This window comes from Ranitomeya variabilis, chromosome 4 (assembly GCF_051348905.1).
Source record: "Ranitomeya variabilis isolate aRanVar5 chromosome 4, aRanVar5.hap1, whole genome shotgun sequence".
NCBI lineage: Eukaryota > Metazoa > Chordata > Amphibia > Anura > Dendrobatidae > Ranitomeya > Ranitomeya variabilis.
In genome coordinates, this window is record NC_135235.1 from 298502752 (window position 1) to 298563699 (window position 60948).

Here is a 60948-nt window from a genome sequence, read left to right on the forward strand (position 1 = left end):
TGGGATCAGAGAGGAAAACACTGTCAGTGCCTTGGTGCCAGGTACCACGGGACTCCTGCAGAGTTCATGTCTGGGCAGTATGAGCTACTCAAGCTACATGTCCATGAGTTGCACAATATAAAGCAGGAGATTTCGGTTATGGCCAATCAGTGGAGTCTGCACATGACCCAGAAATTATAAATTATAGGCCATAATTGATCATAGTATTGTGGGAAAGTCCAGATCGCACAACAAGGAAACCTTTCTGGTTGTGAAACGCTTTTCTCATAACTATAATATATTAGTTTACTGAACTCTATTGTCATCGGTACTTTTCTTAGGCGTTAGTTGTTGGATTTTTATGGATTCTTCCTAGAGTAATATTACAAGTATTAAATGTCAGACACAGATTGTCTTTCTTTTTTTCACTTAGGTTTTTTTTTAGATAAATAATGCAAATGTTGTAGCTGACTTTATTTTTTTCTTAAAGGGGATCTTCCGCTGGAATTTTTAGTTGTAAACTGAGTACCTCGTCTGTTTGCTGCTGCTCGACTGATTCTGGAACAATTTTTCTTTTTCTTCTGTGCCCCTCCGTTCCAAAGTAATATCCTCCCGGAAATAATGATGCAAACTTTCCTTTCAACCAACTGGGCGTGTACCACAGAACATCTCTTTGGGCATGGCCAGGTTTTGATTGGCCAATGTAACAGGAGAAAGAGTAAACGCTCACTGAGAAGTTCTGTGGTATACGCCCAGTTGTCGAAGGAAAACGTTTCTTCTCTTTTACACACGGGGGGAAGGGGACATAACTTTGGAACAAAGGAGTACGGAAGAAAAAGAAAAGCTTCCAGAATCAATGGAACAGTAAGAATTGGATGAGGCGCTCTGTTTAAATGAAAAAATCCAGCAAAAGCTTCTCTTTAAGTACCTCTTTGAGGATAGCCATGTTGGGAGCACAGCCTACCATTTTTGTCTGTATAGACAGTGCTGCAGGGTGTCTGTGAAGCAGATTATTAATATTTTATCATCAGTGATTCATTCCCTTAAAGTATTTGTGTGTGTGTATTTTTATTATTATTATTATTATTATTATTATTATTATTTAATGGCCTTCAGCTCGATCTTGAGCCATGGTGACTTGATGGATGAATGCTGTGTAGGGAGATCGATCTTTTGTAAGCCTAGATAGGCCCACCAGGGTCTTCTCCACCATTATCTTGATTGTATCAATTCATCTGGTTGCTGGTCTTCCTCTTTGAGGAATATAGTTGAAGAGTTCCTTCCACAATAGGCATTTATCCTCTAGACCTGTGTCCCCAACTCCGGCCCTCAAGAGCCACCAAGAGGTCATGTTTTCAGGATTTCCTTAGTATTACACAGGTGATGGGATTCTTGGTCGTCCAGCTGATGCAAGTATCACCTGTGTAATACTAAGGAAATCCTGAAAACATGACCTCTTGGTGGCTCTTGAGGGCCAGACCTAGACTGTGGATAGGTGACAAATGTCTGATTAATGGGGCTCCACCACTGGGACCCCATTGATCACTAGAAGAAGCGTCCTTAGCACCTTATTCCATTTACTGTATGACCACAGTCAGGCAAGGCTTGAATGGAACAAAAGTTGAGCTTGTGGTAAAGTAGACAGTGTTCTCTGTAGTTGCACCCGCATGTTCAACCCCCCGACTAGTGTGCAGCGAGGAAGAACGGGAGGCTCAAGACCCTTATCTGGTGATCATGGGGGTCCCAGCAGTGGGGTCAAGAGCAATCATTTGTCACCCTTCCTGTGGATGGCGTTAAATGACTATTGTGGGAAAACACTTTTGATGGTAATCTCTTTGCAGATGGAGTTTTCCACCTATAGAGATATATGGGCAGAGTTCGTATTACTCAAGCGCTAGAGCTAACGCAAATAGTGGTTCCCCAGTCTCCCATTATTTTGGATGGCGCATTGTTTTACTACATTTCTGCTGTACTGAGAAGGGGATTGACTAGAGTCGAGAAAAATGACTCACTGCCAGTGTTCCCGATGTCCAAGACCGGCTTTCAGCTTCTTGGTCTAAGCCATAGCCTACGTCATCACACAAAGATCCGGGAAGTGGCAAGAAAATGAAATGTCAAGTATATTGAGCTATATTTATGTAAAACCGGGATGCCCTTTAAATTCTAGGAACAAGGAATAACTTAAGGATGTATAAACACATTCATCATCAGGGTTTGTTCCCCACAAGGCTTCTTGCATCTCTAAGTAAACAGAAAATTCCCCGACACATCAATGTTTATTAGTTTTTATTCATCATCCACTTTGTGTAAATGGCTACACAGCCTGCGGATCTCTGGCTAGCGTACCACCGTATCCTGGTGGCCACTCCTAACTGTATGCGTCAGTCTTACTGGAAAGTATAGCCAGGTCACCCTAGGAACTGGCAGACAGGAAGGAATATTCTGAGCAGTCTGTGGTCACGGAAGGTTCTTCTACTCATACACGTGGGAGGATTCGGGACTGCAGACTGTCAGGGTTTCCTCAGCTTTTAAAGAGGAACAGCCCAGGGGTGAGTGGCTCGTATGAATTGCTTGATCATACTTTCTAAAGGTCCGTGTACATGAAGCATTAAACAACCACCGACCAGCTACTTGTTTGCCGATTGGCGGTGGTTTCATTGCTTGGTTGCACGGGCAGACTGCTTTTAACTGTGATAGGTCATTCATTCGGCTATTGTTCTCGGCAGCACAAATCCTGTTTACACAGAACAAAGTGCTGCCAAGAATGATGATCTTTTGGACAGATCATGCAAGAGTGTGAGAAGAGGACATGATGTGAGTTACGCAGGCACCGTCATTCCCAACCCTCATCTATATGCCAGTGCATGCACATGTCATTCTGCCCTGTTTAGAGAATTGGAAACATCTCTGCAACATGCATGCTCCGGCTTTGCGCATGATAGATGACATAACGTTAGCTATTTACACCAGATAACGTAAGCGGGCTAGATTTTGAAAGATCGGCGCCATTTGGCAGCAGCGTTGGACTGGGCTGACAAGGGCCACTGTAACATTGACTACTGTTCATATGCAGGATTGGGCTCCCTATAAGGGCCCACCAGGGAATTCACCTGTTCCCCCGATGGGCCCGTCCGAGTCTATCTGGCAGCAATTTCCATATTACAGGTATTTTTAGGCACTCTGGACTGAGGTGGTGGTGTAAAACATATTTTAGAAATCGTAATACTTCAGCTGGAGCCATTTTTAATAGGGAGCCGAAATCACAAGGTCTCTTTAAGTTAGGGTAATTGGGATGCACACTTTGATATATGACCGGCTATGGGTACAAGAAACTTTATCCTGCTCCTTTAGAAGTTTGAAGAATGGAGAATAAAAATCTATTTCAGTTAAATTATAGCCTAATGTTCAATACAGCCGCACAAATATGTCATCTTTATTCTTTGCCAAATTTCTGGATCGGGGCGCACAATGACTCCAGTCACCTGAAACAGCCTCCGGGAATAAGACTTAGGAACGAGGGGAAACTCCGCCGTACAATAGGGCTGTAAGTAATATAAGACCCGTAACTGGAAATGGCTCGTATCGCGTCCTGTTCCCTTTTACAATTTTTTACCAGTATAATGATATTCTAGCATCCATCATTCTTCATTGAGTTTCCCAAAGGAAGATATAAAATATGGCTTTTCTGTAGACCACTCAATGAAGAATGATGGATGCTCTAATATCATTGGACTGGTAAAAGATAACAAAAGGTACCGTAAATGCTAAACTACTACTAGGCCTCATTTATCCAAACTGTCTAGTTAGAAAACATTGATATGTTTCCAATAGCAACCAATCAGAGCTCAGCTTTAATTATATAACCTTCTCTGGGAAAATGTAAGCTGCATTCTGATTGGTTGCTATGGGTAACAAGGACATTTTTACTGTTAGGCAGTATGGATAAATTAGGCCTCAGTGTGGAGGCTAAAGGCAGACTATAAATTTATACAAATGATAAACGTATATTAAAATTTATGTAAAGCCAAACTGATTGAACAATTATTGATGAAAATACCCAGATTAAAGGAGAATGCTACCATGAAACTAGGATATAAGTAATGAATATCAAGAATCAGCCATCACAAATGTCTAAGATACTTAGCCCTAGCGTAATGCTAACCCCCATACTAATACTAGCTAGGATGGAAAAGGGGAAAGAAATCAAAAATAAAGGAAAGAGGAACAAATGTTTGGTGTAGGGTAAATAGGTGCTGGGTAAGTCACCCCCCTGGGGCACAAACCCTCCCAAAACGCATCCAAGAAAGGTTTACACATCTTAAAGGGAACCTATCACCCCGTTTTTTAAAGATTAGATAAAAATAGTGTGAAATAGGGGCAGAGCTGGGCTTTACATTAGTGCCTTTTTGTTGCCTTTATTCCCCCGTTAGGCTGCCGAAATACCTTTGTGAAGTGTCCGTTTTGTCCTGTCACTCAAGTTGGTCAGGTCGGATGGGCGTGGTTAAATAGCGGTTCCTCCCCCCTGCTTCTCGGCGTGTCTTTCGTAAACGCGATCTGTGAATGGCACAGATTGCGCTTTTTCTTAGCAGTTGCGCAGTGAATAGCATATTTTATATCATTGCGCATGCGCGGGTCGTAACTTTAGCCTTGGTGCCCCGGAAGTGATCATATGGGCATAGTGATGCAAAAAGCCTTCTGGACCTCATGCAATAAGGAACATTGTAGGAAGATTGTGATTCTATAAAGGGGTGAGCCAGTTACTTAATTGTCCTCTTTGTACATCAGTGAAATTTAAGGATTTCATTTTTGTTAACAAAGAATCCATGAGCCCGCTATGTCTGTCTGATTGGGTGTTTGTAATTTGTAACTCTGTTATCTGTCTTTTTCCGAGCTCCTTTCAGCTGTTTTATGACCATAGATCACAGCAAAGTTGAATGTACAGGGAAACAAAAGGGCCGTAAAAGCCAAACGGTACAACATTTTTTTTAATGAACCCAGTTGCAAATATTATTTTTTTTATTTACACGTATTTAAGTTTAAAAAAAAAAAATATCCCCAAAGGTGGAAAGCCCTTTGTGGCACCTAAGGAATAGTTTTTTGGCCTAATTTGGTAAGATATCTAATAGGCATGTTGTCAGATTTAATACGTGCAGTTGCGTCAATTTTCATGAGTAGAACAATTATCTGGAAATATTTGGATTGCTGTAGCGGAAGTATGAAGATAAATAGACTATTCAGCTGTAACGGGAAGTATTAACGTGATTCAGTTTTATTACTTTGCCTTTTAGCTAGAATACCTCTTTCTTTTATCACTTGTAATACCCTTTGATACCACTATGTTGCAAGATCTTCAAGAGACCTGCAAGGATAGTCTAAATAAGGTTTCCTTTTTTTTAGTGCAGAACTCTAGAGAACCTAGATCCCTAATAATAATAATAATAATAATAATAAGTATTATTATTATTATTATTAATAATAATAATAATAATATTTCCTGTGGCTCAGACCCCCAATGATCAGCTCTAATCTGTGGAAGGACTCAGCTGTAAGGATAAGGTCACAATCTGCCGAATTGTGAAATAACGGATCCGGCAAAAGTTGCCGCGGGATCTGTTTTTTTCTCATAGACTTGTATTAGCGACGGATTGCTACGGATGGCCTCACGTTTCCGGCAACGGATTCCGTTTTTTTTAACTGAGCATGCGCAGATTTTTTTTTTAGGATCCAATTAGCTGGATCAGCTAGTCAGATCCGTCTCATCAGTTTTTCACAATCTGCTACGGATCCGTTTTTTCACAATTGGACGGATTGTAACTGATGGCAAAAAACTGATGTGTGAAAGCACATTTGGATGACATTAAAGCGAAGATGGGAGGCGCCGGACCTGCGACACCCATCAGACCAGACCGCCCCCTGGGTAAGTATAATAAAACTTACTTTTTTTATCTTTCAGGTCAGATCGGGGGCAGATATACAGCATTATAGAATGCTGTATATGAGCCCTAAAAGGCGGTGGCTGTAACTTATATCGGCCAAACCTGGTTACAGTGTCAGGACTCTGAACATTTTTTACCTTTTGTGCATTACTGCCCTTTTCCAAGATGGTGTCTATGGTCTCATGTGCACTGTGTCTTCCTGCTATAAAACTCCACCCCAGCCTTCAGTCTGTGCTAGAGTATTCTGCCTTGCATCCAGCTCCTGACCTCTGATTACTCCCTGGCTATACACCTGCTCATGTGAACCTGTGTGGTTATCCTGCTACTCTGCTCTGAGTTCCTGCTGCATACACCAGTTTCCAGTAATCCTCCTTCATCTGCTACTCGTGTTTACTTCCATCTGCATTTGCTGGACATGTAAGCTGTTTCTGCTCTGCAAAAACCTGAGACTATTAATCAGGCCTCCCTGGTTGAGCTAAGATATGATTTGAACTGCCTTATAAGCTTATCTGTCTGTGTTTGGACTAAGACAAGGATTTATTCATGTCAAGTATCCTCAAGAATAACTGTGCTTCATAGACTTTCTGCCTGATTGCATTTTCCCCTGAAGTTTCCTATAGACTGCTAAGCTGCGTTTTATATTTACACCAAGTGTTGTGGACTTGCGTTTCCCTCTGCACCTGTTTGAATCACCGTGTGATAATATAGACTTTACCACTTATAAAACTGTGTCCTGTAGTTGTCTTGTTCCACGCAAAGAGTCTCCTGAGTTATCCCCTATAATTATTACAGACAGATTGGCTTTAAACTTATTAGATCCACGAGTTAATTGGTGGCTTCAGCTTAGATATTGATGGCGGATTGTCTAATCAATGGGCATCTGACGATCCCTAGAATAAAGTGGCAGCGCTAATGGAAACATGGTACCATTTATTCATCTGACTGCTCTGCTTGGCTTCTCCAGATTTTATATGGTCATCCAGTGACTAAGGCGAAACAACAGTACAACCTCTGGAGAAAGCCTAGAGGGGTGACACAATGCTTTGCTAGTGATACAATCATCAACGGCCAGACCTCTGGTTGGATATTCATTGCATATTCTAGCTTCAAAAATACACTTTTTTTCTTTTTTAATTTGGGGAAATTTTTCTTAAAGAGAACCTGTCCACTAATTCATGTTGTCCAAACCTCAGGCAGCATGAATCAGTGAAGACCGCAGCCAGGTATGAGGAGCGTTCCAAAGGAACTATAGTTTTAAGATCCAGCCAGGGACCATAGCAAGAGACAAGACTAGTCCGGTACAATCCCCCTCCAGATTCGCCCCGCACTGCTCCAGTTGATTGACTGGTCTCTCCCATGTGCGTTCAGAGAGCGACACCTGTCAATCATTAGGAAAAGAAGTCAGAGGGCAACGCCAGACAAGTCTCTTCTCTCCTTCTAATCCCCAGATCTTCAAACTATATATATTTTTGAAAGCACCAGAACATTACAGAGAAAAATAAACCTGGTTCATGAGGCCAGGTTCTGATTCATGCTACACACAGTTTGGGCAGCATGAATCAGCTGAAGGGTTCCCTTTACATGTACCTAGTATATCATCTTCTGAAAGAAGTTGTCTTTAGATGAGAAGGCATCAGAGGGCAGCATGGATTAGGGACAAAGATTTTAGCACTAAGTCATTAAGTACTGTGATCTCAGGAGTCCTCATGAATTGCTAGCAAGCCCCACACTCCCAGTGGTGATTGACAGTTTTCTCCCTACTACTGTTCATAGGGAGTACGCTCATGGATACTGTGGAATCCTGAGCTCATAGTGCTTGACTCACACTGCAATTGTGATTTTATCAAAACTACACAATTAAGTGACACATCACTGAAATCCGAGTGTTTGTCACTACTTTATGCAAATGCATTTGCTGTGGAAAAGATTCCCTTTATATTTATTGCTCACTGATTGTGTTCCAGTTTATAATTCTTGGGTAATCCTGGAAATTAATGTCATTGTCAAAGAATAAAAATTGAAAAAATGTTTTGAGATAAGTTGTTGATGAACTTTACCTTCCTTTTTCTTTATAGGGATTATTTTGGAAGGAAATAAATGTGCCCAGAGGAAACCCCCATGATGACATGAGGAAAGCGTACCTACATGTGTAAGAGACGATGATTAGGATATGAGCTTTCACAATTAAAAAGCATATTGTTTTGGTAAGGGTAGGTCCAGAACATGAAAATTGGTGGTGTTGCTTTCCACAAATTATCACAAAGTCATGTTTTTTTTTTACTGAAATTTAAAGGGAAATGTTGGTAAAATTATTTAAAAAGGAGGCATTCAAAATTCCCAGTAATTTTTCTCTCTTCCCTTAGGTTAAATAATTGGTCAGTGACCAATAACAGGTCCACAACACAAGACGTGGGTGACGGCACAAGATGAGTGTTGGTGTCACTGATGTGACGGGTATATAGACGACGTTCCTAGTTTAAGAGATGACCCAGTCAGTCCCGAGAGAAGGCCATAGTATTGGAAGGAAGGGTGATGTATGGTATATATTTTACAGAAAATAAGTCCATTTCCTTTTAGAATCTTTTCATTTTAATCATCAATGAACATGTTCCCCTATAAGGACCATTTACAAGAGTCTGGAACTGGCTTCATTTTTTACTCGTAAAAGTTGAACAAAGACTTATTTTTAAAAAAAATCTTAATGATTATTAAAGGATGTTAAAAAAAGAATCTACGGATCTGCAGCACCCAGCTAGATCTAAGGCAGGTCTTTCCATGATCTATGGTGATGTCACTATTCCACAAACCGCCAGACCATTGCGACCAGTCACCTTCTGCTGATGGAATGGTGACATCAACGCTTCCTATCTCTGCACAGACCACGAAACGAACTGCGCTGGATCCAGTTGGGTGTCGGTAGGCGAGTATGGCTGATTTTGTTTTTAAAGAAGCACTCCTCCTCCCATCAGAGTTTTTATCCCCTGAGTATATTGCAGTCATCACATTATATAGCACTGTGTGCTTACAGTTGCTCATTTTGCCTTTCTACCCAGTCAATTCTTCTCTTTTCACAGCTCTATGTAGAAACAGGAAGTCTCTTTTCCCTCCAGAAATGATTCCCCTCTTCACCTCCTGACCCAGCTGCTCTGCCCTTCCTCCCGCCTTTGATTTTTGCAGTGACTTATGAGTCATGAAGGAAAAATTGATCTCCTGTTTCTATATAGAGCTTAGATGGATTCAGCTGATTTGTTTTTAATCACGTGATGTCGTAAACCTAATGGAAAAAAGAAGAATGATCTGGGTAGAAAGGCAAAATGAGCAATTGTAAGTACACAGTGCTATATAATATGATGATTGCAAAATATCAAGAGGATAAAAACTTTGCTGGGACGAGGAGTGCTTCTTTAAATGTCCCATTCCCTGGAAAAAGTCGTATTTTGCCCGGACAACCCATTTATTGAACATATAAATTCAATTATTGCTACACACATAAAAATTAAGGTCAACTGTTTTCAATCAAAAAGTGCATGTCATCCACTAATGACAAGGTAACCTCATATGGATGGACCCCAGCGCTCCTGACCCTGCTTTCTCTGTTCCTGAATATGTAATGAGGAAGAGAGATCTGTCTGGGAAAGATGAGTGGATAAGGGTGCCCGGCTCGAGGAAGGGTGCACACCCCTCAGTGCACAATGCGGGTTTTTCCTGTATATTTTTTGCATAGTAATGTAAGTGGGGAAAGTCACATTTGTTACCTGCAGTGACCTGTGTGCAATCTGCAGGAATCGTGCACTTGTCCCATTCATCAGAATAAGGCATGTCCCAACAAATATCAGGTGAGTCCGATTATGGGATACCAAATTTGCAAAGATTTTTGTTTTATTTAAGTTGTGACAAAAATTCAGAAATGTATTGAAAATAAAAATTTTATTTTTCCGTTGACTGAATTGTGCAAGGGCTCGTTTTTGGGTTTTTTTGTGCTGAGCTGATGGCTTTATTGATACCAATTTGGGTTCATTTGGGCAACATTTTTAACACTTTTTATTGCATTTTTTAGAGAGGGGTGGTAACCCAAAAAAAAAATCACAATTCTGACGGTTTGATTTTTTTTTTTTTTTTGTCGCTTACCGTACAAATTAATTAATTCTATGTTTTGATGGACTAGAGTTTTACGTATCCATCGATACCAAATATGTCTATTTTTTTTTTATTTCTTTATTTTTAATCTGAAAAAAGAGGTCTCCTGAGCCCCGTCCACCCATGGGCCCCAGCGCAAACATATATAGATACATCAGTATGCATTAATGAGGTAAAGAGGTTGTCCACTTCTTGGACAACACCTCAATCACTATGTTGGCCACTTATAAAATACTAACACCTCCGATGCCAACGCCGTTTCGGCGGTGTCAGCACTGGCTTTCCCGGGGTCACGCAACCAGGGCTGTGAGTCGGAGCCCATTTTGGTGGAGTCAGTGTTATGGAAATTGAGGAGTCGGAGGTTTGGCTTACCGACTCCACAGCCCTGTCCGCAACCCCTGCATGCAATCAGTGGTGGCTTCACTCCCCTCCTTCAGACATAGTTGATATCCGGAGGAAGTGAGGGCTGCGGCTGCTCTTTCACTTCCTCCAGATGTCTGATTTGTCTGAAGGAGGGGAGTGAAGCGTCCGCTGATCGGCTGCATGGCTCTCGAGAACCAGTGTCGACACCACTGGAACGACGCCCGCACTGGAGGTGAGTATGAGTGTTAGCATTTAATAAGGGACAGAACATAGTGATTGAGAAGGAGTTGTCTTAGTAGTGGACCACTCCATTAAGGATGCGGCCTATTGTGGTCCTTATGATGCAGTGGTCTTAGACGTCTGTGCTTTAATCCAAGAGTCATAGATTTTTCTTTTTTTTCAGTCAACGTAGCTATATGAAGCCTTGCTGTTTTTATAGAGTTATAATTTTCATGACACCTTTTCGGGGTGAACATAATTTACTATATCCCTTTTCTTAATTTTTTGGAGACGATAGAAAAAAAAACATTTCTGTTGTTATTCCTTAGGTTTTGTTTGCACATGATAACTTTATTCCGCAGTCAGTGCGGTTATCGGATTACTAAAGTCATATAGTTTTATTTGTTGTACCACTTTTACACACAATTTCTTATTTCCCTTTTTTTTTTTGACAAAATAATTTGCAGTTGTGCGGCTGCATTAAAAGAACTATAACAGTTTTATTTTTTTCTTTCACAAAACCATATATAGGCTTTTGTGTATGAGTTTGGAGCCATTCTTGGGTTACTGGGTGCCATGGCAAACTATCATCGCCCCCTTGGTGACAGAAGGAGCCTTTACCCTCTGCTAAGCATCTTAAAGAAGCACTCCTCCTCCTCCCATCAAGGTTTTTATCCCCTGAATATATTGCAATCATCATAATATATAGCAGTGTGTTGTGTACTTACAATTGCTCATTTTGCCTTTCTACGCAGCTAATTATTTTCTCTGCTCTATGGAGAAACAGGAAGTCTCTTGTCCCTGTATTTATCATTCCCCTCTTCAACGCCTGACCTAGCTGCTCCCTCCTTCCCTTCCAGGGACTTTTGCAGTGACTTATGACTCATACAGGGAAAATTGACCTCCTGTTTCTACATAGAGCTTAGAAGGATTCGTCAGTTATTAATCACGTGATGTCATAGACCTAATAAAAAATAGAATTATTATCTGGGTAGAAGGGGCAAATTAGCAATTGTTGTAAGTACAGGGTGCTGTATGATATGATGATACAGTGTTGGGGGGACTGTGGGGGCCATCAAAATGTGGGAGCATAATAATATAGGTGGGCTGCGTGAACATCATGCGTGATGTTGGGGAGATAATGGGTATTATACTATTCTGGGGAGACAGGAGGCATTGTACTCTGGAGGGGCTGTTGGGGCATTATACAGTGTGGGGGATTGTACTGTGAGGGCATCATACTGTATGTGGGGCTATCGTATGGTGCGGCTGGTCACTGTGGGCATCGTACTGTATGTGGGGCTATCGTATGATGTGACTGGTCACTGTGGGCATCGTACTGTATGTGGGGCTATCGTATGGTGTGGCTGGCCACTGTGGGCATCGTACTGTATGTGGGGCTATCGTATGGTCCGGCTGGTCACTGTGGGCATCGTACTGTATGTGGGGCTATCGTATGGTGTGGCTGGCCACTGTGGGCATCGTACTGTATGTGGGGCTATGTGTTGTGAATTCTGCTTTTGGGCTCCCTCCGGTGGTTGTAGGTGGTAATGCAGTTGTCCCTGAGTTGCAGTCCTGGTCAGGTGTATCTGCTGATTGCAGTTCTGACTGGGGTATTTAGGCATGCAGGATTCATTAGTCCTTGCCAGTTGTCAATTGTTGTTGGGAGGTGTTGGACCTCTGCTTGGTTCCTCCTGCCTTTCTGCCAAATCAGCAAAGATAAGTGTCTGTTTTTTTTTTTCCTGTGGCACACATGCTATGTGCTTCACAATTCAGTGCTATTATTTGTGTTTTCTTGTCCAGCTTAGATTGTGTCAGTATTTTCTCAGTCTTGTTGGATTCTCTGGAGTGGCAGATATACATTCCATGTCTTTAGTTAGATTGTGGAACTTTTTGTATTATCTGCTGTGGATATTTTTGGAAGGGTTTCAATACTGACCGCCTAGTAATCTGTCCTATCCTTTCCTATTTAGCTAGAGTGGCCTCTTTTGCTAAATCCTGTTTTCTACCTGCGTGTGTGTTTATTTTTCTCCTACTCACAGTCATTATTCGTGGGGGGCTGCCTATCCTTTGGGGGTCTGCTCTGAGGCAAGGTAGCATTCCTATTTCCATCTATAGGGGTATTTAGTCCTCCGGCTGTGTCGAGGTGTCTAGGGTTTGTTAGGCACACCCCACGGCTACTTCTAGTTGCGGTGTTAGTTCAGGATTTGCGGTCAGTACAGGTTCCACCGACTCCAGAGAAAGTTTCATGCGGCTCCAAGGTCACCAGATCATAACAGCTATGGTATGGTGCGGCTGGTCACTGTGGGCATCGTACTGTATGTGGGGCTATCGTATGGTGTGGCTGGCCACTGTGGGCATCGTACTGTATGTGGGGCTATGGTATGATGTGACTGGCCACTGTGGGCATCGTAATGTATGTGGGGCTATCGTATGATGTGACTGGCCACTGTGGGCATCGTACTGTATGTGGGGCTATCGTATGATGTGACTGGCCACTGTGGGCATCGTACTGTATGTGGGGCTATCGTATGGTGTGGCTGGTCACTGTGGGCATCGTACTGTATGTGGGGCTATCGTATGGTGTGGCTGGCCACTGTGGGCATCGTACTGTATGTGGGGCTATCGTATGGTGTGGCTGGCCACTGTGGGCATCGTACTGTATGTGGGGCTATCATATGGTGTGGCTGGCCACTGCGGGCATCGTACTGTATGTGGGGCTATTGTATGGTGTGGCTGGCCACTGCGGGCATTGTACTGTGTGTTTTGTGGCTCATGAAAGTGGCATCATACTCCCTTTTGTGTTTGCCTTGATCTCAGCCCCCCAGAGTATTCTTCCCTGTTGTCCTGATATCATCATGAGGTAAGTGCATGGAGAACTAGTTAAACCAAGTGCTATGGGGCCCGTTCATCTATGTAAGGGTAAGATGTGCCAGTTTCATTAAGGCGTGTTCATCTCATTTGGCGCATCTTCCAGATGCTGTGTGCAAGCATAAGGCCGGAGTCACACTTGCATGTAGAAAAAAAAAGAAGAAAAGAATACCACCACACCGCTGCTATACGCCAGACTCTACTGTCTTCAACCCTTATTTTTGCTTTTTTTATTGATGTCGTAGAAAAAATCCCCTTAGTTTACCAATGGGGTGCTGCTTCAAAAAAGTCCATCACAATCCATAAAAAAAGAAGATAAAAAAGAAGCGCACTTACCCCGGTAAGATGGTCACAACTTTATTCGGACATACAACACAGTAGCAGGGAGAGATGTGAAAACGAACGGACTAAGGCCGTTTCGTGCGAGCGGCACTTCAACGAGTCCTAACATGCGCAATGCGAGAAACTCGCACGTCAGTGCCCGACACTGCCGCCGGCGGTTCGGACGGGAGCGTTCAGCTGCATAGAAATACATGCAGCCGCACACTCCGGTCCCGGGTGCCGGCGGTAGTGCCGGGTATTGATGAGAGAGACTCACTCGAGTTTCTCGCATTGCACACGCAATAGTGACCCCGGCCTAAGAAATATTAGTGCCAATTTTATGGCTTGAGTTATGATGAAGTTGTCTTATACACCCGGGCCACACCACCTCTGCGCTAAGCTGTTCCCGCTCTACAAAAAGTTGGCAAAACTTTCAAAAAACCTTCAAAAGTCTTAGCTTTTTTCACAACTACAACATTTTGCACCATTTCAGAGTGTTTTATTCCAGATTTCCTACACAAACTGATAAATTGGACCCATTAGAGAAATTTAGACTTTTGCCAATTATCAACTTACTGGCTTCCGTCGCCACTAATCCACTGAGACTGCCCTGACCAAACTTACAAACGACTTACTTGCAGTCAAAGCTAACATGCAATTCTCTATACGCCTCCTTCTAGACATGTCCTCTGCCTTCGACACTGTTGACCACTGCCTCCTACTACAGATCCTCTCTTCCTTTGGTGTCATAGACCTCGCCCTATCCTGGATCTCCTCATACCTTTCCAGCCGCATATTTAGCATTTCCTACTGCCATACTACCTCTTTATCTCGCCCCCCTCTCTGTCCTAGGACCCCTTCCCTACTCAATCTATACCCTTGGCCTGGGACAACTCAAAGTCCTATGGCTTCCAGTGCCATCTATATGCTGATGACACTCAGATCTACCTCTCTGGCCCAGATGTCACCTCTCTGCTGTCCAGAATCCCAGAGTGTCTATCAGCCATATCCTCCTTCTTCTCCTCTCGCTTCCTCAACTCAATGTGGACAAAACCGAACTAATTATCTTTCCTCCATCTCGCACATCTTCCCTTCCTGACCTATCTATCACAATAAATGAATTCACACTTTCCCCTGTCCAGGTAATCCGCTGCCTTGGAGTAACCCTGGACTCTGCCCTGTCCTTTAAACCACACATCCAAGCTTTTGCCACCTCCTGTCGCCTCCAGCTCAAAAATATTTCCAGAATCCATCCTTTCCTCAACCCTCATTCTACCAAAATGCTTGTTCATGCCCTAATCATCTCCCGCCTCGACTACTGCAACATCCTCCTCTGAGGTCTACCTTCTAACACTCTTGCACCCCTCCACTCCTCTCTCCTCGCTACACTCCTGCTTCCCCTCTTTGCAAATCCCTTCACTGACTTCCAATTTCCCAGCGTATCCAGTTTAAACTACTAACACTGACCTACAAAGCCATCCATAACCTTTCTCCTCCGTATATTTCCAAACTAATCTCTCAATATCTTCCCTCAGGTAATCTCCGGTCCTCCCAAGACCTCCTTCTCTCCTCCACACTTATTCGCTCCTAACCTAATCGCCTCCAAGACTTCTCCCGAATATCCCCCATCCTCTGGAATTCTGTGCCTCAACACATCCGGGTATCCACCACATTTGGATCCTTCAAACGGAACCTGAAAACCCATCTCTTCAAGAAAGCTTACAACCTGTAATGACCACACAGTCGCCTCAACACCACCGGAGCTACTGCAACCCCCAACCTACTGTCTCCTTCCCCACCATCCTGTAGAATGTAAGCCCGCAAGGGCAGGGTCCTCTCCCCTCTGTTGCAGTCTGTCATTGTTACGTTGTCTACTGTTAGTGATATTTGTATTTTGATGTAACCCTGTCTCATGTACAGCACCATGGAATCAATGGTGCTATATAAATAAATAAATAAATAATAATAATATCTGTATATGCACCAAATAATCTGGCATTTATACATTGATAAAACTGCGCTATTGAATTACTTGGATAATTAAATTGCTCATTCACACTAAATCCCAGTTAGGCTACGTTCACATTTGCGTTGTGCGATGTTGCGTCGGAGACGCAACGCACAACGCAAACAAAAACGCAACATAACGCACGCAAAAACGCTGCGTTTTGCGACGCATGCGTCCTTTTTTGCCGAAATTTGGACGCAAAAAAAATGCAACATGCTGCGTTTTCTGCGCCCAACGCTTGCGGCCAAAAAAACGCATGCGTCGCAAAACGCAGCACAACGCATGTCCATGCGCCCCCATGTTAAATATAGGGGTGCATGACGCATGCAGCGACGCAGCGGCGCCCGACGCTGCGTCGCACAACGCTAATGTGAACGTAGCCTAAGAGATGTTTGGTGATCGTACAACCATTGAAACAATTGTCAAATCAGGAGCTCACGAATGACCTGTAAGTCGGGAGCTATGGTTGATGCTTACCTGCTGTATATTTGCTGCACGGTTCTATTGGGGCAGTTATCAATGAGTACCGTGTCTACAGGGAGTCTGCAGTAGTCTGAGACTCGCCTCCTGGCTCACCATTGCTTTACACTGTTGCCTCCTCTCTTTGCAGATCGGATTCTGCTTTGGAAAAATTTAGTAAACAATAATGTTCAATAAAAAAAAATCCAATGTACAAATTGAAATACAATATCCATTTAGATATCAAAATATATATAAAATAATAATAATCCACAATATATCTATGTTATACAGAAGTCTCAAAGAAATTCTGGGGGGGAATAGAAACAGAACAGATATTTTGGTCATGGGATAGGAAATCGGGGACAAATTACTGGTAGGTAGAACGGAAGAACATTTAAAGTGAGGTTTGAAGAAACACACAGATCTTGGCCTTAAATATACCAATATCCAAAAATATGAGAAATCGTCTGACACGTTGTCCAAAATGCAAACTTAGAGATTCAGACTTACTACGTGGGTTGTGGAGTTGCCCTAAAGTACAAGAATTCGGGAAAGACATAAAACCTATATTGGAAAATCCAAGTGTTAAGAGTGTTCCTCTATATCCGTTACTATTTATTTTCCATTATTGGAGGAGTGCGGAAGGTGTACAACAAAAAGAGAAGGAAACACTAACCCCAATATTCCATACTATCTGTTTAATAACCATAAAAGCTCGTTAAAACATTGGATATCTGAACCGACTCCAAATTGGAAAGAGAATCGGCCAAGTGACCGCCATATTCCATTTGGAAAGGATGGAAGAAGAACGTGATGAGGAAAGAAGTGTGAAGTGGCTTATGATCATACAATGGAAAGGCTTTTACTCCAATATTCTACGAAGGAGGAACTTCATAAAATCATGAAGCCCTTTGACCAGACCAAGAAGATTTGGGAGGAACATTGGGGAAGTTAAAAATAATTGATCTGAATGTGGAGATAAAAGAGGGGAGAGATACAGATTAAAGAAGGAGGTTACTTTGGTCAAGAGAATGATAGGAAAGAAGTGACCTCTGGAAATATAAGTAGTATATCCAGTTTTTTTCTTATTATTTTATTTGTGATCCTTTTAATTTCAAAATGGAAGAAAATAAAATAAATCTGAGAGTTTGTAAAATAAATATACATCATTTTATTGTATAATTACAGATGTTAAAAATCAATAAAAATTATTGTTAAAAAATATCATCAATGTATTGTCCAGTTACCAAGAGCAACCATCCATATTTTCATTGTCTTCATCAGCAAAGACGAGGATGAAGAGCAGAAGCTTCTACATATGGACAACGAGGAACAACGCTGCCACAAACAGGAGAAAAACCCAAAAGAGGAAACTAAAAGTTCTACACAATTAGCTGTGATGTATCCGCCGACATATATCAAAAGGCAACAAAGAAATGGACATAAACAGAAGTCCCCCCTCCCTAGTTCCTCGTGGATTGTAAGCTCTTGTGATCGGGGCCCTCGCTCTTCTTGTTTGAGTTGTTGTTGTTCTGTAATGTCTGATATTGTCTGTACCAGGATCCTCTCTTTTGGAAAGTGCTGTAGAATACGTTGTCACTATAGAAATAACATTATTACTTATTTTGCACCCCAAGGAAATGAAAAAACAGTCTGCATCCGAAATAAGCAGACCCTATTGTAAGGGCGAAGGCTTAGTGACCAGTGTCCTAGTGTGATCCATCACTGTACAGAACATGTTTCCTCCAGAGTCCAGTGGTGGCGGCTTTACACCACTCCGTCCGACGCTCGGCATTGTGCTTGGTGATGTAAGGCTGCATGCAGCTGCTCGGCCATGAAGCTCCTGGCGGGGGCGCAGTGTTTGTGCTGATGCTCATACAAGAGGCGGTTTGTGCTCTGCAGTTATGGAGTTAGCAGAGCTTTGGTGACTTTCCTGCCCTCTGCTCCTCAGCACTCGGCCCCCCGATCTGTAACATTATGGGGTTTACAATGTATAACCGAGTTCCTGCGCTTCTTTCCACTTCTCAATAATATCACTCACAGGTGATGGGGGAAGATGATGATCACTCACAGGTGATGGGGGAAGATTTAGGAGGAAGAAATGTCATGAACGGACTTGTTACACCGATGGTTTCTATACAGGACCATGCTGGTATCGGAGCTCTGCACCATCGGCCGTTCTCTCACATGTTAGTATAGGTAGCCGGCATAGTGGGGGGCGGAGGTTATACATCGGGGGCAAGAGGCTGGATATTATACACCTGGGGCGAAGGGGCTGGCTGTTACACATCGGGGGCGAAGGGCCAGATGCTATACGCTGGGGGTAATAGGACCTCAAATGAATGACATGTGTAGCAATGCTTTTGTCCATGCTGATAGCATGGTGGCTCAGTGGTTAGCACTGTACTATGTATAGACTATGTATAGGGCAGCACGGTGGCTCAGTGGTTAGCACTGTACTATGTATAGGGCTGCACAGTGGCTCAGTGGGTAGCACTGTACTTTGTATAGGGCAGCACAGTGGCTCAGTAGTTAGCACTGCTATGTATAGGGCAGCTCAGTGGTTAGCACCATACTATGTATAGGGCAGGACAGTGGCTCAGTGGTTAGCACTGTACTATGTATAGGGCAGCAAGGTGGTTCAGTGGTTAGCAGTGTGCTATGTATAGACCAGCACAGTGGCTCAGTAGTTAGCACTGTGCTATGTATGGGGCAGTAGGGTGACTCAGTGGTTAGCACTGTACTATGTATAGGGCAGCAGAGTGGCTCAGTGGTTAGCACTGTACTATGTATAGACTATGTATAGGGCAGCACGGTGGCTCAGTGGTTAGCACTGTACTATGTATAGGGCAGCAGGGTGGCTTAGTGGTTAGCACTATACTATGTTTAGGGCAGCACAGTGGCTCAGTGGGTAGCACTGCAGCTTTGCAGCGCTGATGTTCTGGATTCGAGGACAACATCTGCAAGGAGTTTTTATGTTCTCCCCGTGTTTATGTGGGTTTCCTCCGGGTTTTCCGGTTTCCTCCCACACTACGAAGACATCCTGATAGGGAATCTAGATTGTGACAGCGATGATGATGTCTGTAAAGCGCTGTAGAAATTAATGGCGCTATATGTGAGTAAAATAATGAATCACAACGTGTATCTGGAGGAGACGCCGGTGGAGCAGACCGTGTGCTCCTTCTCAGTAGACGCCCGTGTCGTGCACATTTCCATTACGGCAGGAGCAGAACGATTATACAGCACCGACTTCTAAATCCCCACAGACAAAATATCAGGTAATTGCAGAATATATGTGAGATGTGAGGGGGAAGAGCTTAGGGGTCGACAAATCGGAGTACATCTTAGTCACTTGTGGCCTCCTCCCCTATGGGAAAGTACAAGCTACACATTGAGGCAGAATTCAATAGTGTCAGCGACCAGCGGAGAGAGGAACCGAGCAGCAGCCACTCAGTGAGAATGTTATCTACACTCATCTGTGGCCGTGTGGGGTGAGATCTCCATTCACGACTTATAGTGTGCGAGAGATGTAAGTCCTTCATCATTATTGTACCATGCCGTGATCAGGGGCGGGAAACGTTATATCTTATATTCTGACTTTATCTTGAGACATTGTGGTCTTGTCACTTCCAGATATTGGATTCATCCAGCACAGAAGAGGACACCCTGGCACGGTCTAGTGACCCGTCTCCAACATCGTAAGTCATATTGATGGCTGTACATTATTTGTAGCATCTCCTATTCTGACATAATGGGTGCGAATTGTCGATTACTGGTATGATTTTACTGTGACAGTCCTGATTGTAATGGAAACTACTCCAATAAGACGGAGATATTTATTAGGTAATTGATAATTACACTATTAAATACGGTTACATATTCTTATAATCAATGTTCCTTCTGGCATTAATGGCTCCAACACAACTGTAAATAGATATTGTCACATATTGATCCCAATCATCCATAATAAGTTTGACCGGTTACTACGTATAGGATATCACTGTGATGAAGGTGTTAAATCGTCCCTGTCGTATCAGTTACCTTTGCAGAATAGGCTGCCATGTATATGCAGGAAGAAAAGCACTATTTCTGCCTGCATTTGTCACCAGTTTGCCCATTGAAGGCTTTACCTCTAATTTTCAGTTGCCTCTGAGTTAGTGGATGGAGGCTTACTGCTATGGTGTCTCCTTTATGAGGCACAGAGAGACTTGAGAGATTCCTTTTCTCCAGTCTTTCTGTAGCCCATCCTCGGAAGCAGCAGCATTATAGAGGACATTATACAGTAGTATTGAATTGTGTAGCTGTGAATCCAGCTTTGTGATGAGATAAAACACTTACTAGAACTCGGCAGCATAGAGGGCATTATACAGTAGTACTGAAAAGTGTAGTTGTGAATCCAGCTCTGTGATCAGAGAAAATATTTGCTAGAAGGCAGCAGCACAGAAGATATATTTTGCAGTAGTATTGAATAGTGTAGCTGTGAATCCAGCTTTGTGATGAAATAAAACACTTATTAGAAAGAAGCCGCATAGAAGACATTATAAAGTAATACTGAATAGTGGAATTGTGAATCCAGCTCTGAGATTAGATAAAACACTTACTAGAAAGCAGCAGCATAGAGGGCAGTACTAAATAGTGTAGTTGTGAATCCATCTCTGTGATGAGATAAAACACTTTCTAGGAAGCAGCAGCAGCAGCATAGAAGACATTAGAAAGTAATATTGAATAGTGGAATTGTGAATCCAGTTCTGAGATTAGATAAAGCACTTACTAGAAAGCAGCAGCATAGAGGGCAGAACTAAATAGTGTAGTGAATCCATCTCTGTGATGAGATAAAACACTTACTAGAAAGCAGCAGCACAGAGGGCATTATTCAGTAGTACTGAAAAGTGTAGTTGTGAATCTTGCTCTAGGATATTATACAGTAGTATTGAATAGTGTAGTTGTGAATCCAGCTGTTTGATGAGATAAAACACTTACTAGAATAGTGAAGATAGAAGATATTATACATTACTAATGAATTGTGGAGTCGTGTATCCAGCTCTGAAATGAGGAAAAAAACCACTTATTAGAAAACCGCAGTCTAGAGGACTTTATACAGTTGGCTGTGCACAGATAAAAGTTAAAATGGCAGATTTTAATCTTTTCCATGTACGAATGATCATCAGTGATGATCACCCACTGCTTGTTTCGTCTGCCCTTCTTGACACTGTAGATGCTCTTCCCTCTCTCCACACTGTGGAGATCTGTGGACAACTCCTTCCTGCTGCTACCTTTCTGAGAGGAGGAAGGAAGAGAGCAGAGAGAGCCATCAGAGCCAGGAAAATAACTTTTGTAACATTTTTCAGAGTAGTCAGCTAGGTAAAACAGTTAACAGGAGTATCCAACACTTTAATATTGATGGTCTATTCTTAAAGGGAACCTGTTACCCCCAAAATCGAAGGTGAGCTAAGCATCGGGGGCTTATCTACTGCATTCTGTAATGCTGTAGATAAGCCCCCAAAGTATCATGAAAGATGAGAAAATTTGGTTAGATTATACTCACCTGGGGGGGCGGTCCGGTACGATGGGCGTCGCAGTCCGGTCCGGGGCCTCCCATCTTCTTACGATGACGTCCTCTTCTTGTCTTCACGCTGCGGCTCCGGCGCAGGTGTACTTTGTCTGCCATGTTGAGGGCAGAGCAAAGTACTGCAGTGCGCAGGCGCCGGGAAAGGTCAGAGAGGCCACCAACACAGAAAAGATTTTATTCTTAAGGAATGACTCCTGGAAGGTTTAATCACTTGTGAAGGTCTGCTGGTGCCACCAACACAGCAAAGGCTTGAAACTTTGAGAAGGATGGCTGGTGATGCCAACACAGTAGAGGCCTGATCCATGTTGGATCATGATGCAACCAACACAGCAAAGGTATTAATCTTAAGGAATGAGTGCTGGGGCAGCTAAATGAAGTTTTAGTCACTTGTGAAGGTCTGTTGGTGCCACCAGCACAGCAAGGGCTTGATTCTTTGAGAAGGATGGCTGGTGATGCCAGCACTGTGGAGACGTGATTCATGTTACACGAACACCAGTGTCCGATAAAGTGATCATGATATTGAGAAAACATGATGGCTCTCCATACATGGCCCAATTATCACAGTGTGTGGATGGCCAAGAGATGATGTAGAACTGACCTAGAGCAAGATACCTGTTATCAATAAGCCGATTACAATGACTCTCAGCTGCTGACAGTAATAGTTCAGGTAACACCCTGGCAGTTCACTAGTGACTAATTCCAATACTCTTGTTCTTTCCTGAATGGTCATAAGTGACGTACTACGACCTTTAAACATTCTTTACAACCCACAGCTGACATTTTGTGTTAACCTAGGAAATTACACTATATGTGTGAGCTAAAATGATCCTCAGATCTTTACTGTACTCTGTAAGAACCCAGTGATTTGAGGACTAGGAGCCAAAGGAGCCTACAGATTTCTCTAGATATGAGCAAGAGAGTTTCAAAAAAACATCAGTCAGTTCCATGAATTACCAGCAGGTCACATTTCCTGAACTCGGTGCACTCTGTCATGTATAGATAGGATCTGAACTACATGATCCTGGCAGCTATGGGCTAACGGGGGCTCTGGTACTTTTACAGTAGAGCTAGAAACGATGTTACACTTTGCATATTATACAATTTACTGACATGAAAACAACATGATAGTGACCCAAAACACACAAACCATACAGATCAAGCAAGTTCTTATGTATAGAAGTCAGAGCTGCAGGAACATGTAAATCACTTACTATATTGAGCTTCTTCACTACAGCACTATATGTACTATAGTGTTCTTTACTTGAGAGGGCAGCTTGAGTTTATTTTTCTCGTACACTATATATAGTATACAAGAGCTTCTTCAGCGTTCTGTACATTATACGTAGTGTATCAGATAAATAAAGCCGTCCTCACAGGTAAAGAGGAAAACAGTACATATAGTGCTGTAGTGTACTGTAGGGCAGATATTACTGGATAGCCAATCAGGGCATGCACTTCAGTAATACATGTGTTCTACCAGTGAAATGCCGATTCTGATTGGCTAAATTTTCAAACTAATCAATGTGCCCAAAATATGGATTTGGCACTGTACATTAGATAGATGATAGATAGATAATAGATAGATGATAGATAATAGAATAGAGTAGATTTATTTCTTAAGAATGTAACTAAGAGTTCACTAGAGTTTTTTTTATCTGATATTGCGGTCTCATGAACGCGTGCTGAAAACATCAAATTAAATATTGCAAATTGTGGTCACTGCTAGAAGCCAGTTCTGCACGTCACCACTAGGCGGCACCGTTCTCTCTGTGTTCTCGGATCCCGTTTCGTCTTCCTTTTGTTTTCATTCTCTCTTTTTCTTTCATTCTTACATTTCTGTGAAAACTGAAATCATAACGGAAAATCCAAATAATTCATAAATAGAATTACAAAAATACATGAAAACTCCATACAAAAAAAAAAAATACCGCAACTTGTGATTTGGAAGACAATATTTTATATCCTTTGTTCTATTTTTCTATTTCTATAGTTCTGTTGAGTTCATAGAGGAAATAATTTATATTCTGGAAATCATTAGACTATTTTTACTGAAAAATGCCAGAAAATGAAAAAGGTTTCCAATGGAGACCTATTTTCTTTGGACTATAACCATATATATTAGGTCAATCTTTGCTCCGTAAACTGATTACCGGTAAGTAAAATATTAACCGGTAAGTAACATCGATCTTGTCACAATGGCCCCAGACACGGATTGAGATATAAGGAGCCCTAAACATTAAGTAAAAGTTGACCAAACCCAACAATCTCTGTGGGATCAGCTGACCATCTGACGTGCAGGGTGGCCTCCTGACTGTCCTCTGAGAGATGATGTCCTGACCTGCTGAATTTCAGGTCTGATCCTTTTGTTTTGCGCAGAGATAAGCCCATGCCAGATAGAGGACAGAGTGGTCCTATCCAGAAGAGTTGGGAGAGATCGTTGTCGGTCACACAATCTATGTATGGGAGTCTTTAGGCAATAAGAAAACATGGAACAAATTTGGTGTCTGAACGACTGGCTCAGAGCATCTCCAAAATGTCCGGGACGTTCCAAGCATAGAGTGGTCACAAAGCGTCTATAGTGGGCACATCAGAATCAGAGCCGGACCACGGAGCAATCCAAGAAAGTTGTCTCGTCTGATGAATGTGGACGGCAGTGGCATGTGACTCACGTGGGGAATTGATGGCATCACTAAACACTTTGGAAGTAGTCATCATGGTATAGGAAGTGTGACCCTCTGGGCAACGGTTTGTGGTGTAACCTTGGGTCCTGACCTTCTTGTGGATACTATTTTTACCTAATCTTTTAAAAGAAAAAAGACAAGGCGCCCCCAATGTGTCACACTGTTTAAAAAACACACATACAATCCTTTGTAGGGAATGTGCTCACCTATTGAAGTTGTGAACCTGGGTCACAACTCCCAAGAAGGCATAATCGTAGAAGCAGGTCTCCACAAGAATCCAAAAGGATGCTGGAGGTAATAGTCTTAGGCGAACTGAAGACCGCGCACACGAGGTAGATTTAGGGTGGTTTATTGAAGCCTACGCGTTTCAAGAGCTATCTTGCTCTCTTCTTCAGGGCATAAGATATGATATCTTCGGTCTTCAGTTCGCCTAAGACTATTACCTAATCTTTTATGATGACCAATTTACACTCCATGATGGTAACAGTATTCCTTAATGGCAGGATCGTGCTCCCTTGTTGCACTGCAAAAAATTGCACAGCAATGGCTTTAGGAACTTGTCAAAGAGCTGAAGGTGTTGGCTTCCATCTCACTGAGTATTAATGTGCTAAAAAAATAAATATGTCCTGTCTAAAGAGGCCCACCGCAACTTGCAGGACTGAAAGGGTGTAGGGGATCCACTCAATCTTTAGCAACGGTATCAGGTAGGCAGGCACAAAGTGTCTTGGTCCAAACCAGAGATTTATTTTAGTCCAAAATAAACAAAAACAGTCTTGTCTTAACACAAACATTTTCAATAAACAAAACAGTCACTATAAATTAATTAAACTTTGCAGAACTGGTCAGCTTCTTACAGCGCTGATCATTACACCAGAGGTGTTTCCAACTCAACCCCCAGCACTAAATCACGCAGCTGAACTGCCTTCTTTAGCCCATTCCAAGCCCTGGAACTGAAAGTAAGGGAATAGCCAGTCCCTCCAAACTCTATGGCCATTCCTAAAACCTGGACCCAAAAATCCCATCCCATTAAGAAACACTCCTCAGCTCTATACATGTTGGAGCCTGCATCTCTGGGTCCTACATCACCTAGGCTTGGCAACTCTGTTACACACACCTCCCATCCATGACTTATCCAGCTGTCACTGTACAATGGGTAGTCTCAAATTTGAAAGTTATCCCTTTTCCATGTGCCAAAGATCAGCTGAGTGCAGCACTCGGCAATCTCCTATGGTCCCATTAAGAGTGAAATGAGTGGGAGTACACATGATCGACTTCTGCTCCATTCAGACAAGACTCTTCAGGGCCTCGATTCTCAGGATGGATGGAGCTTCAGTGGTCAGACCCACACCGATCGGGACTTTATCCTCTATCTGTGACGCTAGACATAGTAGTCAAGAGTTCTAAGGTCAAAAGCCAGAAAGGTATATCAAACACAAAGGGATAAGACAAAGTCAGGATAGTCAGGAGCAAAATCCGGGGTCTGGTAACTAAGGTCAGAATGCGCCAAAGGCAAAAGGGGTTATACAAATGGGTAGTCAAAAGGCAAATCCGAGGTCTGGCAACAAAAGATCAAAGTAAACGCACCACTGAACTGAAGCTGCATTGGCAATGCCCTAACATTGCCAGCCAGAAAAAAAGCTTGGCAATTATATGGAAAGAAATACATTTGGAGGAAGCCCAAACACTACACTGACAGCCTGACATGCCCCTGCCATCTATATGGTGTCTGAACAGTCAATCACATAGTCTCTATGACACAGCGAGTGGCGAGATCGTGAGACTATCCTATGGAAAGGGTGTAACTTCCAGCAGTCCAGTAAAGAAAGTCCAGCAGAATTCCTATAGGGAACACATTCCTCCATGTATACTTTTGCCTCCTACGTTATCCTCATTGCTCCAGTAATTTATTAACATTGACTTTTGCTTGCAAAGACATAGATGTAAACTCTACATGCGATACTATATGACTCATTTGGCACAAGTAGGCGATGAGCATTTCTGCCAAACCACCATAAATGTGTTACAGATAAAAATAGTTCCTCCTCCATTACCTTCTTTTAGAACCTGTGCTGTAGTACGTACAGTCCTGACTGTGGGCGGTATGGTATAGAGCAAGAGGGACTGAGCACATTGATGCTGAGCTAGTCCCGTTCACTCATTAGCACCGCCCACTGGACTCTTAACACCTAAAAGTGCATGGATTTCAATTCATAAACTACAAGTCGTACTGAATTTTTACACACAGACCTACAATGGGGAAAAGAAGTGTCTGATACATTGCCGATTTTGCAAGTTTTCCCACCTACAAATGCACAGTGTACACAGAAGGCTGCCAATCAGTGGTGTGTGCAGGGTTATACAGAGCTCTGCATTCAGAGACCTGATACATCCGCAGCAGAGTTAATAGTGATTTTCTCATAACTTCAGCCATGAGCTGCTTTCGCTTTCTGGAATCAGGGTCTCTGCCCCTTCATCATATTCAGATTCAATTTAAAAAAAAGATAATACACTGATATAATAAATGGAATCCTCTTTTTTTTAAGAGAAGGTCTGCACCGAGGAGGAAATTCTAACCTCGCATTAGTGACTTGTACCACTTTTCCCCTCTGTAGACACGCTTATCAAATCATGACATCTTGATATCCAGATAATATTATGTATAGTCTCCACTGATGTGCATTGTATTTATCCAGTGCGGCTCTGGGTTGTTGTTAATTCTTCTTGTCTCGTTTTTTTTTTCCTTGCAGATTTTTATCCGCTTTCTAGCAGGATTTTACCATCATTGAGGAAGTAGGAATATTAAGCCGCACAGAATGGACGGACTGACGTGGAGTTTGGTTTCTGGAGTTTTCCAGATCTTGTACCTTCACGTTGTTCTTGGCAACAATTGCTACAAAACTACTGGAAGCTGTTGTTCACACTGTAACCCCGGTAAGAGCTTTTTTTATCAGCTCAGCCAGTGACACAGAAAACTAATATGTTACATTTCATTAAAGGGGTTCTCCAAACATATCATAGTGATGACCTATCCTTGGGTGTGTCGATCAGCAAGGCACCCCGGTATTCTATGGATAGGGAATACTTTAATTTTTGTGGAAATACCCCTTTTAATCCAGCACCATTTTTAATTTATGACACAAGATTAAAATTCCTTTTTTTGCAACCTAGAAGAAGCAGATCCCGTCAGACACAGCTGAGGACTTCACGGATAAGACAGAGATGGTTTATTGCCGCTTTTGTCTTCTTATTTTGTCTGTTACATAGCACTCAAGGAGCACTGTGTAGGGAATAGAAACAATGGCACTGCCAATGCCTCTATTATACCCAGGTGTCTGACTAGTATAGCTGAGTTCCCGGGTTATAGGAGACCCAGGTCACTTCTGCAAGTAACTTCTGTCATTGTAGGGATCTGATTTCTCCTGTAACTAGGGACCACATAGATGCCCCAGTTACAATGGAATAAATGCACCATAAACGAAAAAAAAAAATATGAGACATCTTTTATGATCAAATTATGTAAAACAAATATGTAAAACATCTGGAAAATATGGTAAAAAATTAAAAATCCCGACTTAAGAAAAATACTAAAATTCAATACATTTTCTTATGAATATATAACAACTGCCCCCCTCCCCCCCAAAAAAGAACACTACCGTAAATTAAGGATCCACTCTTAATATTCTGGTGAATTCATTCTTCATGTTGTAAGATAAAGAATATTTCACAGTGAAAAATGTAAACAATATTAATAAACCAAAAATGGCTTCTTGCTGTATTTGTAATGCAAATGTCATGATCCAGACCGGGTTTTGGGTCTTGTCTCTCCTTTCCTGGTCTGGTCATGTCAGGGGTTAACTTTCTCTGCTATTAAACTGCGCTGTATCCTGCAGGCAGTGTCAGTTATATGTCCTGCCTACGGCGTGTGTAGCTGGCTCTAGTGAAACCCTGATTTGTCCTGCTTTGTTTAGCTGACTTTGCCCATGTCTGTTCGTACCTCTCTTCCCGCCCCTTACTCTGTTTGTCCCTGTATGTTTGGATTCCCTGGTACTTGACTCTGCTTTGGCTCTGACTTGCTTCTGTCTCGCTTTTCTGATACTTCTGCTACGGACCGGTACTGACCTTCTGGCGCTCCTTTGACTCTGTCTTTCGAATTTCCCTTTGTACTACGCTGCTCTCTGGTATCTACCCGGCTTGTCTGACCATTCTGCTGCCACCTTGTGGTGGCCTCGCTGCAGTTCTGCTGGTCTGCTATGAGCAGGATTTCAGCCCTCGTTCTACTCTGCTGCCACCTAGTGGAGTCTACACTTACCTGCGGAGCTGCAGCGTGATGGCAAAACGAATGAGTAAATTAGTCATATGTTCCCCAAAAAATAAATAAATAAATTGGCTGGTTATTAAGACCCTTTCCGGCCTGGTCATAAAACAATAAAAGGGGTTTCTGCCTGAATGTAAGTGAAAAATTAACCAACTTTCTAGACTTCTTTGTGAGTCAATCCTGAGCCATTGACAAGATATGTGTTTGCTGTCAGTGAATGATAACACTCTCTTACGTACCTACGGTTCTAATATTTCTTTCTAGAGATGAGAAGTTGGTGAAAAACTGAAACAATATATTCAGCAGGAGGAGTGTTAGAAATAAAAGTGATTTTTCTAAACTGCCACATATTCAATGAGATTCTTTATCCAGTAGATCCCAGTAATTCTGGGATTATTTGTAAGGTGCCCCCCGAATATGCGGGTGCTATGTAATGCTGTATATTACGCCTGGTATACTATATGTGTGCCGACATTGTCTTTTACTGTCTTATTTTATGTAATGATTATTTAATAACCATTATGACCATTTTCCTATGTTCCATAGGTTTTTACCTGACCCAAAAATGTGGCACGTGCGTCCAATGTCCTGACGGAGGCTACGCAGATAAGCCAAACGATAGATTTAGCTGTAAGCTGTGTAATCGCTGTGAAGGTAAAGTGATCGAGTGTGTCGCAGAGAAAATGTGGTCACTGATTCCTGGGGGGATCCACTTAATCTGTAGGGGGTCAGAGTTATGTCGCGGTAATACAAACTCTCAAAATGTGCAGCATTGTTACAGCAGTGTGAAAGCAAGCTACAGCTTTACTAATGGGATCCCCCAATCCCCCCTCCTCTGGGAATGTACCTTACATGAAGCAATGGGATTTCCAATGTCTCACCAAAAATTCATCCGGAGATCAATCCTGTACAATTCTGCAGGCTTCAGAGCTGAAATCTCCCAGTGCTTGAGTTTGCCACAGGTGATTTCCATTCTGGGAAATGTCATCTTTACACTGTAGGAAAAAACAACCTTCTTCTTGCATCATAGGAGAATATGCTAGAGATGCCCCTGACAAAAGCAGAATAATGGACTTCAGTACAGGATTAGTAATGTAATGTTCTCTACAAGCAGAATAGTGAGTGCAGCTCTGGGGTATAATACAGGATGTAACTCAGGATCAGTAATGTAATGTATGTACACAGTGACTGCACCAGCAGAATAGTGAGTGCAGCTCTGGGGTATAATACAGCATGTAACTCAGGATCAGTACAGGATCAGTAATGTAATGTATGTACACAGTGACTGTACCAGCAGAATAATGAGTGCAGCTCTGGAGCATAATACAGGATGTAACTCAGGATCAGTACAGGATCAGTAATGTAATGTATGTACACAGTGACTGCACCAGCAGAATAGTGAGTGCAGCTCTGGGGTATAATACAGGATGTAACTCAGGATCAGTACAGGATCAGTAATGTAATGTATGTACACAGTGACTGCACCAGCAGAATAGTGAGTGCAGCTCTGGAGTATAATACAGGATGTAACTCAGGATCAGTAATGTAATGTATGTACACAGTGACTGCACCAGCAGAATAGTGAGTGCAGCTCTGGGGTAGAATACAGGATGTAACTCAGGATCAGTAATGTAATGTAATGTATGTACATAGTGACTGCACCAGCAGAATAGTGAGTGTAGCTCTGGAATATAATACAGGATGTAACTCAGGATCAGTACAGGATCAGTAATGTATGTACACAGTGACTCCACCAGCAGAATAGTGAGTGCAGCTCTGGAGTATAATATAGGAGGTAACCCAGGATCAGTAATGTAATGAATGTACACAGTGACTGCACCAGCAGAACAGTGAGTGCAGCTCTGGAGTATAATACAGGATGTAACTCAGGATCAGTAATGTAATGTATGTACACAGTGACTTCACCAGCAGAATACTGAGTGCAGCTCTGGAGTATAATACAGGATATAACTCTGGAATGCTTGAAGGGGTTGTCCACTACTAGGACAGCCCCTTCTTAAACCAAATGTTTGGCCTCCATAAAATAATAAAGCGTATACTCGCCTCCCGTGCCATCGCCATTATCATGGTGCCAGCACTCTCTCTCCCCGGGGCTGTGATGCGGTGTTGTGACACATGGTGTCCGGCGGCCAATCAGCGCTGGTGTCCGTGTCTCTGCCTTTGGACAAACTGGCCATGAAGAGGAAGTCAGGGATCAGCTGCAGCCTGGACTTCCTCTTCATGGCCAGTTTGTCCAAAGGCAGAGACACGGACACCAGCGCTGATTGGCCGCCGGACACCATGTGTCACAACACCGCATCACAGCCCCGGGGAGAGAGAGTGCTGGCACCATGATAATGGCGATGGCACGGGAGGTGAGTATAGGCTTTATTATTTTATGGGGGCCAAACATTTGGTTTAAGAAGGGGCTGTCCTAGTAGTGGACAATTAAGTTAGCACAGGCGCGCTGAGTTAGCGCAATGTAAGTCACACTAACCACTAACTCAGCACACCTGCACCGAGTTGTCAGAGGGCAGCCGGCTGTCGATCAGCATGATGCCGTCATTGACACCCTGTCGACAGATCAGTGTGCAAAAGAAGGAACTGCTCTGTCGACGTCATATCACAGGAAGAAGAGGAATCACCACTAAGAGCAATTCTGTGACCGCTCCATGCCGGGAGAGACCGGCGCTGCAGAAGAGCCCGGTAGTTAGCGAGTCCCTACCGATAAGTGCCTAGCCCCATAGGAGAAGATAACCCCGGATAACCCCTTTCATTGATGGGCACCAGTTTCATATTTTGCAAGGTTGGCCATGCCAAGCACTTGTGTCTTATGACTAGTTTTGGATCTTCCACCACAGTCTGCGCATTCAGTGCATATTTATGTTTTGTATTTTTTTTTTTCTTTTACTACAAATCTAGTATATAATTATGTATAGAAAAACACAAAAAAATCACACAATAAGTCATAAAAAATCATAATGAATGTATGGGGAAAACCTTGACCCTTGATTTTGCAAGTCATTTTGTATACTTTACTAGGGGGATCCCTCCGGCTGTCCCTTTCTCCCTGGGAATTTACCTTCCATGAAGCAATATAAAGAGTTATGAGTTCTAGCCGCACTGCAACACAATGTTATCTAAGTGATCGTAATGTGGAAAACACATAAGAAACCACTTAAAAGAGGAAGTGAATGACACACATGAAAATATTCTCAAATTTTCCCACAGTTCTCATACTTTACGATGATTTCCTTATCAACCAAAATATTTATAAATCTTCGTTGTCCCCGGCTGACATTATTATTGTTATAATCATAGTTAAAGGGATATTCCAGGGTAAAGGCAACACACTTATGTAATGTGACTCCGTAAATTGTTTGGCCCCCACGTGTGTGTGTGTGCGCTCCTGACTTGTAGGCATGCTTCTGATGAGACAGTGGGTGGTGAATCTACTCCTAGGCCTGGATCAGGGCATCAGAGGCTCCTGGACAGTCTATGGCACTACTTTGTGATGTCAGATGTGTGGATATAGAATGTCCGAGAGGTTCTTAATTGGATCCATGTCTGGGGAACGTGAGAGCCAGTCACTGGCAGGAAGGCCTTCAGTCCAGGAGCTTCTGACATTCTGGCCCAATGAGCTTGAGCATTCTCCTGAGCCAAGAGTAGCCCAGAGCCACTGTACCAGCGTAAGGTCTTGAGTCAATGGCACTGAGGATTTAATCGCGATACCTAACAGCAATCAGGGTAATGTTGGCCATCATAAGGATAAACTTCTCAAGACCATCACTTACTCACCACCAATCTGGTCATACCGGATGATATTCACCACAGCATCTCCATACTCGTTCATGTCTATCTCATCTGCTCAGTGTGACCTTGCTCTTATCTGTGAAAAGAACGAGGCGTCAATGTTGGACCTGCTACTTCTGGTGTTCTCTGGCAATTGACCTGGAGGGCACTAGGCTGAGAGCAGAGGTCCCATTATAGGATGGTGGAACCACACCAATAAACCATGAGAGGACATTGTATAGGGCAGTGTTCCCCCTTACACACAAGAACTCGTAGTGGTCCTGCTATTGGGTTGATACTCTTCTACAACTCTCTTGTCCAACTCTCCTGTAATGGCCATGTGCTAGTGTCTTCTCCATGCTCTTGAGACCTTGCTGGGAGACACAACAAACCTTTTTTGCTGGCATGTATGGATCAATGAGGAGCTGGACTACCTGTGCAACCAAAATTGGCTCCTGCTAGGAGTAGTGAGAAGGACACCAGCAAAACTAGGGAAGAATCAGGAAGGGTAAGGAGAAAAGAATTGTCTGTGACCACCAACCGCACAAAAATTCCCTTTTTTGGGTCGTCGTGCTGTTCCTCTCCAGTATTCATGGTTTTTTTTCATTTTCATTGACAGTAATTCACAATTCCATACACATGGTACTTTCTAAGTGAACAGATTCCTTGGGGTATAGATCTAGGTATGGGAGCCTTTCATGGCATTGTTAGATTTCCTAATTTCTGGGGCTTTCAGGTTCTAAAGTAACCGAGCGCATCATATTGGATATGCCAGAATATAATATATATGAATGTTCTCACTCTTTTCCAGGACCGTTTACCTATATATCCACGTGTACATCTATGAGAGACGCTGTATGTACATGTACAGCCGGGAAGAGATGCAAAGATGAAAAGTGCTCGCAATGCACAAAAGCCCAATGTCCGGCGGGGCAGCAGCGTGTTGGAGAAAGTAAGAGCTCGTTTCTGGACAAGCCTAGTATTTTCTAAGAGGTTATGTCCCAGTGATAACCCTACTTGTCCCAATGATCTGCCACGCATGTGTAATTTTGGGGACAGAAAGCCCCATACAAACCTATGAGAATTTTTCTAGCAAATGTAAAAAAATTAAAGTAGAAATCTGATGATTGATTTTTCACATTTTATAGCTTCCGTGTATATCTGATGGTTCACCTTAAAATCACCAATAGGGGGAGCTCACGCAAGTCAATTAATTATAGAGTTATCTCGGTCTGTCTTCAGTAACGCCCCCTAGTGGTGGCTGCAGAGAGACACAAATGTTATAATTGACCTCTATGGTTCTGTGAAAGGAAGAGATTGGTGGCAGGTGTCATGTCGGACGCTATTCACACTAGGGCGTCCGACAGACAGCGGTAATTCCACATTCATCCACTATACGCTCAGTGGCGCCGGCTAGATTTTATCCAGGTTGTCCGGGGTTAATCTAGCTGGTAATCTGGTTGGAGGCTGGGTCACGTCCGTGGCCTTTAAATAGTCATTCTGGACTTTGGGCGTCGCCGATTATAGCTTGTGTCTTGTGCCTGGTGATCTCGGTCTGGAGTGGTGGTCTAGGAGAGGAAATATCGTATCTGGTGGTGTATTATCCTTTGTCATATTTCTCTTTCCTATATTTGTGTTTGTTTTGCCCTGTGCACATTATAGTGTTTTCCTGTGTGTCTGCGGCGAGGTGCGTTTTTTAGTTTTTCCTGTCTGTGCTTTCTGTGGAGGTTGGTGTGTGGTCTTATCACTGGGTGGCGGGTGGAGGTTTCAGCATAGGGCTGAAACAGGAGTCAGGGTCAGGCCTGGCGGCCCAGACAAGCACACCATCAGTGTAAATTCTGGGAGAGGGACAGACAGGGTTTTCCCTAGTCTGAGGGATATTGCGCGGGAGCCCACGCCAATTTTTTCCGCGATTTAACCCTTTATTTTACAAGCTACAGCGCCCAAATTTTGCACATACACACTACTAACATTAGTAGTATGGAATATGCAAAAAAAAAAAGGGGATATGAGATGGTTTACTGTATGTAAACCATGTCTCATATCCTGTCGGGTTGGGGAAGGAGAAATGAAAAGCCGGCAATTGAATTACCGGCTTTTCACTAACACGGCTGCGTATTTCTCGCAAGTCACACTGCTGGTCCGTGTGGAATCCGTATTTTTCTCGCCCCCATAGACTTATTTTTTGCACAATACGCTGACAAACGCAGCATGCTGCGATTTTGTACGGCCGTAGAAAGGCGTATATTACGGATGCGTTATATACGGCTGATAGGACCTGACCCATTGGGAATAATTGGGCCGTTTGTTAGGCGTGTTTTACGGACGTATTTTATGCGCTCTTACGTCCGTAAAACTCGCTAGTGTGACGGCAGCCTAATACTCCTGAGGGTCATTTTGAAAATTTGGTGATGCCATTTGGGTTGACAAACACGCCTGCTGTATTTCAACATTTCATAAATGATGTGTTCTCGCATGTACTGGGGAAATTCGTTATTGTGTACCTAGATGACATTCTCATCTATTCATGCGACTGTGATACTCATTTAGAGCATGTGAGGCAGGTGTTACAGCTACTCAGAGAAAATAAGCTCTATGCAAAACTTGAGAAATGTGTATTTTCGGTTCAGGAGTTGCCTTTCTTGGGTTATATTGTGTCTGCTTCAGGGTTTAAAATGGACGCCGCTAAGGTGCAAGCGGTGCTGCATTGGGAACGGCCTGATAACCTAAAAGCACTCCAGCGGTTCCTTGGATTTTCTAATTATTATAGAAAATTTATCAAAGATTTTTCTACCATTGCTAAACCGCTTACTGACATGACAAAAAAGGGTACCAATTTCTCCGCCTGGCCTCAGGCTGCTGTGCGCGCATTCGAATTTCTGAAGAACAGTTTTGCTTCTGCCCTCATTCTGGTGCAACCGGACGTATCAAAACCATTTACCATGGAAGTCGATGCGTCTGAGGTTGGTGTGGGGGCGGTGCTGTCACAAGGCTCATCCTTGGGCGAGTTGCGTCCATGCGCCTACTTTTCCAAGAAGCTGTCGCCTGCCGAACGTAACTATGATATCGGCAACAGGGAGTTGTTGGCTATCAAGTTGGCTTTTGAGGAATGGCGACACTTCTTGGAGGGGTCGGTCCACCAGGTTACAGTTATCACCGACCATAAAAATCTGCTTTATTTAGAGTCAGCCAAGCGTCTGTCCACCAGGCAGGCTCGCTGGGCATTGTTTTTCACGCGATTCAACTTTTTTGTCACGTACCGTCCGGGGTCTAAGAACACTAAGGCAGATGCTTTATCCAGGTGTTTTCCGGGGGGACAACCTCGGGAAGATCCGGTACCCATCGTCCAAAAGGGTGTAGTGGTCTCGGCTCTCATGACAGAGGTTGGGGCTGAGATTGCCGAGGCTCAGGAGGAGGTACCACCAGAGCTTCCCATTAACAAATCATTTGCACTGCTCCATCTTCGCCTAAAGGTGTTGGGTGAGCATCATGATGCTGTTCTGGCTGGCCATCCAGGGGTTAGGGGTACCTTGGAGTTGGTGTCGCTTCGGTTTTGGTGGCCCTAAATCCGACAGGATGTGGTCTCGTACGTATCAGCATGTACCACGTGTGCTAGGGCGAAGACGCCTCGCTCCCGTCCTGCTGGCTCATTACATCCTCTAGGGGTACCCAGTAGGCCATGGATGGAGATCTCCATGGATTTTATTACAGACCTACCCTCCTCAGCTGGGGAACACGGTCATCTTGATGGTTGTTGATCAGTTCTCAAAGATGTCGCACTTTGTGTCCTTGCCTTCGTTGCCTAACGCGAAGACTCTGGCTCAGGTTTTTGTGCAGGAAGTGGTCAGACTTCACGGGGTCCCATCTGACATAGTGTCTGATAGGGGTACTCAGTTTGTGGCAAAGTTTTGGAAAGCATTTTGCTCACGGCTGGGGATCAAGTTGTCGCATTCTTCGGCGTTTCATCCTTAGTCAAATGGTCAGACCGAGCGTATGAACCAGAATTTGGAGCAGTACTTACGCTGCTTTGTTTCTGACAACCAGGAGGAGTGGTCAACGTTCCTTCCTTTGGCTGAGTTTGCCATTAATAATCACCACCAGGAATCATCTGGGGAGTCACCGTTCTTTTGTGTTTACGGGCACCATCCTCAATTTTGTACTCTGCGTCAGGGTGGCTCTGCTGGCGTTCCGGAGGAGGACCAGCTAGGAGCACAACTGTCATCCGTTTGGAGGAGAGTGAAACAGCGCTTGCTGAGTCTGGGTGCAAGGTACAAACGAGTGGCTGACAGTAGACGTGTGCCAGGTCCGGACCTGAGTGTGGGTGATTGGGTGTGGTTGTCCACAAAAAACATAAAACTCAAAGTACCATCCTTGAAATTGGGTCCACGGTTTATTGCTCCATTTAGGGTCGCCGCCATCATTAACCCGGTAGCCTACTGATTGGAGCTTCCTACGGTATATAAAATACACAACGTGTTTCACAGATCTCTTTTAAAGAAGGTGGTGGGTTTCGTGGACGCGGCGCCGATGCCACCTCCAGTCTTGGTGGATGGCAATTTGGAGTTTGAAGTCTCCAAGGTGGTTGACTCTCATAGTGCGCCGCACATTACAGTACCTGGTACACTGGCGTGGTTATGGGTCGGAGGAGAGGTCTTGGGTACCAGCTTCGGACATACATGCGGACCGGCTGGTCAGTATGTTTCACCACCGCCATCCGGACAACCGGGTCCTATAAGTCGTGAGGGCCCTGGGGTCCCTCGTAGAAAGCGGGGTACTGTCATGTCGGACGCTATTCACACTAGGGCGTCCAACAGACAGCGGTAATTCCACATTCGTCCACTATACGCTCAGTGGCGCCGGCTAGATTTTATCCAGGTTGTCCGGGGTTAATCTAGCTGGTAATCTGTTTGGAGGCTGGGTCACGCCCGTGGCCTTTAAATAGTCATTCTGGACTTTGGGCGTCGCCGATTATAGCTTGTGTCTTGTGCCTGGTGATCTCGGTCTGGAGTGGTGGTCTAGGAGAAGAAATATTGTATCTGGTGTTGTATTATCCTTTGTCATATTTCTCCTTCCTATATTTGTGTTTGTTTTGCCCTGTGCACATTATAGTGTTTTCCTGTGTGTCTGCGGCGAGGTGCGTTTTTTAGTTTTCCCTGTCTGTGCTTTCTGTGGAGGTTGGTGTGTGGTCTTATCACTGGGTGGCGGGTGGAGGTTTCAGCATAGGGCTGAAACAGGAGTCAGGATCAGGCCTGGCGGCCCAGACAAGCACACCATCAGTGTAAATTCTGGGAGAGGGACAGACAGGGTTTTCCCTAGTCTGAGGGATATCGCAGGGGCCCGGGTAATCAGCTGTAGTCTACCCATTACCCCCGTGACAGCAGGATGGCGGAGCTCGGTCCTCTAGAAAAATATTGTATGAAATGACTCGATCCAGAATTGTGGACTGATTGAGATTCACTTTTGATGATCATTTCTGTTATGCTGTAATAAAACCTGTTACATCTTTCTTTAATATTATTTTCTCGTACAGGCTGCAGTAACTGCCCCCCAGGAACCTTCAACGACGGGAAGGAACTAAAATGTACACCATGGAAAAAGTAAGGACTGCTGGTTTATCTGTATGGCAACATATATCTCCTCCAGATGGGTGATGCATGTGTGATCAATGGGGGTCCTTATCTTAATAACAGGGGTTCCCAGCCACCGTGTGCATGGATCAGCAGCGTGCATGTGTGACCAATGCTCATTTCACTGTCTATGTGAGCAGTTGTCACCCATGCACACTACTTTCTCCTATAGACCCATAGACGTCAATGGAGCAGTGCCGACCATGTCCTCTACTGTGATCCCATAGGCCCATGGAAGTGAGTGCTCAGGGGGGGTGACCAATCGTCACTACCTTCACCCATAGACCCATATAAATGAATAGAGCAATATTCACGTATGCGCACTACTGTCTCACCTAGACCCCTAGAAGGGAATGGAGCAGTGGCATGTATTCCCATGGACCCATAGAATTGAATGGAGCAGTGTTCACACATGCGCACTGCTATCTCACAAAGACCCATAGAAGTGAATGGAGCAGTGTTCACGCATGCACACTACTGTCTCACATAGACCCATAGAAATGAATAGTGTGGTGGTCATGCATGCACACTACTCTACTCTCATAGAAGTGACTGGAGCTGTGGTCACCCATGAGCGCTGTCTCCCATAGACCCAAAGAAATTAATGGAGCAGTGGTCACGTATGGGCACTACTATCTCACACAGACTCATAGAAGTGAATGGAGTAGTGGTCACACATGGGCACTGCTGTCTCACATAGACCCATAGAAGTGAGTGGCGTGGTCGCCACCCATGCGCACTACTGTATTCCCATTGAACCATAGAAGTGAATGTCACCTATGCCCACTACCAAATCAGGCAATAAATGATCTGTGCACCGTGCGCCATTATCCATATCTCCTAGATTTTGGTAGTAATAAAAACTTTCAGGAAAAAGAAAAGCACAGATAGGGTCTTATCTCACAATTTGCAAGTGTCGTATTAACAAAGAGCTGCTCACCTGATCGTGGTGTAATGAAAGCATGTATACACGGGTCGACACACGACCATAACAGGAATGGTATAGAGGAAGATTTGTGGATTATGTCCGCGCTGCTGTCCAATTCAAAGACAGACGTAGTGAAGGAATTAATGGTTGTTTATTCAACGCATTTCAGAGTCTGTATGACTCCTTCTTTAGGAAATACCACATCAACAGATGTTGATGTGGTATTTCCTGAAGGAGTCGTATAGGCTCTGAAACGCGTTGAATAAACCACCATTAATTCCTTCACTACGTCTGTCTTTGAATTGGACAGCAGCGCGGACATAATCCACAAATCTTCCTCTATACCATTCCTGGATTTTGGTGATAGCCCACAAGCACCCATATGGCTGTGTGGAGTTAGAGGTCAGCAGCTTGGGCTGACATCACTGAAATTCGCTGTAAAATGTTGTGTTTTTATGCAGGTTGTGTGTTGATTCCACTAAGAGACTTTGTGCACACGTAGGAAAAGAGGTGCAGAATTTTCTGCACAAAATCCGCATCTCCTGGCAGAATCTGCAGCCGTGGATTTGCCACGGTTTTTATGCGGATTTTTATCATGGAAGGGTGCAGAAACGCTGCAAATCCGCACAAAAGAAGTGACATGCACTTCTTTGAAATCCGCAGCATTTCCACACTGATTTTTCCACACAGCTTTTTTTTTTCCCATTGAATAACATTGTACTGTACATCACAGTGCGGATCTGCAGCGTTTCTGCACGGAAAAATCCGCTGCGGATCTGCAGCAAATCCGCATCGTGTGCACATAGCCTAATGTTTATTGTACGTTTGTGGAGTTAATATTTTTGTGTGCACACAGTTGCTCGGCCGTCGGAGGTGAAATTATCGCTCGTGGAAACCTCACATCAGATGTGGTTTGTGGTGCCTACCACACCAAGGTCACACAGTCATCATCATCCGCCACCACTCCCAGCATCACAACAAGTGAGTCCTGGTAACACAGTATGAGATTGACCAGGGGAAGCGGAGGATCGTACTCCATGAACACAACAATGTATTAGGAATATTCAGCCAATCCATAATTATCTATTCCTTCAAAATGAGGACATCTCAAATTGGCTTCAATCTGATCTTTATGGTCCTTCCTAAGGCCCCATACACATTAGATAAAAGTTGGCCGAGGATCGGACGGTTAGAATTCAATTACCCAATCTTTTTGTTTGGTGGGGAGACAAGCCAGCAACTCTCTCATAGAGAACCCAGGAATGCCCCAGAAAGATAGCGGTCAGCCAAAATGATAGTTCAGACAATGGCGGTCTAGTGTGCATGGACAGCTTTACACTACAAGCCAGCATGGTTGCTCCAGTCTGTGCCCCCCCATAATTGTCACACCCTTCCTTCCTTCCTGTAAAGTGCACGGTCTGTAACTGCTAGGACAGATAAAGTCATAAAGTGCCCGAAATAGTGGCCACACCGTACACCAAGGTGTACTGGGAGCTGATCTTTGGTAGTCATTAAGACGAACGGCCTGGCAGGGCGCTACCTGAATATGTCTATAGTGATGTCATGGAGAGGAACGTCCTGGCAGGGCGCTTCCTGAATATGTCTATAGTGATGTCATGGAGAGGAACATCCTGGCAGGGCACTACCTGAATATGTCTATAGTGATGTCATGGAGAGGAACGTCCTGGCAGGGCGCTACCTGAATAGGTCTATAGTGATGTCATGGAGAGGAACGTCCTGGCAGGGCGCTACCTGAATATGGCTCTAGTGATGTCATGGAAAGGAACGTCTTAACAGGTTCCTGCAGTGGTGTCATGGACAACATTCTGGCAGCAATCTAGCGTAATATCTTTATAGCGATGTCATGGAGACGAACGTTCTAGCAGGGCGCTTGGATTTCAATTTCTCACTGACAATTGGCTTTATGCTGACAACCATCCGAACTGCAAGGACATTTCTTTTTTTCACACTTTTGTCTGTTATCATACAAATATATAGTGTGTGAGTCATGTACAGTTAAGTCCATATATATTTGGACAGAGACAACATTTTTCTAATTTTGGTTATAGACATTACCACAATGAATTTTAAACAAAACAATTCAGATGCAGTTGAAGTTCAGACTTTCAGCTTTCATTTGAGGGTATTCACATTAAAATTGGATGAAGGGTTTAGGAGTTTCAGCTCGTTAACATGTGCCACCCTGCTTTTAAAACGGAACAAACGTAATTGGACAGATTAAATAATTTTAAATAAAATGTTCATTTCTAGTACTTGGTTGAAAACCCTTTGTTGGCAATGACTGCCTGAAGTCTTGAACTCATGGACATCACCAGACGCTGTGCTTCCTCCTTTTTGATGCTCTGCCAGGCCTTCACTGCGGTGGTTTTCAGTTGGTGTTAGTTTGTGGGCCTTTCTGTCTGAAGTTTAGTCTTTAACAAGTGAAATGCATGCTCAATTGGGTTGAGATCAGGTGACTGACTTGGCCATTCAAAAATATTCCACTTCTCTGCTTTAATAAACTCCTGGGTTGCTTTGGCTTTATGTTTTGGGTCATTGTCCTTCTGTAGTATTAAACGACGACCAATCAGTTTGGCTGCATTTGGCTGGATCTGAGCACACAGTATGTCTCTGAATACCTCAGAATTCATTCGGCTGCTTCTGTCCTGTGTCACATCATCAATAAACACTAGTGACCCAGTGCCACTGGCAGCCATGCATGCCCAAGCCATCACACTGCCTCCGCCGTGTTACAGATGATGTGATATGCTTTGGATCATGAGCTGTACCAAGCCTTCGCCATACTTTTCTCTTTCCATCATTCTGGTAGAGGTTGATCTTGGTTTCATCTGTCCAAAGAATGTTCTTCCAGAACTGTGCTGGCTTTTTTAGATGTTTTTTAGCAAAGTCCAGTCTAGCCTTTTTATTCTTGATGCTTATGAGTGGCTTGCACCGTGCAGTGAACCCTCTGTATTTACTTTCATGCAGTCTTCTCTTTATGGTAGATTTTGATATAGATACGCCGACCTCCGGGAGAGTGTTGGTCACTTGGTTGGCTGTTGTGAAGGGGTTTCTCTTCACCATGGAGATTATTCTGCGATCATCCACCACTGTTGTCTTCTGTGGGCGCCCAGGTCTTTTTGCATTGATGAGTTCACCAGTGCTTTCTTTCTTTCTCAGAATGTACCAAACTATAGATTTTGCCCCTCCTAATATTTTAGCAATTTCTCGGATGGGTTTTTTCTGTTTTCGCAGCTTAAGGATGGCTTGTTTCACCTTCATGGAGAGCTCCTTTGACCGCATGTTTACTTCACAGCAAAACCTTCCAAATGCAAGCACCACACCTCAAATCAACTCCAGGCCTTTTATCTGCTTAATTGAGAATGACATAACGAAGGGATTGCCCACACCTGTCCACGAAATAGCCTTGGAGTCAATTGTCCAATTACTTTTGGTCCATTTAAAGGGACTCTGTCACCTGAATTTGGAGGGAACAATTTTCAGCCATAGGGGCGGGGTTTTCGGGTGTTTGATTCACCCTTTCCTTACCCGCTGGCTGCAATATTGGATTGAAGGTCATTCTCTGTCCTCCATAGTACACGCCTGCGTAAGGCAAGATTGCCTTGTGCAGGCATGTACTACGGAGGACAGAGAATGACCTTCAATCCAGTATTGCAGCCAGCATGCAGCCAGCGGGTAAGGAAAGGGTGAATCAAACACCCGAAAACCCCGCCCCTATGGCTGAAAATTGTTCCCTCCAAATTCAGGTGACAGAGTCCCTTTAAAAACAGGGTGGCACATGTTAAGGAGCTGAAACTCCTAAACCCTTAATCCAATTTTAATGTGGATACCCTCAAATGAAAGCTGAAAGTCTGAACTTCAACTGCATCTGAATTGTTTTGTTTAAAATTCATTGTGGTAATGTCTATAACCAAATTTAGAAAAATGTTGTCTCTGTCAAAATATATATGGACGTAACTGTATATAATGTATATATTATGTAATGTACATTCCATTCAGCTGTCATATAAGTGCATTTTTCTCTTTATTACTTTAGAGCTGGGAAACGTTATGAGACCACCATCTGAAGAAAGTAATTTACAGATTATCTATATTGTCATCACCTCATCACTCGGGCTGCTTCTTATAGTCATATGTGTCGCGTGCCGGCAGAAATTGATGGAAAAAATTAAACAAGTTTGCCAAAAAAGTAAGTAAATTATAATAACTGCCCATGAGAAAATGCATTATGAAAGTAAATAATATTTTATAGGATAATTTTATACAAATGTTTGACTAATCCTGCCATCAGCGGCGTATGCGAAAAATCAATTTGGATTCTGTGGAACCTTTGAGCTTTTTAGAACCTGGTTAGGAGTTCCCCAACAGACAGCAATAACAAGCGCTGTCACTTTAAGAGTAAGCATGGGGTAGTCATAAAGTTTTACTCATGGTAAAAAAAAAAGTTAGGAATTATTACCATTCTGTTCAATAAAACACCATCAGCAATCACTGTGGATTGGCATGAAACCCTTATCTTGAATTTTGAGTTATTTTTCATGTTCCGAATGGGAGCCAGTTTGGAGACCATGCCTTTAGTTCATGTCAAATAGTATTCCTCCATGGTGATTGCCCCGACCTGATTAATGCATATGGACATTGCTCTCTTAAGAGCTGGTGAGGTGGATTCACTGTAGATCAGGGTGAGCCTGTAGATCAGGGTGAGCAGCATGGACAAGAGGTGGTGGAGCAGGTCTTGCCAGATGGCACATGGATCAGTGAGGACCAGTTCAACGGGGTATGCAGGATGGGAGACATCCAAACAGAGCAGGAAACTTTAGCTGAAGCAGAGCCAGGTTTTGAGGATGGGAAAAGTAGATGTACTGTATATACAAACTAGTAACTTGCTTGCAGTGTTACTGTTAATAGTTAATGTATGCATCAGTAACTTGTAGAAAGAAAATAGTTAACTGAAGGATAGCAGAAAAGTATTGGAAAGTTGAAAAATTGCTTGCAGAGATGCAATTACTTGATTGCAGAAACCGAGGTATGAGCATCACTGACAACAGTAACAAGAAGTTGGTAATCTGTAAACTTGATTGCAGAATGATACGTGTTCACAACTCCTAGATAAGCTGGACTAATCCGGGAAATAAACGCTAGTAGTTGAATGTAAGTCACATTTCTGACTGCCCAAACCAAACTTAAAAAGCCTTAGTTGATGATATCGGAGAGGTTTTCTGGGTTACCACAGCAATCCTTTATGGACTAGTTCATAATGGCCTGGCGCCTGACCCAGGACAAGTGAGTAACAATGTCTCCAGTAATTAAAGGCAGAGTAACCGAAATAGAGGTACTATAACCTGTACCCTCAGTGAGTAATTTGTAGCTGTGAAATTTTTTTTCTTGATGGAACACCTGCAACTACACCCAGTGTCCGTCTGAGGTGCCAAGGGCCCACCAGTAACAATGACTTTACAGCCTACGTATAATGTGGCGCTGTAATTCTGGACACCTGCTTTAAAGGGAACCTGTCACCACGTTTTTGGAAGATGGGATAAAAATAGCGTTAAATAGGGGCAGAGGTGGGCGTTACATTAGTGTGTGTGTTATGCGTTTATTACCCACCTAAGTTGCCGAAATAACTTTGCAAAGTCTCCGTTTTCGCCTGTCAATCAGGCTGGTCAGGTCGCATGGGCGTTGTCTTCCCCCAGATTTGGCGTAGTTTTCCGTTGGTGGCGTAGTGGTGTGCGCATGCCCAAAGTCCGGAATCCTCTTCCAGGGGATTTAAAATAGCGCGGTGTTCGTTATTGCATTGGTGATCGGTGGGCGCGGCCATCTTCCTTTGGCCGCGCGTGCGCAGAAGCGGCGCTCTGCTGGCCGCGGCTTCAGGAAAATGGCCGCCGCGATATCCATCTGCGCACGCGCGGCATCCCGCGGCCATTTTCCTGAAGCCGCGGCCAGCAGAGCGCCGCTTCTGCGCACGCGCGGCCAAAGGAAGATGGCCGCGCCCACCGATCACCAATGCAATAACGAACACCGCGCTATTTTAAATCCCCTGGAAGAGGATTCCGGACTTTGGGCATGCGCACACCACTACGCCACCAACGGAAAACTACGCCAAATCTGGGTGAAGACACCACGCCCATGTGACCTGACCAGCCTGATTGACAGGCGAAAACGGAGACTTTGCAAAGTTATTTCGGCAACTTAGGTGGGTAATAAACGCATAACACACACACTAATGTAACGCCCACCTCTGCCCCTATTTAACGCTATTTTTATCCCATCTTCCAAAAACGTGGTGACAGGTTCCCTTTAAGAATGGCTACACGTTATAAAGTGCAAAGTGTTGTTGCCTTATAGATAATTTTAATCAAAAATCTTTTTTACTTTTTCTTCATTAGTTCCAAAACCTGTAGTGAAACAGGCAGAAGAAGAAGATGGCTGTAGCTACCACTATCCAGAGGAGGAAAATGGAGGAGAAAATGAACCCATGACCTTAGAAGCATAACACTATCATAAATCCATTTCTTAATATGAACAGGATCCATTTTCTCCTACAGCGTTACACAGGATTTCTTCTATATTGAGCGGACGTTTCAGTAATGAAGGATTCAGATACCTAAGGAATGAGACAAGTATTAAGAGACATTCTTACAACCAATAAATCATGAACCCAAAACCTTTATGGTATGAACTTCACTGCGCAGAAGATACATCCAGAGGTATAGGGGTCAATAAATAATGGTCGACACTTGAAGGAGCCCAGGAAAGAAGATATTTTAGCAAAGATCTAGAGCAACTAGTGTCCAACCACAGAGCCGTACTTAAAGTATTACAGTTATAATACTACATGTGAAAATAAGAAACTGTGTAATATAGCTTATTATAGAAATCTGCTTCTTTCTCATCCTGGACTGATCTTTCATTCTAAATTCATGGGTAAAATCTGTCTTAAGTGAATACAGATTTTCCTATTACTGAGATAGGAGATGACAATTGTTGCTGATAAAGTTCTATGGAGAACAGGAACTGTCATTCCAGGAGTCGTTATTATATCGTCTGTGTCTACCTCTAGTTCCTGCCCAGAATGTCTGTCGGCCTCTGGCTCCTCCCTAGAATGTCTGTGTCTGCCTCTAGCTCCTCCCTAGACTGTGTGTCTGCCTCTAGCTCCTCCCTAGAATGTCTGTGTCTGCCTCTAGCTCCTCCCTAGAATGTCTGTGTCTGCCTCTAGCTCCTCCCTAGAATGTCTGTGCCTGCCTCTAGCTCCTCCCTAGAATGTCTGTGTCTGCCTTTAGCTCCTCCCTAGAATGTCTGTGCCTGCCTCTAGCTCCTCCCTAGAATGTCTGTGCCTGCCTCTAGCTCCTCCCTAGAATGTCTGTCTGCCTCTAGCTCCTCCCTAGAATGTCTGTCTGCCTCTGGCTCCTCCCTAGAATGTCTGTGTCTGCCTCTGGCTCCTCCCTAGAATGTCTGTGCCTGCCTCTAGCTTCTCCCTAGAATGTCTGTGTCTGCCTCTAGCTCCTCCCTAGAATGTCTGTCTGCCTCTAGCCCCGCCCTAGAACGTCTGTCTGCCTCTAGCTCCTCCCTAGAATGTCTGTGTCTGCCTCTAGCTCCTCCCTAGAATGTCTGTCTGCCTCTAGCCCCGCCCTAGAACGTCTGTCTGCCTCCAGCTCCTCCCTAGAATGTCTGTGTCTGCCTCTAGCTCCTCCCTAGAATGTCTGTCTGCCTCTAGCCCCGCCCTAGAACGTCTGTCTGCCTCTAGCTCCTCCCTAGAATGTCTGTGCCTGCCTCTAGCTTCTCCCTAGAATGTCTGTGCCTGCCTCTAGCTCCTCCCTAGAATGTCTGTGCCTGCCTCTAGCTTCTCCCTAGAATGTCTGTGTCTGCCTCTAGCTCTTCCCTAGAATGTCTGTGCCTGCCTCTAGCTTCTCCCTAGAATGTCTGTGTCTGCCTCTAGCACCTCCCTAGAATGTCTGTATCTGCCTCTAGCTCCTCCCTAGAATGTCTGTGCCTGCCTCTAGCTCCTCCCTAGAATGTCCGTCTGCCTCTAGCTCCTCCCTAGAATGTCTGTGTCTGCCTCTAGCTCCTCCCTAGAATGTCTGTGTCTGCCTCTAGCTCCTCCCTAGAATGTCTGTGCCTGCCTCTAGCTCCTCCCTAGAATGTCTGTGTCTGCCTCTAGCTCTTCCCCTATGGAATTTTCAAAGCACCAACTGTCTTCTCTGTAATAGCAAAGTCTGCCTTAGCTCAATACAGATTGTACCCTTGAAATGAAATTGAAAGTTCAGTCCAGGAAGAGAAAGAAGTAGATTTATCTGATAAGATATACAATTGGGTGAAAAAGTATTTGCCCCCTTCCCAATTTCCTATTCTTTTCTATGTTTGTCACACATGTTTCAGATCACCAAACAAATGTAAAGATTAGACAAAGATAACACAAGTAACACAAAATGCAGTTTTTAAATGAAGGTCTTTATCATGAAGGGAAAAAGAAATCCAAACCTACAGGGCCCTGTGTGAAAAAGTGATACCATCACCACTTTCTTAAAACATAAATTCACTGTGGTTTATCACATCTTTGGGAAGTGGAGTTCAAATTCCTTAGCCACACCGAGGCCTGATTACTGCCACACCCATTCTAAAATCAAGAAATTACTTAAAAAGGCCTATCCTCACAAAGTGAAATAGACCAAAAGTGCCTCAAAAGCTAGACATCATGCTGCGATCCAAAGAAATTCCGGAACAAATGAGAAACATGGATCCATCAATCTAGAAAAGGTTATAAAGCAATTTCTAAAGCTTTGGAACCCCAGCGAACCACAGTGAGAGCCATTATCCACAAATGGCAAAAACATAGAACAAAGGTGAATTTCCCAGGAGTGGCCGGCAGACCAAAAATTTCCAAGAGCGCAGCAATGACTCATCCAAGAGGTCACAAAAGACCCCACAACAACATTCAAAGAACTGCATGCCTCACTTGTCTCAGTTAAGGTCAGTGTTCATTACCCCACCATAAGAAAGAGACTGGTCAAAAATGGCCTGCATGGCTCCAAAACGAAAATCACTGTTGAGTAATAACAAAGATGCATCTCAATTTTGCCAGACATCTTGATGATCCCCAAGACATTTGAGAGAATATTCTGAGAACTGAAGAGACAAAACTTTAACTTTTTGAAAGATGTATATCCCATTATATCTGGAATAGAAGTAACACAGCATTTCAGAAAAGGAACATCATACCAGCAGTAAAATATGGTGGTGGTAGTGTCATGGTCTGGGGCTGTTTTGCTGCTTCAGGATCTGGAAGACTTGCTGTGGTAAATGGAAAAATATTTAGAATTGAGAGTCCTCAGTGGTTGATACCTTTTAATGGCTAACTGAAAAGATGGTAACAAATTGCAAGCTTTCGAGACTACACAGGTCTCTTCATCAGGCAAAGACTAAAAGAAATTCTGAAGAATCACATATTTATGCAATTTCATATTCAGAATTTCTTTTAGTCTTTGCCTGATGAAGAGACCCGAGTAGTCTCGAAAGCTTGCAATTTGTTACCATCTTTTCAGTTAGCCATTAAAAGGTATCAACCACTGAGGACTCTCAATTCTAAATATTTTTCTATCTACTGGCAAACACGGTACCAAGATATAGATCTTTCCTGTGGTAAATGGAGGAATTCTTCTGTCTACCAAAAAAATCCTGAAAGAGAATGTCCGACCATCTCTTCGTGACCTCAAGCTGAACCACACTTGGGTTATGCAACAGGCCAATGATCCAAAACACACCAGCAAGTCCACCTCTGAATGGCTGACCTTTAATCCGATTTATGATACTGTGGCATGACCATAAAAAAGGCAGCTTATGCTTGGAAACCCTCCAATGTGGCTGGATTACAACAATTCTGCAAAGATGAGTGGGTCAAAATTCCTCCAGAGTGTTGTATGAGACTTACTGCCAGTTATCACAAATTTTTAATTGCAGTGGTTGCTGCTAAGAGTGGCCCAACCAGTTATTAGGTTTAGGGGCAATCACTTTTTTATACAGTGCCAGGTAGGTTTGGATTTCTTTTTCTCTTAATAATAAAGACCTTCAGTTAAAAAAAATGTGTTTTGTGTTATCTTTGTCTAATAATTACATTTAATTCCTGATCTGAAAGGTTTAAAGTGTGACAAACATGGAAAAGAATAGGAAATCAGGAAGGGGGCCAACACTTTCACATAACTGTACTGCAAAGTTGCTTATTTTCATGCATACTTTAATGAAATAATTAAAATTATGTTTACACTTTAATAGTTCTGTATCCAAAACCAGCTAATATTGGTTAAATCAAATTCCCGACCAGAGGACTAGCCCTTGGGCAGGAGTTCTAGAATAAAGGGGTCTATGAACTGTGGCCAAATCCCATAGAGCTGGATACATAATTTTGGGTTTTATGATGATATATAGATATATTTTTATAGAAATAATTTATTAGTTCTTGATGAATTCATGGCCTATGTGCAATCATAGTAGCTTTACGATTTAAAGTGGATGTTTAACTTTCTAATCAAATTGTTTTTGGTATATGATCAAAAATTAAGCATCTTTACTAATAGCTTTTTTTTTTTAAATTACCGTAAAATCTTTTACTATTTTGTGTGTACAGCTTCAAAGCCAATGACCTGTATGTACATACTAATAGGATCCTCCTTCACTTGTACTCCCTGCTATCCGTACTTTGCCACTTCCTATCAGTAGCTTGACAAGTTAGAAATATGACTACACATGGTATGTTTGTAGTCTGTAGCCATGGTGACACATTTAGTTTGCGGAGATGCTGTATACACAAAACGGTAATAATTTTTTAATCATGACTATATGCAAAGTTGCCTAATTTGGCGCAACTTCAGATTGCCGTGAAGGTGGACATGGCCTAAATCTTAGAGGGCCATTTACTTCTGTATGGATGACCAGTACTGGTCCATCGTCTATTTATAGTAGAATCCAGCCTTTTTTTGTTAAAATGAAAAAATGTTTTTTTTTTTTTTTTTTTTACAATGACTATTGTATAAAGCTGCTTACATTTAGTTTTTAATTTTTGTAAAAAGAACTACGTTGAATACTACTAATGACCATTTGATAAATGTAAAAATTGTTCTATGTACCGTATTTGCTTTGTTCTAAAAATTACCAATGTCTGCATTTCTTCCTAAGTAGAACTCAGGAATTTGTATTTATTTTTTTTCTTCATTTTTTTAATACATTGGTTAGTTTTTTTTCTGTTACAAAGCTTAGGTTAGCAGGGACGTAGCAATATCAGGGATTCTAAAATAGAGGGCGGTCTTCTATTTGGGGCCACACAATAGTTATAAAGAGCATTTCGTGCCTAAAAGAGGTTTAATATGTCTGTGCATTACATGGGCAGGCCATTGCTTTCAACAGTCACAATGTACATCATTTCTACCGTGGTAGTATATGGCCCCCTGCATGGGGCCAAAAGGTATAATCACTAGTGATGAGCGAATATACTCGTTACTCGAGATTTCTCGAGCACGCTCGGGTGACTGAGTATTTTTTAGTGCTCGGAGATTTAGTTTTCCCCAACTCAGCTGAATGATTTACATCTCTTAGCCTGCTTGATTACATGTGGGGATTCGCTAGCAACCAGGCAACCCCCACATGCACTTATGCTGGCTAACAGCTGTAAATCATTCAGCTGAGGCGATGAAAACTAAATCTCCGAGCACTAAAAAATACTCGGAGGATACCCGAGCGTGCTCGACAAATCTCGAGTAACGAGTATATTCGCTCATCACTAATAATCACCACTTTAATTTTTTTTTTTTTAGTCAAATATATATTTTTATGTATTTTTTTTGTGCACATTGTAATAAAAGTAAAAAAACCAAAACATTTCTTTTGTCAATTGTCATTTCTGAATTTTAGTGGAACGCTGCATGGTATTTTGCTTTCATACGAAATAAATCAGAAGGCAAAATAAGTAACTCTACCGGCTAAAAGAGCTCTGACCTCCCAAGACAAACATTACAAGATGTCTGAAGAAGTCATGTGGTTCTTCTTCCGGAAGTCCGTTTTAGAGAGAGAGAGACAGAATTTTCTAGCTCCCCATACATTTCAGTAAGGCTTGGGTTCATGTTCAGGTAAAGTTTGGTCCAGGTCCAGATCTTTTATCTCCTCTTTGATGTAATTTGGGACTTCCATGCAAGTGCTTCTCACTAAATTAGAATATCATCAAAAAATGAATTCATTTCAGTTCTTCAATACAAAAAGTGACACTCGTATATTATATAGTCATTAGAGAGTGATTATTTCACGTGTTTATTTCTGTCAATGTTGATGATTATGGCTTACAGCCAATGAAAACAGTCCAGTTCTTTTTCTCCTTGGCCCAGGTAAAACGCTTCTGGCGTTGTCTATTGGTCATGAGTGGCGTGACACAAGGAATGTGACACTTGTAGCCCATGTCCTGGATACGTCTGTGTGTGGTGGCTCTTGAAGCAATGACTCCAGCAGCAGTCCACTTCTTTGTGAATCTCCCCCAAATTTTTGAATGGCCTTTTCTTAACAATCCTTCCAAGGCTGCGGTTATCCTGGTTTCTTATGCACCTTTTTCTACCACAGTTTTTTCTTCCACTCAACTTTCCATTAATATGCTTGGATACAGCACTCTGTGAACAGCCAGCTTCCTTAGCAATTACCTTTTGTGGCTTACCCTCCTTGTGGAGTGTGTAAATGACTGCCTTCTGGACATCTGTCAAGTCAGCAGTCTTCCCCACGATTGTGGAGCCTACTGAAACAGACTAAGGGACCTGTTTAAACGCTTAGGAAGCCTTTGGAGGTGTTTTTTGTTAATTAGTCTAATTTACTGAGACAATGACTTTTCATAATCATAAATCATAAGCCATAATCATCAACATTAACAGAAATAAACACGAGAAATGGATCACTCTGTTTGTAATGACTCTATATACGAGTTTCACTTTTTGTATTGAAGAACTGAAATAAATTAACTTTTTGATGATATTCAAATTTTGTGAGAAGCACTTGTATATCAGACTTGTTATTTCAGGACATCTCACAGGTGCATTGCATTGCCTTTATCGACTTCCTGATTCTCTTTCCAAAATCAGCAGCCATCCGCGTGATGTAAAAGAAAACCTGACCGGGCCACCTTCTTCCATTCAGATGTTCACTTGCCAAATCTAGGTGCTTTTGGAGGTAGACAAAGATCACCATGAACTCGCTGCTGGTCTGTGGCTGCCCCACACACTGCAACGCATGTGATGTTCTGATTAAAGCTGGCTCAAATCAATTCACAGGACCCGGTCCATTGACCCGATCAGTAATCTGTGGCTGCTGGATGAAAGACCTGAGAACATTCTCCTCCATCTCGGCATCCCCAGCTTTTTCGGATTAAATCAGCCTCATATGATGTCATTGTTGAGGTATCACACATTTGTGATGTCACAACAGGTCAACCAGTCAAAAGAAGAGCCATGAGCATCAAGAGGTAGGAGGGTTCCCAGTGCTCCCATCCACCAGCCAGATATTAGTGACGTGGCCCACGGCCAGGGTCCTGAAAAGGGATTTGCACCAACTTTTTCAGAAGTATGTGTAGATCTCGAGTGGGAACAGACCTGACAGGTTATTCTTGGGTTCTTATGTGCATAATTAATCCTAGGGCTCTTATGATCCTGTTGATCTTTCACCACTTGTCCTTCTTTGGATTTCTTCTTTCGCATACCCAGAAAAATCCCCAAATATCTGCCACTGTGTCGTCCAGCTCTCTCTCTAGCATGCGACTTGCATTGAGGTCTATGGCAAGTGAGTCTCATGCAACTTGCAACCAGTGGTAGAGGTTGTAAGTCATGATGCGAGACCATAGAAAATCATATGTTTCAATATCAGGGTCACGCAACATTTTGCCATTTAGTCCCAGCCGAAAGGAGGAGGCAGAAGACCTTACGTATACAAAGGAAGCCTGGGTGACTCCGGGACTAAATAAAAGCCCCAGAGTTGATAAAAAGTTGTCTGTTGAAACTTAACTAGACTCTGAGCATGTGACGGAGATGCAAGACGTCATAGTGCAGCTCACATGAGAGCTGAGCGATAAGGTGGTCATAAAATACGCGGTAGAGTAACAAAAATGATCATTCAATTCATTCATTGAAAGACTGGATATGTGAGAATAGGTGAGCTAATCATGACCGCGTGTGCGCAGAGCAGCTGTAGTAAAAGGGAAACCACAAATTCACACCATGTCACATAGCTGTGTGTGCGCTGATCCCGCGTGACTGCGCAGCTTTGTAGGTCTCTTACAGCAGACGTGGGGCTGTGCTGTAGGAAAGATTTGACATTTTCTCTCCATTTCAGTGGTTTTTATGACGAAAGTAGTCATAATGATGGTGAAGGGTTAGGTTTTTCAAAATATTCTGAATGTCCCTCTCAGCTTTATCTTTCCCCAGCAATTTGCTTCACTTTGGGGGTCGGGAGGAGAGGAGGGTGTTGGCGCCATCATTGCTTTCAAGCCACTGCCCAGTAATCATCTCTGCATTGAAAGCAGCCCTTAAAAGATAGCAGTTATAACCCCAAGAAATATTCTAAGGCCGGTTTCACACGTCAGTGATTCCGGTACGTGAGGTGTCAGTTTTCTCACGTACTGGAGACACTGACACACGTAGACACATTAAAATCAATGTGTCTCTGCACATTGTCAGCGTGTTTTCACAGACCGTGTGTCCATTTGAAAAACATGGAGACATGTCACGTGGTGCCGCCCATTACAGTGATGAATATGTGGCTCCACCTCCCGTGTGCCCATTTTTACAGACACATTGAGCATGCCATATTCTGATCCTCAAAATCGGATCAAAACAAAACATTCTCTGACCGTCACGGATCTCATTCTCAGAGCCGTGATTTTCATGTGAATGGACCCATAAAACTCTTCAAGTCCATGTGCCGTTCGATAAAAATTTGGTAGCACTCAGGCCACGTTCTCACATTTGTGTGAAATGTCTAAGGGATTTTACAGATAACATTATCGCTCCACGTCACACAGTGCAGATACAGAATAACATTTACATCCAGGCACTTACCGCTGGCGTATCGTCTAATTAGAGTCGTTTTGTACGGTTTCTTCTCCGCCTGGTTAGACCTTTATGTCGACATCCCCAGGCATGACTCATCTTGTCACGATGATCGTCGCAGCCCTAAAAACAACCAGGTCACATACATTGTATACATACATGTCTCCCCCCCACTGTGCCCCTAAATATAGATACATACCCCACAATTAATATACTATTAGCTACGCACCAATCAAAATATAAAGTGATAATGGGGGACACAGTGCTGCTTAACTGTAATCTTCGCCACACTATAAATAAATTATTCAGTCTGTGACTCTCAAGTTAACTGTAAGGCAATGTGCACAGGCTATGTTTTTGTTGCAGAAAATACACAAATTTTACAGTACAAGCGAAGTTATCCCTGAAGTCTCACACGCTGCTTGTTTTTTCCATGCAGATTTGCAGCAGATTAAAATCTGCACAATGTCAATTCATGCAGCGTATTTCACCCATACTAATGAGTGGGGGAAAATACGTAACAAAAAAAAATGTAAAAAAAGTGACAAAAAAATATTTTACGCAGCGTTCTTCCTGCCAACACATTAGGATATGCAGCAGAATTTTCTCCTGCAAATCCCGATCGTGTGCACACAGCCTTAGTCCCTGTCCTGTGTCCCTCCATTCATTATAAGACCTTGATAGCATCGTAATGAATATGCGGGTGGGAGAAGACATCAGGTACTAAGCATCCTCCGCCACCTACCAATTCATTACAAGTCCCTGACAGCGTCTTCTCTCACCTTACAATTGATTACAAAGTGTCCTACGCATATTGCCCTCTCCCCCACACCCCATCATTGCCCTCTCCCCCTACACCCCATCATTGCCCTCTCCCCCACACCCCATCATTGCCCTCTCCCCCCACACCCCATCATTGCCCTCTCCCCCCACACCCCATCATTGCCCTCTCCCCCACACCCCATCATTGCCCTCTCCCCCCACACCCCATCATTGTCCTCTCCCCCACACACCCCTCATTGTCCTCTCCCAAGTGCATTGTATTTAAAAACATAGTAACATAGTAAGGCCGAAAAAAGACATTCGTCCATCCAGTTCAGCCTATATTCCATCATAATAAATCCCCAGATCTATGTCCTTCTACAGAACCTAATAATTGTATGATACAATATTGTTCTGCTCCAGGAAGACATCCAGGCCTCTCTTGAACCCCTCGACTGAGTTTGCCATCACCACCTCCTCAGGCAAGCAATTCCAGATTCTCACTGCCCTAACAGTAAAGAATCCTCTTCTATGTTGGTGGAAAAACCTTCTCTCCTCCAGACGCAAAGAATGCCCCCTTGTGCCCGTCACCTTCCTTGGTATAAACAGATCCTCAGCGAGATATTTGTATTGTCCCCTTATATACTAAATAATCCTTATTTCGCTAATCTATCTGGGTATTGTAGTTCTCCCATCCCCTTTATTAATTTTGTTGCCCTCCTTTGTACTCTCTCTAGTTTCATTATATGAAAAAAACTGTACACAGTACTCCATGTGCGGTCTAACTAGGGATTTGTACAGAGGCAGTATGATGCTCTCATGTGTATCCAGACCTCTTTTAATGCACCCCATGATCCTGTTTGCCTTGGCAGCTGCTGCCTGGCACTGGCTGCTCCAGGTAAGTTTATCATTAACTAGGATCCCCAAGTCCTTCTCCCTGTCAGATTTACCCAGTGGTTTCCCGTTTAGTGTGTAATGGTGATATTGATTCCTTCTTCCCATGTGTATAATCTTACATTTATCATTGTTAAACCTCATCTGCCACCTTTCAGCCCAAGTTTCCAACTTATCCAGATCCATCTGTAGCAGAATACTATCTTCTCTTGTATTAACTGCTTTACATAGTTTTGTATCATCTGCAAATATCAATATTTTACTGTGTAAACCTTCTACCAGATCATTAATGAATATGTTGAAGAGAACAGGTCCCAATACCGACCCCTGCGGTACCCCACTGGTCACAGCGACCCAGTTAGAGACTATACCATTTATAACCACCCTCTGCTTTCTATCACTAAGCCAGTTACTAACCCATTTACACATTTTCCCCCAGACCAAGCATTCTCATTTTGTGTACCAACCTCTTAGCGGCATGGTATCAAACGCTTTGGAAAAATCGAGATATACCACGTCCAATGACTCACCGTGGTCCAGCCTATAGCTTACCTCTTCATAAAAACTGATTAGATTGGCTTGACAGGAGCGATTTCTCATAAACCCATGCTGATATGGAGTTAAACAGTTATTCTCATTGAGATAATCCAGAATAACATCCTTCAGAAACCCTTCAAATATATTACCAACAGTAGAGGTTAGACTTACTGGCCTATAATTTCCAGGTTCACTTTTAGAGCCCTTGTTGAATATTGGCACCACATTTGCTATGCGCCAGTCCTGCGGAACAGACCCCGTCGCTATAGAGTCCCTAAAAATAAGAAATAATGGTTAATCTATTACATTACTTAGTTCTCTTCGTACTCGTGGGTGTATGCCATCCGGACCCGGAGATTTATCTATTTTAATCTTATTTAACCGGTTTCGCACCTCTTCTTGGGTTAGATTGGTGACCCTTAATATAGGGTTTTCATTGTTTCTTGGGATTTCACCTAGCATGTCATTTTCCACCGTGAATACCGTGGAGAAGAAGGTGTTTAATATGTTAGCCTTTTCCTCGTCATCTAAAACCATTCTTTCCTCACTATTTTTTAAGGGGCCTGCATTTTCAGTTTTTATTCTTTTACTATTGATATAGTTGAAGAACAGTTTGGGATTAGTTTTACTCTCCTTAAGGTACCTTCACACTAAGCGACGCTGCAGCGATACAGACAACGATGCCGATCGCTGCAGCGTCGCTGTTTAGTCGTTGTGTGGTCGCTGGAGAGCTGTCACACAGACGGCTCTCCAGCGACCAACGATGCCGAAGTCCCCTGGTAACCAGGGTAACCATTGGGTTACTAAGGGCAGGGCTGCGCTTAGTAACCCGATGTTTACCCTGGTTACCATTGTAAAAGTAAAAAAAAAAAACACACACTCACATTCCGGTGCCCGGCGTCCGCTTCCCTGCACTCCTCCTGCATCCTGTGTCAGCGCCGAACATCTCCGGCATCTCCCACAGAGCAGAGCGGTGACGTCACCACTCTGCTTTACGGCCGGCACTTACACAGGATGCAGGAGGAGTGCAGGGAAGCGGACGCCGGGCACCGGAATGTGAGTATGTGTTTTTTTTTTTACTTTTACAATGGTAACCAGGGTAAACATCGGGTTACTAAGCGCGGCCCTGCTCTTAGTAACCCGATGTTTACCCTGGTTACCAGTGAAGACATCGCTGGATCGGTGTCACACACACCGATTCAGCGATGTCAGCGGGAGATCCAGCGACGAAATAAAGTTCTGGACTTTCAGCAACGACCAGCGATCTCACAGCGGGATCCTGATCGCTGCTGCGTGTCAAACACAACAATATCGCTAGCCAGGACGCTGCAACGTCACGGATCGCTATCGTTATCGCTGCAAAGTCGCTTAGTGTGAAGGTACCTTTAGCAATGTGCTTCTCTGTTTCCTTTTTGGCAGCTTTAATTAGTTTTTTAGATAAAGTATTTTTCTCCCTATAGTTTTTTAGAGCTTCAATGGTGCCATCCTGCTTTAGTAGTGCAAATGCTTTCTTTTTACTGTTAATTGCCTGTCTTACTTCTTTGTTTAGCCACATTGGGTTTTTCCTATTTCTAGTCCTTTTATTCCCGCAAGGTTTAAACCGCTTACAGTGCCTATTTAGGATGTTCTTAAACATTTCCCATTTATTATCTGTATTCTTATTTCTGAGGATATTGTCCCAGTCAACCAGATTAAGGGCATCTCTAAGCTGGTCAAACTTTGCCTTCCTAAAGTTCAGTGTTTTTGTGACTCCCTGACAAGTCCCCCTAGTGAAAGACAAGTGAAACTGTTCAATATTGTGGTCGCTATTTCCTAGATGACCGATGACCTGCAGATTTGTTATTCTGTCAGATCTATTAGATAGTATTAGGTCTAAAAGTGCTGCTCCTCTGGTTGGATTCTGCACCAATTGTGAAAGATAATTTTTCTTGGTTATTAGCAGAAACCTGTTGCCTTTATGGGTTTCACAGGTTTCTGTTTCCCAGTTAATATCCGGGTAGTTAAAGTCCCCCATAACCAGGACCTCATTATGGGTTGCAGCTTCATCTATCTGCTTTAGAAGTAGACTTTCCATGATTTCTGTTATATTTGGGGGTTTGTAACAGACCCCAATGAGAATTTTGTTACCATTTTTCCCTCCATGAATTTCGACCCATATGGACTCGACATCCTCATTCCCTTCGCTAATATCCTCCCTTAAGGTGGACTTTAGACAAGACTTTACATAGAGACAAACCCCTACTCCTCTCCGATTTTTACGATCCTTTCTAAACAGACTGTACCCCTGTAAGTTAACTGCCCAGTCATAGCTTTCATCTAACCATGTCTCGGTTATTCCCACTATGTCAAAGTTACCTGTAGATATTTCTGCTTCTAGTTCTTCCATCTTGTTTGTCAGGCTTCTGGCGTTTGCGAGCATGCAGTTTAGAGGATTTTGTTTTGTTCCAATCTCCTCGCTGTGGATTGTTTTAGAAATGTTCTTACCTCCCTTCTGAGTATGTTTTCCTGGGTCTTCTCTGTTCGAGTCTAATGTTTTTCTTCCCGTCCCCTCTTCTTCGGGAAGAAAAACATTAGACAAAAAAACAAACAAAAAAGAACAGGCATTGTTGCTTCTTTCTTCGTTGCCGGCAATTTTGTTTCTGAAACAGGCGCTCGCTGAGTGCTGAGGTCATCAAGCCGAGTGGCTGTGTCAGAAAGAAAGTGCTGGGCAGGTAGCAGAGGACGGATTCCTGCAGCTCCGCCGCCATTTTCTCCTGTAGGCAGTGGAACTTCAGGGATCGCTCTGCCTGCTGCATATGATGAGAACAGTCTGGTCATGGGCTCCCAGAGTCTCGGGCTCCGAGCAACAAGCTAGATTGCCCGCAGTATTATCACCCTGCAAGGACCCTCCTCTCCGGGTCCCAGTATAACTGCACGGCTGTATGTCCGCCCCTGCAGCGATGACACAGCATCGGCCACAAGCAGAGATTCAAAGAAGCTCTGTAATGACAAGCATGTGGGTCATCAGCTGACCCCCGGCTGTCATGACAACCCATCAGTGACCTGTGATCACAACACAGTCAAACCGATGGGCGGAGTTAACGACAAGCGTGCAAGTCGGTGCATGTTAAATGCCTTTGTCAGAGATTGACAGTAGCATTTAACAATTATGGGCAGAGAACCGCTCCACCCACGATTGTTAGGGGCAGATCCTGCTGTAATACACAGCCATCGCCTGCCTGGTGTGGAGCAGGCTAGCTGCCTGTGCCTGCTCCATACACCAGCTTCCGATATTCGCCATATATATATGCCAGAGGTCGTGATGGGGTTAAATGGTGGTATCCCTCTGGTCATAGTATGGTATGTAGGAAGAAGTATTGTAGCAATTGTAGTAGTTATATTCTTGTACATAGGGGCAGTATTATAGTAGTTATATTCTTTACATAGGGGTAGTATTATAGTAGCTATATTCTTGTACATAGGGGCAGTATTACAGTAGGAAAAGCAGAAGTCCAGCGTGGGTGATGTCCATAAAAAATACCTTTTATTCCATTTTTGTTAAAAGCACATAAATCCAAAGTCCATCTTCATATCCATAGACACAAAAACGGGTGATTTTAAGCCTGTGACTGTCACTGGTATGAATCACCCGTTTTTGTGTCTATGGATATGAAGATGGACTTTGGATTTATGTGCTTTTAACAAAAATGGAATAAAAGGTATTTTTTATGGACATCACCCACGCTGGACTTCTGCTTTTCCTTCGTACCACTTGCAGCACTGCATGATCCGTGCGCTGGGACTGAGAGGAGGTGAGCTGATCTTCGTTGCTTTTTCTTTTCAGTATTATAGTAGTTACATTCTTGTACATAGGGGGCACTATTATAGTAGTTCTATTCTTGTACATAGGAGCAGTATTATAGTAGTTATATTCTTGTACATAGGGGGCAGTATTATAGTAGTTATATTCTTGTACATAGGGGCAGTATTATAGTAGTTCTATTCTTGTACATAGGGGCAGTATTATAGTAGTTATATTCTTTACATAGGGGCAGTATTATAGTAGTTATATTCATGTACATAGGGGGCAGCATTACAGTAGTTATATTCTTGTACATGGGGACAGTATAATAGTAGTTATATTCTTGTACATAGGAGCAGTATTATAGTAGTTATATTCTTGCACATACAGGCAGTATTATTGTAGTTATATTCTTGTATATAACAGCAGAATTATAGTATTTTGTGTATAGAAGCAATATTATAGTAGCGGTATATTTATCCAAGGGGGCAGGATCACAGTCCAGTAGTTGTTATCTATACATTTGACCATAATTCAGTATGATAGTACTGTAGTATTACAGTGTAAATTTGATAACTGCCGTGACGAAGAAAGTGTGTACCTTCGAAACGGGCTGGACAATTCTGGCCCTCCCACGCATCCGTCCACAGCCCCGTGACGTCACGACCCAGCACGCCCCCATC

The 60948-nt window shown here is 43.2% G+C and overlaps 1 protein-coding gene and 1 long non-coding RNA gene across 3 annotated transcripts; one reads left to right on the plus strand and one right to left on the minus strand.

Annotated features, from left to right (window-relative positions):
• Positions 1-19514: 19514 nt before the first annotated feature.
• On the plus strand, positions 19515-48245 carry TNFRSF9 (TNF receptor superfamily member 9). 2 transcript variants are annotated; one of them, XM_077250299.1, is made up of 9 exons: positions 19515-19574; positions 19930-19994; positions 27294-27477; positions 29408-29515; positions 33465-33605; positions 38184-38250; positions 40065-40189; positions 43266-43418; positions 45616-48245. In XM_077250299.1, exons 3-9 carry the CDS (start codon positions 27360-27362, stop codon positions 45720-45722), a joined length of 819 nt encoding a protein of 272 aa, XP_077106414.1. In that variant the 5' UTR covers positions 19515-19574; positions 19930-19994; positions 27294-27359; the 3' UTR covers positions 45723-48245. The 2 variants fall into 2 exon arrangements, with proteins under 2 accessions (XP_077106414.1, XP_077106413.1); XM_077250298.1 differs by lacking the exon at positions 19515-19574 and adding an exon at positions 19684-19825.
• LOC143764589 (uncharacterized) lies at positions 45718-59531 on the minus strand. Its single transcript, XR_013213226.1, has 4 exons — positions 58840-59531; positions 56656-56758; positions 54301-54414; positions 45718-45833 (listed from the first exon to the last, which is right to left on the minus strand). It is a non-coding gene; the product is annotated as an uncharacterized LOC143764589 (long non-coding RNA).
• Positions 59532-60948: the final 1417 nt, after the last annotated feature.

Bases quoted from the DNA above. Each gene is read 5' to 3' on its own strand.
- TNFRSF9 (XM_077250299.1), top strand. From the start codon at position 27,360: ATGGACGGACTGACGTGGAGTTTGGTTTCTGGAGTTTTCCAGATCTTG. The intron at 27,478-29,407 runs GTAAGAGCTTTT...TATGTTCCATAG, and splicing joins TTGTTCACACTGTAACCCCG to GTTTTTACCTGACCCAAAAA. The intron at 40,190-43,265 runs GTGAGTCCTGGT...TTATTACTTTAG, and splicing joins CACTCCCAGCATCACAACAA to AGCTGGGAAACGTTATGAGA.